This window comes from Peromyscus leucopus, chromosome X (genome assembly GCF_004664715.2).
Source record: "Peromyscus leucopus breed LL Stock chromosome X, UCI_PerLeu_2.1, whole genome shotgun sequence".
Lineage (NCBI taxonomy): Eukaryota > Metazoa > Chordata > Mammalia > Rodentia > Cricetidae > Peromyscus > Peromyscus leucopus.
The window spans coordinates 66483300-66555388 of NC_051083.1; the positions used below are offsets into that span (position 1 = coordinate 66483300).

The following is a 72089-nucleotide window of genomic DNA, read 5'->3' on the forward strand; positions in this document are numbered from 1 at the left end:
AACTTAGCCTTCCAACTAATTAATCATAAAAGAAAGACATCCTGACATGGTGACAATATAGCTGGAACTAGGGGTGAAGGTGGGGATTATTATATTAATTACAAGCCAAACACAGAAAGAAAAATATGTTGTTGCATTATTAGACATAATCTAATAAATCTCATTACACGGAAGTTGAGAGTAGAATAGTGATAGCCAGAAGCTGAGGAGAGTGGGAGAAGTGGGGTGGAGAACGAATGATCAATGAACACTACATAATCATAAAGCAAAACTAAGAATTTCTGGTGTGCTACTGCAAAGTAGGATGGCTATAGATAATTATATATTGTATATGTGAAAAGGTAGAAGAAAGGAAGATGAGGGCTAGACAGATGGCTCAGAGGTTAAGAGCACCGACTGCTCTTCCAGAGGTCCTGAGTTCAATTCCCAGCACCCACATGGTGGCTCACAACCATCTGTAATGAGATCTAGCACCCTCTTCTGTATGCATAATAAATAAATAAATCTTTTAAAAAAAAGGAAGGAAGATGAAAGTATTATTGAATAATTTCACAATAGGAAAGTAAACATTATACAACATGTATTGAAATATTATCTGATACTACATTGATATGCAATTAATAAAATTAATAAGCAAAAATGAAAGTATTCACTTCAAGTGAACTTAAAATACATTCAATACTAAAGACTCCATTGCTTTACAACTGGCCAAAACACAAAGAGTAAGTGACTGTGGAGTACTCAGCCACAAATAGAACATGTCTATCATACTCCCTCTTCCCAAGACTCAGAGATCATCTTGAAAGATGGAGCAGGAAGACTGTAAGAATTAGAAGTTGGGGAATATCAGAGCAAAACTGTCTTCTGGACACTACAAGACTGCTGTTCTTGTGAATTCACCACAGCAGCTAGGAATTGCCTGCATAGGACCTGTACAAAATCAAGCCAACCAACATTCTAGAACAGACAGGGGAACAGCTTATGAGGCTCCACCCTTAGCTGAGGAGCTTTTGACAATTGATGGCTTCTGGGAGACTGTAAGTCAGTTTTCTATAAGGGGTTGGTTCCTTGTAGGTCAGTGGATGGCCTTACACCATGGTCCAGTGGATGGCCTCACACCAGGAGGACATGGACCATCATAAGTTTGAGTCAATGAGTTATTAAATTAAAAAAAAAAGAGGATATGGAGTTGGGAGTGTGAAGGTGGTAGTGGTGTCAAGAGGAGGAGTTGTCAGCATGATCAGAATACACTTTATGAATTTCTCAAGGAACTAACAAAATGTTTATTTAAAGTGTCACTCAAAACGAGTGAATAAACAGTGGCAAATCAAATATGTAAGTCACAGCAACCAAAATCATAAAGCCTGTAGTTCTGACGGTGCCATTAATTTGTATTTTATACAGATTTTTCAGGGAACCTTTATTAATTTCAATTGTCCCATTAAACATTAAAATACCTGTACCTATATTTAAGAGTTATTCTGCAAAATAATGAGGTAGTTGCTACAAAATTCTTTTTTTTTTTTGGGGGGGGGGTTCGAGACAGGGTTTCTCTGCGTAGCTTTGCGCCTTTCCTGGAGCTCACTTGGTAGCCCAGGCTGGCCTTGAACTCACAGAGATCCTCCTGGCTCTGCTGCCCGAGTGCTGGGATTAAAGGCATGCACCACCACGCCCGGCTTACAAAATTCTAAGCACAATTCCATTGAGAGATTATGTGCTACACAAATGTAAACAAGTCCTCCTATCTAATGTTCTCTACAACTAAATCAAAACAATCCAAATTTAACAACAAAAAAGGACACTATTGCTGAAGACTCTACCTACTTTGGTGTCAGGGCACAGAGAAATGAAGCTAAAACTAAGCTGAAAACTTCAACTGCTGAGTTAGCCCTCAGAGTTCCAGAAGGAGAATTGTCATCATTAGTCCTACTCAGATGTGGCTCCTGTGTGATTACTAAGTGTTCAGGGAATGTTGGTTCACTGTTAAAACAGTGGTAAGTGAGTGTGGTATAGGGATGGCCAAATGCTTTCTGATTGGATTTGAGGTTGGCTCCACAGGAATATATCCATGTCCGGTACTATATACCTTATCAAAAGCTCATAGCAGAGGAGAATCCTAGAGGAGAAACTACTGCTGTCATATTGCTAAACTGATACAATGTGTCTATAAAATCACTTGCTAAGCATTTATCTTTATACCCACAGATTAATGATTTTATATGCAGTGGGTAGTGGTTAATACAGAGGCTAATAATGTCTTAAGATATTGTGAATAATGGATGTTGCCTGCTTAGGTTCCAGGACATCTACACCACCCCTGTCTCATCCCCAGGCTCAAGGAAAAACAGTGAAGAATGGGAAGCAAGAATGTAAGAGCTAGAGGAGGTAGAGTGTTGTGGAATACTGTATTCTGGGTATAATGTTGCCATTGACTCTGGAACTCTCAGTAGCTGTGACTAACTGCACAAGCCTTGCAAAAGACTAGGCCTGTCAGCATTCTTTTTTTTTTTTTTCCGAGACAGTGTTTCTCTGTGTAGCTTTGCACCTTTCCTGAGACTCACTTGGTAGTCCAGGCTGGCCTTGAACTCACAGAGATCCTCCTGGCTCTGTTGCCCGAGTGCTGGGATTAAAGGCGTGCACCACTACTGCCTGGCACCTGTCAGCATTCTATCTTGGGGATGGTGTTAAGGAGGCCCCATCTCTCCTTGAAGATTTATAAGCAGCTAATAGTTTCTAGAGGAAGGAACTCACGAGACCTTACCACTCCCTGATGATCTATAGGGAATTGATGGTTGTTAGAAGAGAAAGAGACATTTGCATCAGTCACTGATAAGTTGCCCATGCTCCTTCTATAACCTTTCATCAACGTTCTTGTAAGCAATCCTAATTTTTCAACTCTCTGGTTCACACAAAAAAGTCATAAACATAGAAGAGGAACTACTTAGGAAAGAGAAGGGGTGTGCAAAAGTGCAAGGGAGATGAGGGGGTGAATAGAATCAAAGTTATATACTTGTGTGTGCTGGCTAGCTAGTTTTATGTCAACATAACACAGGCTAGAATCATTTGGGATTGGAGAATCTCAGCTGAGAAAATGAAAACACCCACAGGTTTTTTCTTGGTTAATGACTGATGTGAGTAGGCCTAGCTCAATGAGGATGGTGATGCACAAGAAAGTAAGCTGAACAAGCCATGAGTGGCAAGCCAGTAATCAGTGGTCCTCCATGGCCTCTGCTTCGGTTCTTTCCTCCAGGTACCTTCCTGGCTTGAGTTCTTGCTCTGACTTCCTTCATTGGTGGGAGTGTGATCCGAGAATTGTAAACTGAAACAGATCCTTTACTCCCCAAGTTCCTTTGGTCATGGTATTTTATCAAAGTATGGAAACACTAACTAAGTCAAAGTACGTATATGATTTTTATTGGTTAATATTAGTGACATTTTCAGAATTGCAATATTTAACTTGCATGCAATATAAGTACATACATTATAGAGGAAACCAAGCAATAACATATTATAATTTTAATTGGTACATATAATATGTTATAATTTTTATTGGCACCCAGTAAAAGGCTTAATAAAATGATTTTAATGAAAAACTATATAAATATGTTTGTATCCTTTATTTTTTCTTGTTTCCTTAAAAGAAATGATTATATAAAGATTATACCTAAGAGCACAGCTTAAAGAAATATAAATGGGAACTAACACAGAAACCTAGAACTGGACAATGTGCAGAGACTGAGAGATTTGGGAACACTTAGTCCTAAATGGGACTCATCACACCTCTCCCACCAGTGTTCAGGAGGCTATGCAGAGGGGAAGATGGAAAGATTGTAAGAGCCAGAGTGGATAGAAAACAACAAGGAAGCTGTGTCTTCCAGACACTACAAGACTGATGCACATATGAACTCATAAGAAGCTCACTCCAAATGATACTCATTTAAAATGAAAAAAACTAGTTGTTTCCAATGAAGTCTCACTGGGTATACAAATCACGCTTAAGGGCAGACCCCATGCCCAGCAGCAGGTGGCCAATACAAAATGAACTCTGGTATTTTGTAGACATTTTTTGCTTCACTGCTTTGTTGGGGCATTTTTCATCCTACTGGTCCTTTGCTTATGTATTATGTTTTCTAGGTTTGTTCTTATCTTTTTCAACTTGACAAAATCTAGAGTTATCTGAAAAGAGGGAATCACAATTGAGAAAACACCTTCAAAATAATGCCCAGTAGATAGGGCTGGAGTGATGGCTCAGTGGTTAAGAGCACCAACTGCTCTACCAGAGGACCCGGGTTCAATTTCCAGCACCCACATGGCAGCTAACAACTGTCTGTAACTCTAAGATCTGACACCTTCACACAGACATACATGCATACATCAATGCACATAAAATAAAGATAAATTGTTTTTTAAAAAAAGAATGCCCAGTAGGTAAATCCGTGGGGGAATTTTCTCTATTAATGATTAATGTGGGAGAGCACAGCTCACTGTGGTTGTTGCCAGCGCTGGGCAGGTGATCCATAGCAAGCTGAGCAAGCCATGGAGGGTAAATCAGTAATCAGCACTCCTCCATGGTCTCTGGTTCAGTTTCTATGTCCAGGTTCCTGCCTTGAGCTCCTGTCATGACTTCATTCAATGACTGTGATGTAGAAGTATAAGTGAAATAAACCCTTTCTTCCCTGAGTTGCTTTTCATCATGATTTTTTATCACAGCAATTCAAAACCTAAGACAATGATTCCATTTACATGGAATATCTGAAATAAAGAAATCCATTATCAATGGTTCACTAGTGTTCTTTCTGCTATAAGATGGTATGCATGCTATGAGAAGAAAAAAGTAATCATCAGTCTCACCCATCTGTGATCCCTGTGAGCTATGACCTGACAAGATAGGCCCACTGATGCAATACTGGCATGAATGTTATGGGAGTAACTTTCTGATTGGGTTTAAGGCCTGCTCCCTGAGACTGAACTCATACATAGCACTGATAATGGGGTCAAGGTTTTATGGTTAGATGTGTGAATAGGCTATAGGGGAAAGATCAACTGCTATTATTCCATTATAAATGGAAATGGATGACCCCTAATGACTTAGTGCTGTACCCATAGATTAGTACTCAACACTCATCGTAGAAGCTTCTTCTTGTAGTAGATGGCAATCAGTAGAGATCTATAACTGATCAAAATAAAGAAAATGAGACTTCAGAGTGTTCAGCCCTGGAAGGGTCATCTATACCATACACCCTTCTCTCTACAACTCAGTGATCATTGAGAAAGGGGTGAAAATGTTAAGAGCCAGCAATGATAGATAATGTCAAGGAAACTGTTTTCCAGATACAATAGGACAGTTGCACATACGAACTCATAGCAGTTGTGACAGTATGTACAAGACATGCACAACTTTAAGCAAAACAAAACCCTAGCATGGAGTTGTGGCAAGTCTCACCTCACTTTTAGCATTTGATAGCTACTGGGAGAGGGAATGTCAGTTCTCTTTAATGGTGTGACCCTTGGTAGGTTGACCACATTCCAGGACAGGTCTCAGAGTCAAGAATATTTAGGCAACATCAATTAGACTCAGAGAGGGAAAGACAGACAGAGACAGACACGTAGAGACAGAGACGTAGAGAGACAGAGACAGAAAGAGATAGACAGAGAGACACAGATACATACAGAGACACACAGATGACAGAGACAAAGAGACAGAGAGAGAATGAGCATGGAATTGGGTAAGTAGGGTATTGGGAGTGGAGGATTTAGGAGTTAATTGGAGGAGATAGGTTGAGTATGATCAAAATAAGTTGTATGGAATTCTCAACAAATTAATAAAAATATTATGAGAAAAGAGATGTTTTGAGCCATCCCATTTGGCATATGGTTGATATTGTGTTCCCCAAAATATTGTGTACCCTAATAAACTTATCTGGAGTCAGAGAACAGAACAGCCACTAGATAGACATAGAGGTCAGAAAATGGTGGCATACACACCTTTAATCCTAACAGTCCAAAGGCAGAGATCTGTCTGGATCTCTGTGAGTTCAAGGCCACACTGGAAACAGCCAGGCATGGTGACTCACATCTTTAATCCCAGGAAACGATGGCAGGAAGCAGAAGGATATATAAGGCCTGAGGAACAGGGACTAGAACTGGTTAAACTTTTAGGCCTTTAGCAGCAGTTCAGCTGAGATTCATTCTGGATGAGGACTCAGAGACTTCCAGTCTGATGAAACAGGATCAGCCAAGGAATTGGCAAGGTGAGGTGGCTGTGGCTTGTTCGGCTTCTCTAGTCTTCCAGCCTTCACTCCAACACCTGGCTCTGGGTTTGTTTATTAATAAGACTTTTAAAGATTCATGCTACATATGGTTAATTTCTTATGAACACACATAGCCTTTCAGAATGGCAAGCAGAGACTCAGCTACTACCTACATAAGAAGAAAGTAATTGTTTTGGTAAAAACAATGGAAGTTGCATTTTACTTGGTTAACCAGAAAGAAATGATGATTTTAGTTGTTAACAGTTTAATTGGAAACCATGGTAAGCTATAGAAAATGACTATTGTTTAATTGGTGACACCAAGAAAAACAAGAACTAGTTGCTGATGAATGCTTTTGTGTAGATTTATTCTTCTGCAGTTAGAAAGTAGTACAGCATCAAAGATATCTTTCATTACTGAAAACAATCTCAAAGCAGAACAACTTGGAAAATAAGATTAAACCATGTGAGACTTTCCAGATTTCAAACATAAAGATAGGAAGTATTATGTATGAATACTATAGCTTAATTTAAAAACACTACACACATAACCAAGTTGGGTATAGATATTCTCTTCTGGTAGATTATTTCCAAATAATTTACTGGGCCCAAACCCAAAGAAACCTCAGCAAGCTCTTGGACTAGAAGGCAATATTGTAACCCATAAAGGCTAGTTTTGTAAGCAGAGGAGGATACTGATTACTTTTGATTTTTCTCCCAATATGTGTGGTATAGGAAAATAATACGTATAAATTACTTCAACTTCATATGTTTCAAAGGAAAAAAAACACCCTCAATCTACTGTTATCTGCCCCTTTATATGAGAGGCATGAGGTGAGGCAGAAGAATTAACACATGGTAACCTATAGCTACCCCTCTTGTTCTCAGCCCTTTCAGAGTTTCCAAACATAGAGACTATTGCCTACAAATCCGTGTTTTTTACTTTTGTTAACATGTGTCTTTGAACAATCTCTACCATTCATCAGTCCTCCTCCCCAACCCACCACCCTCAGCTTCTTTGTCTTCCCTTTCTACTTAGCAGCAGATTATCTCTTTGTTTTATTATTTTTTCCAATAACTTTACCCCATTAATTTCTTTTTATTCTATTTTATTTCACTGGATCTTGAACAAGGAACAGGCGTTTTTGAGCTGGCAGGGTCACACTCTTAGCTTTGCCAAACTCCTGATGCAGTCAGTTTCCTTCCTTCCTTCCTTCCTTCCTTCCTTCCTTCCTTCCTTCCTTCCTTCCTTCCTTCCTTCCTTCCCTCCCTCCCTCCATCCTTCCTTCCCTTCCTTCCTCCTTCCTTTCTTCCTTCCTTTCTCTCTCTCTCTCTCTCTCTCTCTCTCTCTCTCTCTCTCTCTCTCTCTCTCTCTGTTTAAACAAGGACTTAAGGGAGCAGAAACAATTCCTAAAATAACAGGCATTCCATTTTGAAAACTGCAAGCATGGGTTTAGGCTATTTTACTTTTTGAATATTTAATTTCTTAACTCTATTTGGCCTAAGCTGAAACTCCAAATAGTTGTGTATCATGTTAATTCACTGAGATATTAGGCAGTTTGGTGTATCCTAAGGGATCCTAATAAGTGAAGTTTGAATTTACATTGTTCCTTGAATAATTCTTTTATTCTCCCATCAAATTCTGTCTCATTTGGATGCTTCAAAATAAATACATTGATAAATATTAGCTACTAGAAACTATCCTAATTTGGATTCTACAAAATTGACTTGAACCCTTTTGTATGTAGGCATCCTGCACCATTAAATCTGGAAAACTAAAATCTAAATCATATTCACAGAGATACACATATGTTTTATTCATTTATTATTTTTCAGCAAATATACAGGCATTTAACCCAGATAAAGTCAAGCAGATAAATCTCATAATACTTGAAAGAAGTGCAAGAAAACAGTACAATGTAGCACAAATCTTAAAAGGTTCTATTAATAAAAACAAACCTGGAGCCAGGTATTGGGGTGAATGCTGAAAGATCAGAGAAACAGAACCAGCCATAGCTAACCTCACCTCACCAATTCCTCAGCTGATCTTGTTTCCTTAAACTGGAAGCCTCTGTGTCCTCATTTGAATGGATCTCAGCTGAACTGCTGCTAGAAGTGTAAAAGCTTAACCAGGCTCTAGTTCCTGGTTCTTACACCTTATATACCTTTCTGCTTCCTGCCATCACTTCCTGGGATTAAAAGTGTGTGTCACCATGCCTGCTGTTTCCAGTGTGCCTTTGAACTATCTCTGCCTTTGCAATGCTAGAATTAAAGGTTTATGTGCCGCTATTTTCTGGCCTTTATGTTTATCTAGTAGCTTTTCTGTTCTCTTACCCTAGATAAGTTTATTAGGGTGCACAGTATATTGGGGAACACAATATTACCACAGTACAGAATAGAAGCCATGTAGAAAAGTTGAATCTTCAAGAAATGATCGTGACCAAGGCATCTGATTCCCTTGGAGGATCCAGGAAAAGTGTAGCACTGGATTTCCAATGTTATTAAGTATTGCGTGGTAGGCTAGAACCATACTAGAGTTTCTATTGGAGTACTCTTACAACATGTCTGGGTTTTGATTTTGGTTGAATAGTCCTTGACTGTGGTATCTAAGGCCTGGTTCCAGAGTTTTGGTGATTAGTAAAATAAATCAATCCTCTGCTTAAATTAAGTACTGTCAGTTTTAGAGTGTTTCTGAAGACCTCTTTTGCAGCTGAAACCTATTGCCTCAGCTACAGTGGCTAAAGCCTTTTTAAAAACACATCATCTGAATGATTGACAGTTTAGAGAACTCACATTCATTTACAAATCCTTTCCTGTATTTAGTCTACAGTGTCCTGGTTTTAAGTACATTTGATCCGATCATTTCCATAAGCACAGAATAGGGAAAGTGCCCAAATGTACTTATTTGGACTAATAGAGTGGTTGAGAAAGAGACTGCTTGCCGCAATGCAAGTAACACTGAATGAAAAGGGAGAGGCTGAGTTCTAGCCACTCCTGACTTCTCTGCTTTCTGGCTATAAGAACATCTTTGAGCCTTTGTTTTCTTTTAACTGAAAAATGAGGTCAGTGGTTTCCAATATTTGGGAGTTCATGAACTTTGAGAAAGTTTATGAGAGACATAAAGCCTTTTACTAGTAAAAAAAAAAAAAGCCATACAGAATCCCACACATGTTCACAATGCACACAAATTTTGTATAGTTTTAAGAGTTTCTTTAAGAGAAAGAACCATTGTTTAAAAAGGAATCAAATATCATGGCTACTGCCCTGGTGATCAATGTTTTCTCTCCACTTTCATCACCTCGTGTCCCCTGCATCAACCTAGATTTGAAAATATTAGTAACACCCTGAACATGCACTTTACCCTTGACAGTAAAGGAGACACCAAGGAAAATAAGGGAGAAGAGAGATCACCTCGCAAAAGAATCTCCTCTGAGCTCACTCTGATTAACTACGCTCTACTGGACAAGGGTTGCAACTGCCTGGCACTTTCATCACCTGTAAAATGAGGAAGTCACGCAGATGTGCCATTTGTAATCATTTAGTGGACTACTATCTGAAAACCTTCACTGCTGGGCCCTTCCTGTCAGATCTCACTTCCTGTTAGCACACTGCCCAAGGTGGTAGTGCTTATGAAGTCAGTAGTTGTTTTACATTTTTTTTTGTTCTGAATCCTTTTGGGAATCCGATGGAAATTATAAAACTTTTTCCAAGAAAACAATACATATATGAGTATATAAGAAAAATTTCTCATTGTTTTCATGGATTCGTCCATTCACAGCCCATTAGGGAAAGTTCAGAGCAAGGAACATACCTACAAATTCTTGGCTTCCAGGACTCTAGCACATTTGGCCCAGGGCAAAATTTCGTGGCAAATACTTCCCTACATTCCTTCCCATTCTTCTCCAGCCTTTGTTTCTTGTTCTTTGTCGTGAAACTTTCAGTGTAGATTTACCTGACAAACACACTGAGGCAGGAATCTGAAGTTACACATTTTCCCTTCAGAATTTCTTGTACAAAAGGACACAGTCAGAGAAAAGTCAAAGGGAAAAAAACACACTTGAAATGATTTTTTTTTTTTTTCATACTGGTAGCAGGTATGTGAGTTGACTCAGCCTGGGGGAGGTGCCTGACATTTGCATTGAGTATCATGTTATGTGAAGTAAGTGACCTTCTGTCTATAGATAGTGACATGAATACGGGCTGTCCAAAGTGATTTCTGTGGGCTTTTAGCTGAATTGTCTATCAACTAAAGTCTAATAGTGAAAACTCTCGATAACTTGTGTTGATTTTGGCTTGAGGATAAGATCCAAACACCCCCTTTTAAACATTCCCTTGAGAACTATTTATGATTGGGAAATCTAATGCTCATTTGCATGAAAATGGTGGCTGTTTTAGTGTAAGCACTTCTAGACATTTTTACAACAATTAATTAGGCTCTTTTAGGCCCCAAGCATTCCATAACACATGATGACGTCATTATTTCTTGTTTTAGACACTGTTTCAGGCCATTTGTCTTCCCCTTTATTTTATGAATTAAGAATGAAAATTAAATTAACCAATTAAACATGATTTCACTGGTTTTCTCAATGGGAATAGACTGGAACAAGCTAGCATTTTGTGGGGGGATTGAGTAAAGTGCTGAGTGAAGGTATATTGTTTGACATGGGCAGAGCTGTATCAGGGACTCTAATGACTTAGACACATGGAAAATGGCAGAGCCTTCTCCAGGTTAGTCTCAAGGAAATGGCAAAGCCTGGTCCAAGTGAGAATGTTGACAGTGTATGCAGAAAATGTGCACTGTAGTTTTCTGCCCTTAGCTGTTGATGGCCTGAAGACTACTCCCCTACAGAGACTGTTTTTATGTAGATTAGCCAAATTCCCCTCCTTGTTCAGTGGTATACCATAAGCCCTCCCTTTCTGTTCAACTGTCTCAATGACCCTACCTCCCTGCTCAATTGTATATAATAACCACACTGAGTTTATAGGGTGCTGCAGCTTTTCCATCTGAGAGCCCAGACCACCCTGTCCTAGCGTTTCTGTGTATCTTTTCTTCATTCTCCCACTGACCCAGCCAGCTCTGTCTCTGGAGTCCTGCTGGATGTGGCAATTTTGGATTTGGCCACTGGCCCGTTTGTCTGGGACAGAAACAACTCTCTACATATTCCACTTCACTTTCTGGATTTAGAAAAATGCTATGAGTTGAGATTTGTTTTCCTACCATCTTTAATAATCATTTCAGAGACATGCTGCCAAGAAAAACTAAAACATACATCCATCAAAATTGAAATATATTTCAAGGAAGGAATTAAAGAGGTGGTTTGCTCGGTAATTTCTTGAAACTGATATGAGTTACTTTGCAATGCCTTTAGGGCTATGTAGGAGTTCCATGAATGTGGAAACCTACCCATAATCAACCAATGCCATCATAACTTTATAAACTCCAGGCGCTGGAGATTTCTTTCTCAAGTCTGTGAATCTCCTGAATCAGAATTTGTAAGTTTTTATTGTCTGCTTCTTTATAACAACTAATAGAATCAACTATCAGTTATACTTTCCTAATAGATCACTCTATAGCTACAATATTTGTAATGATAGTCTCTGGCTTTAAATCTCCTTAAGATCAAAACTCCAAATTAGTGTTCAGTGTTTTCAGAGTAGCAGTTTGGGGAAAATTACTTACCATTCCTGAACACCTTTGAAAACTATAATGTAGAAACAAAATACTATGTAAGACATAGGCTATTTTTATGTATAAAATGAGATTATTATAACGCATTATGGTGCCTGTCACTTAGGCCATTAAATAAATAAGGCCTCTTATGTTGGTTTTAAATGCGGTGCTTGTTACTGTGCAAGAAAGGTCACAAGGCACAACAAAACCCAGTATCAGAGCTTTATTAGGAGGAGGTGGAGGGACAGAAAAGAGTGACCAGACCAGTGAAAGACAAATGCAGGGAGTTGGGTCGAGCAGAGAGCAGAAGAGAAAGGAGGAGTCTGTGACCAACTTTATAAGGATTTCCCTGCACATGCGCATGTGAGCTTACGGAGCTACGCCATGCATGCGCAGATTGTGTAAGCACACAGCACATTGATAATGTAAGACCCCTTACTTAGCTACTAAACTGTGCACGTGCGGTCATATAGCTGGAGGAGTGGCAGAATCCTAACATCTTGTCCAAATGAAAAAAGTGTTTTACTTAAACAAGGAATGAGTATAACTATTTACTTAACTGATGTAACCCCCGTCACACAAAATAATTTAGATATTTAAATGTGTTTAGTGAGTTAATTACAGCACTCTGATGTTTAATTGATGATGAGGACATATTAGTTGTTTTCTCTAGTATAAGAAAGCATAACATCCTTTGCAGATTTCAAAGTGCTAAACAGATGTTAGTTATAATTAAATCACAATTTTAACAAATTAAAATACTGAAAATTTGTGGAGTGGGAGAATTCCTGGTATTTAAATTATAGGCCTGGTAGTATAAAGATGTTTAGAAAACTATGCGAATCATACTCTGTACTATGTCATATAATATTTTATGAATATAATGACAAAGAAGCTAAGCTGAAACAGTAATTTTAGAATCATGAGGCAGACATTAGGAGATAATAAAACATTCATTAAAAAGAATATTGCATCTTCCAACTGATAATAAAAGCTCAAATTTTCTTTTATTTCCACCTCACATATTTTCTATTTCAGAATTACACTATAGACAAAGAATGAAAGAGTGGACTGTGTGTGTTTTCTTCATCTGCATGGGCTGGACTCTTTTTTTTAAAAGTAGAACTAAGTGAATCAATATGCCTTTTATATGTAACGACAGAGACATATAGACCAATATTTGAGTACATAGGATGTTTGACTTTTTCTCTGTAACTAAGTAAGATAAAAGACTGGCCACAGACAATGCAAATATAGGTAAATTACCAATTTGGTAGATGATATGAAGCTTTGACCAGATAGCCTTTACTTTTGTGAGGACATTGTAGTATTTGAGAAACTTAAGTTCTGGTCTCAATTTTATCAGTAGTTTACCCAGAGACTTGAACTGTGTTCTTTCTCTTTTACTTTCTTCATCTTTAAAATGAAACCTTAGACAAAATCATCTTTTGGCCTTCATATGCTATTATTTGACCAATTTGGAATAAAATTAAAGACATTCCTGTAGGGGCGTTCTATTGCTTCTGATCAGACTAAAATTCCTTGAGTTAAATAGAAAAGATAAGTATAATCTAAGCCAGGAAATTTCACCAGTGGCTTTTTTATTTCCAACTACATAAAGACTAGCTTGTATGTGTTCTAAGCAGCAGACTGAAAACTCAGACGCCAAGCTCTATGTAATAACAGATATTCCTGGAGTGGAAATGATATTGAGAGACTCTACTCCAAAGCAGTGAGAATTAGGAATTTTTTCAAAACTTTGCCCTTTTTTTGAGAAGCAGCTTTATCCATAGTACAGGCCCAGTTTTGCCCCAGACTTGTGGTGATCCTCTGCCCTAGCCTGCCAAGAGCTGAGATTAGAGGCATGCACCACAACACCCTGCCATTCTTAAAAGCCCCACCTATACCCTACTCCTAGACTTGCCCAGCTTCCATACGTAAATCCCACCCCTTACAGTAGCCTTTATGGATGCCTGAATTCCTCTGATATTTTACAGAACTAGTTTTGACAATCTTAGGTACTTATCACATTTATGTTGTTTTATATTGGAGAAAATTGCAAAATAATCTTATGTCTTAGATTGCAGAAAGCTACAGGAGCTGGTACCCTTTCCTTTACATCATCTACCTCCATCCTTTGTTCAGCATTTTTTCCTCCCCAGCTCTTTTGATCTACTGTTTTACACATAGCAGGTATTCCATGGATCTGGAATAGAAGTCAGCTTATATGAGGGTTAAGATCACCACACTAAATGACTGTGGAAAACCTACGTTAAATAAACAAGAAAAACTTTATCCTTATGTTACCCCAGGCCCCAGAGTACAAAATAAAAAAGGCAAAGCAGGGCTAATATATTTCAGTCTGCTGTACCCATATTTTGTTAAGTACATATTTGGATAACTTTAATTACCCCTCTATTTTTTTTTTTTTTTTTTTAGCACTTGAGACCTTTGGCATTGTCTGTCTTGGACAGATCACTTTTTTCATTGGTCCATCTCTAGGTTTACCTTATATTCCATTCCTACTACAAATTTCTTTCTAGTTTTGATCAATATTCCCCACCAAACTTTTTTAGTGAGATTAATTATTTGAGCATTAGAATTTTAAAATCAAAACTTCAGAAATGTTTATTTATAGAAGACTAATCTCTGAAGCACAGTAAAAGAGTCCTTTGAGGCAGAGGGTCTTCAAGCATCCCTATAGTATGCCATCCAGGTTCATAGTACGCCATCCAGGTTCTGTCCTAGTCTGAGGCTGGACTTTCACCCACATTCATTTTTCCATGGCTTATGGAAAAACTTCCTAGGTTCTGATCTGGAATTACTATTCAAGGTATATGGATTTCCACTTTTTCATCTCCCTGTGTCTGGTGGAGAAAATGTTTGGTGCTTCATCTAGTGTCACACTGGGCACAGCTATACATGGGTTCAGTGATTTCTTGGATCATCATCCTCAAGAGCCCAGGAATATGGGCATATTTTACAGAAAACCAGCCCCATTTGACCAAAAGTTCTCTAACCACTAGGAGGAAATGGAGGCCTACCTACACTTTCTGATCACAGGGACAGAGAGGAAAACAGAGTGGCTGAATAAGAAGTGTAAGGGAGATTATAGTTCTAAATACCTATAAGGAGTGAAGTATTCATTTCAGTGTCAGTATGCCACAGGTTTGTGTATTCAGGAACGCCCTAAGCGGGGATTATTCTCTCACTGACCTTTACTATAGGAACCTACTGTATATTTAGAGAAATGTCCATCAGGTACTGAAACACAAATGCAGAGCTGTAAAAAAAGGATCATACCGAAGACTGCAGTGGTCTAGTATCTACGGAAGGGGCCTGAGGGCACTCAGCTTCTGCAAATGACACAATAAACAGTCTCTGTGTTATCACAGACTCAAAGCTCAGTGCAACCACAAAACTGGAAGACAATGCATTATGGCCCTATAAATAGAAAGGATCATTTCTTCTGCTAAATGTGAAGCTTTGCAAGTGCTATGTACAGCCTGTTGTGTAGCCTTGCATCATTAATGAGAGAATGAGAGAAAGGGAGATGAGATGTGTGTGTGTGTGTGTGTGTGTGTGTGTGTGTGAGAGAGAGAGAGAGAGAGAGAGAGAGAGAGAGAGAGAGAGAGAGAGAGAGAGAGAGAAAAGGGGGGGCTCTGCTCACCCACTGGAAAACGGAAGTGTTCAGTGTGATGAGAACAGCTTTCATATTTCACTCTGACAACTCACTACCATATTTTCCAACATGGTAGTGGGTTGGTAATCCTGAAAATTTTACCTGCCCTTTTCCTTTCGCCTTCATTGTTTTCTTTTGGTCCTCCTCCTCCTCCTCCTCCTCCTCCTCCTCCTCCTCCTCCTCCTCCTCCTCCTTCTCTCTCTCTCTCTCTCTCTCTCTCTCTCTCTCTCTCTCTCTCTCTCTCTCTCTGTGTCTGTGTCCCTTTCCCTCTCTCTCCTTCATTACTTTTGGGGGGGAGTGAATGAGGACTGGATTGGTTGTTTTCAGAAAAAGGAGCTGTATCGACACACAGATCAGTAGCATCCTTGTTGAAGTGGCTGTCACATGAATTCTTTGGAGACTTCTGAAGAAAAGAGAAAAAACCTGAAACGGTAGGTTCAAAATTTGTTAATTCATAATTAGCTCTCATATGTGCCTTTCACCCTTGGTATCTAGAATTGGACTATTGGCATCAGGTTCTAGCTAATTTGTCAGGTCTTAATTACAAATATAATAAACTTGAACCATCCACAAAGGTTATTTCCCTGGAGTTTGCACAAGCAAAAATAATCATATGGTTGTCTGCTTCAGGTAGGAGGAGGAATTTTACCTTGAACTTGGAAAAATGTAAGTTTGAAATGAAATGTTTCTTTTTATAACAATGTTTTTAGCTCAAGTGATATCAGACAAAATAGGATAGTGAATATTTGTAATTTAGCCTAGCATGCATTAAGAAAGGTTACTGGGTGATTTTTATCTACACTTTGGTATAATATTTTGATGATGATGTTTTTTAAACTGTTGAATGATTAAAATAGTTGACTCATTGCCCCTTTCAAAATTCTTTAGAAAATGAGTACTATAGTATCTCAAGACTTTAACCAGTATGAATTCATTTTCCTCTCTATGTGTTACATATTTTTATTGTAAAAGTGAATTGTAGTTAATAGTAACTGTAGAGCGATTCTACTATCAAAAAGCAACCTGGAAGAGAAAGCATGCTTATAATTCGAGAGGGGAAAAATAAAACAAACAGGCACAGCTTGTCTGATTCTCTTAGATAAGCTATGTGTTATTAGAGCAAGTAATCAGTACAATAAAAAAAATGGAGAGTATGATTTGGGGTTTCATTTACATTTCTGATCACTATAATTGACTTAACTTGTTTTCTACAAAATCTAAGTTGGGTTGTTTTATCTTTTGTGGGTTTTTGCTTGTTTGGAAATATTAAGAAAGATGCCTTCTAACTTTAAGCAACTATGAAGCTATCATTGGCATGTAACTGCTAGGAGCTGTGTTTAGAGATTAAAAGTAAGAAAAAGGTGGACTTCTATGTGTGGTAGGGCAGGGATGAAGAGGGATTTAGAACATGACCAAGGATTAGATCTCAAATAAGTGTCGTCTTGCTTTGCTGTCAAGAGCTATGTCTTTGGATTTGCTTCCCCCCCCCCCCAGACAGGGTTTCTCTGTGTAGCTTTGCGCCTTTCCTGGAACTCACTTGGTAGGTAGCCAGGCTGGCCTCGAACTCACAGAGATCCGCCTGGCTCTGCCTCCCGAGTGCTGGGATTAAAGGCGTGTGCCACCACCGCCCGGCCTTGGATTTGCTTTTATACTGGGGTAATTTTCCATGGGAGGAAAGTTATAATTTTATTGGACAAGCAGAAATGGCTATTTCAGAGAGCTTGGGTCATTCATCAAGGAGTAGTTCTTTCCTCTAGCTGCTGTGAAATTGAGATATGCAAAAAAACACATTAATCTAAACGGATGAATTGAAGTTCTTTAGTATAAGCAGACAATATGCTAGTCACATTGCCAAATATTTACATTATATAAAAGCCATCCTTCAAGAAGTCTGTGTTGATTGCAGAAAGTTTGTTTTGTTCTTGGGATACATGTCCTTGCCTTTTTTGCCTATATGTTTGCAGTAATCTTACTGTGGTGAATCATCTAATATATCCACTCTGGTGGGAACTCTGTAATATGGTGCTGGGTATTGTAAGGGCAGAAAAAAAAACTCTAGGAAACATAAAATGGGATATTACCTGCTCCAAAATGCTCACTGAATTTTACTAGAAGACTTTCAGGAATGATTTTAGTGCCCTTTCTGCTAGGTAGCTGAAGTGCATGGGAAAAAAGAATATGTCTTTTTTTTCCCTTCTGGTATAGTACTGTCTCTTCTCATATCAATCAGATTACTAGAAGCAGAAATAGAATTTAACTCCTTTCTATGATTGCTATGCAGTCCTTAGAAATGGAGTACAGACAGTTCCATTTCCCTTGCCTATTAAAATGAATTTCCTTTTAAGGCTGGTCTCTCAAAAGTCAGTCTCCTAGGAAGAGAATAAAAACTTCATCAGAATGTTACCCTGACCATTTGTGGGAATGAGAGGTACTTCTTTGTGGTTTTGAGAAGTAAAAAGCTTATATTTTACAATTGGAAAAACTGAGGCTCAAAGGACTGAAATGACTAGGCTAAGTGCTTCTTTACTTGAACAGAGAAAAGGCTAAAATTCTAGGTCTCTCGGCAGCTCATCCAGTGCTCATTTGACTTCTTCCTGCTGCCTAACAAGGCTCGTGGATGAAGATTCATGCATTATTCATTTGGAAATGTTAAAAGATGTCATTTTGAAATCACTCAAGAACCTCTCAATATCATGATGCACTCCAGGCTACCCCCAAGGACTCCAGTGGTGTAACAGACTTGATTTTCTGGGTTTTACCACTATTTCCTTGTAAAATAGGAAAGAACTATTCCTACTTTGCCTATATGTAGAATAGTAATAAAATGTAAATTGATACTAAGTGCTTTAATAAAACAAGAATACATATGTGGCCATGTACCTGATGTGTATGTGTTATATCTAGTGTCCAGGAAATTGTGTGGTCAATACAGAAGGGAAAGAAAGTATTCAGGAAGTTATGAGATATAGACATTCCAGATTTGGGAAGGTAGTGGAGATTTCAATATATCTGCCTGGCTAAGGCAAAAGTGTGAGAAGGCTGGATAATTAGAGTAATTGCTGGGGAATGAGTCCAAAAGATGACATTCTAGTTAGTTATTTGATTGTTATTCACATTTATCATAAACCCAGGCACCGTTTGGGATTCGAAAATTGAAGTAACTTTTGTTTGTATAGTCCTTGTAAGCCGAGTGAAAGAGGGCAGTGTACTTCTTTGGCAGATTTTCCATGTCCACCACAGCTACCTTTGCATTAGCCAAGAACCAAAATGCAAATAAAGTGTCCCTGAAATAGGAGTGTAAGCTACTAACGAAAATCAAGTCTGTACAGACTCTGGAAACTGGGGGCTAGATAAGGAACTTCTCTCCCTCTCATTATTTAGTAAGGAAGTTTATGTTGATTTATTGCCCTGGTCAGGTCTGGGTTACATAGAAGCACTCTCTATTCTCAGAGCAGAAATGTGGTCTTCTAATTCAAGGTCAGCTTGCATCTTGAACAGCACAGTTACTTTTCTTACTGGGAACAAAAAATATGTCAGCGTCTACAACCAAGTAAGAGAAAAAAAAACATTCACTCATTTCTTTTTTGGGCCTTTATAAGTTTTTAAAAATTATTATTTTTATACAATAAGAACATGATAAGATCATATTCTTTCCCCTCCCCAACTCTTGTTCCTCCCAATCTCCCTACCCACCCACCTCATTTCCTATTTTCTGACAATGAATGCATTTGCTTCTTCAAAAGGCTTTTGTTTAGTGTATAAAATGTATGGGAGACAATTCAGAATTCAGCAACAGATGAGTGGCTGTAATATAATTATAACTACAAATATTTACCTAAAATTATTTTATGTTTAATTTGACAGAGCAGATCCAAATGGTTTTTAAAAGCTGATGGTGGTTCACTGTGAGATATTTCTTATAAGTAAGTGATTTATTTTTTACATTATAAAATAATTCTTATTGAAAGACAACAGCAATGACAATGGTTTACTACTTAGTGGATTTGCTCTTTGTTAGGTGATACTAGGTGACTTATAAGGTAGTATTTTCCTAAATGTGTAGGCTCTTTGAAGGGCTGGGCTAAACAGTGCTCTTGAAAAAATGAACCGTGTGGGAAGAATAGACTTAGATGTGATTTTACAATTAAATATTGTTACTACTAAATTTGATTAAGAGAAGAAAATGCTCATAGAGGGAAGTTTTCAAACTTCTGCTTTATTTAAATCTGTATCTATCTGGATCCCTTTAATTCTTCTACCAAGGATCTTTATTTAATCTTGTAAAATACATTTATTTGGCTTCCCCCACATTTGTCTGTGATGATAGCACCTTAAGTCTACATTCTCGAGTCTACTTTTGGTTGGAGTTTTTCATCTCACCCACTGTGTCTTTTTAACCCTGACATACTCTGATTCCAAGGGCACCATAGATTTCTCAGTCTTCCAAGCTAAATAAAGATAAATCGAAGACAGGCTTATTTTTCAACATGCCATAGGAGTCTGTATAATAAAAACTTCAAGCCGGGCAGTGGTGGCACACGCCTTTAATCCCAGCACTCGGGAGGCAGAGGCAGGCGGATCTCTGTGAGTTCGAGTCCAGCCTGGGCTACTAAGTGAGTTCCAGGAAAGGTGCAAAGCTACACAGAGAAACTCTGTCTTGAAAAAACCAAAAAAAAAAAAAAAAAAAAAAAAAAAACCTTCAGCTACATTGTCTAGTATCAGCTTCTTTGAGGAAGAGCTACTAAGAGAAGAAATGGCTGGTTTTGTTATCAACGGTAGGTACAGCCCATATCAAGGCATCTGATACAGTAATGCCTTCTTCTCTCAAACACTATGACCTCCAAACATTCACAAAACTGAAAAGAAAAATCTATCTAGATGAAGCAGTATGAATACGATAGTCTAGTTTTGAAGTGGCAAGTCTAGATAAGTAATGTAGGACTAGAACCAATAGTATTCTGAGTGCTTCCCATATCTTGGGTTTGGAGCTCCTCTGCTTGTCTCTGACCACCTGGTAAGAAGTTCCTTTTGGTCATGGGAAGCAGTGTAAACACCCTTCAGCGTAATCTCTAAGAAGACACTTAAGAATCTGCAGAGGGAACTAAACTGTTTTTCAGAATACAATTTGACATGATCATAGTTGATGTAGAATTCTTTCTTAATACCCACTGTAGTTCTAAATTTCAGTTGAAAAAAATTACACATTGAAAAATATCTCTGTGTCTGTTTTAGTCTTACCTAGAGAAAAATCACTGATGAAACTTAAAACTGCCTGGCTTTGGGGAATCATTAAATTTGAAAGTTCTGTGACATACTCCAATAGGCAAGAGATATTAAATTTGATTACCTTAGGTTGTAAGTTCCTCTCTGACTGGGACGTGGGCCAGTCACATATGGGTATAGTAAAACCACAGGCTAAGCAAATACCTGGATATGTGCATGATGGCTATGCATTCTGGTTCCTCTCAAATGCTATGGCACTACCATTATGCAAAATGGCTTGGAAATGCTAAATACAGATGCAATCTTTCTTTCCCCTTTTCATTTAGTGGTATTTATTTATAGACATGAATAGGAACTTGGAACTATTTGCACACATATACAAATTCAGTGCCAAGTCATCCTAGTACATAGTACTGTAGGATGCTACCTTGACAATTTAAAGTCTAATAGTAACAATTGCAAACATTAGCTAAATTGTCATGTTTGGCCAAAGGATAGAAAATGCTGATTTTAAGAAGTGATGATAATTCATTATTTTTTTTTTTTGTAAAATTTCAGGGCATTAGTTAAGGGGTATATTTTATTTTCATATCTAAAAGTTGGTTCCTGACAGAAAATTTTAATTTCACACAGGCTTTTTTTTGGTGTGGAGTTAAAATTACATTTGAAAAAAAATGTCTAGAAAGTAAATGAGGTTTGATCTGATCAATCTCAATCCTAACTGCACTAACTTTATGATGTTTATGAAGGATTCAAGTCTTTGCTCACTGTCTGTTCCCTCAGCTCTTGGTGCTCACTCTGCTTCCTTTAACAAAGGGAAAAATATTCAGAGCTTTGCCAAAGTTTGGGAAGCATCTGTGAGTTCCCAACTCCTAATGGTTCTGGATACTGGCTTCAAAGCAAGGCAAACATTTCACCAGGTTCACACTGTCAAGCTTTGATTATTTTCATACAAATGTAACTCTGTGCTAATATATGTTCCTAATAACAATTTTAAGTTAAATTATTAAACACTTAAGCAGCTACTCAGAATCTTGATTTTGCAGGCGATTGGAGCTTATCTATTACTGGCCCCAAATTTTATCTTGAATTCTTTTGTTTATTTATTATTATTATTATTATTATTATTATTATTATTTTATTTTGTTTTTCAAGACAGGGTTTCTCTGTGTAGTTTTGGTACCTGTCCTGGATCTCTCTCTGTAGACCAGGCTGGCCTTGAACTCACAGAGATCCTCCTAGCTCTGCCTCTTGAGTGCTGGGATTAAAGACGTGCGCCACTGCCGCCTGGCTTATCTTGAATTCTTAATCAAACCTATTATGACCCTTCCTTATTGTGTAGTACAATGTACTAAAGGATTGGGAAAACTATATTACATTTTTACACCCAATTATTTTCCTTCATTTTAGAAATGAAGAAATTTTTGCTAAAGAAGTGAAACAACTTGCTCAAATTATAGCAATTGTCTTGGTTCTGTTGCCTTTTCAGAAAAACACCTTACTAAAGTATGATTGACATTTGAAAATTGTGAGCATCTTGATTTCAAACCAAGTTCTTTTGCAGGTTAGGGCTGTTGTCTCCATATATGAAAACTGCCCATATTTACTATCTCGTTTGGGCCTTTTCACTTGGTGATCAAAAACATTTATATTAAAGAGAGTCCAAATGTATAAACAATTCCAAAACTGTCGATTTATGCTAAGTGAACTTGGGAAGGGTTGCTAACCATGTATATAAAGGGAACTAAAGAATAAGATAGGGATTATTAGCAGCATTATTTCAATTAAACTTTATGGTGTGTTTATTTTTCCTGGGTAAAATGAGAAACAAAAGGAGGCATGTAACAAACGCTTATCCCATTGAAGCATATTTGAATGGGGAAGATAAACTACACATATGACTATGTAAGTGGGATCTACAGAACCCTTTGTCATAAACAGGGTCAATACACTGCTTTTTAAATTTTAATTTTTTTTTTAAATCACTGCCTTCAATGAAGCTGGTATGATTTGAAAAGTAGATTAGATCAAGGACATCAGAACTTTCATAAAGCTTGGCTTGATTGTACCTAATCTATGACATGCTGGGGTTTAAGAGCAAGGGTCCTATATTATAGCTATAAGGCTCTGTGAGATATTAGAACAAAATATGTGGTTCTGTGTGTAAGTTAATACGAACACAAGGGAAAGGCCTAGGAAAAAACTCTGCCCTAAGCTTCTCTATATAGAACTTTGGGACCAATTTTATTTTTGTATGTAGTTATTTTATGACCTCCCGTTGAACTCTAAGAATTATGATGCTTAAGAATTGGAGGGAAAACAAGATCCTCCATGAAGAGAACCAGGGTGAAACAAAATCTGTGAAAGCAGACAATAGAGCAAATGTTGTGCCTGTGAGTAAATTGTTGCATCGGCAATAAGGATAGGAGTTGCCTGTTTCAGGCTCGTACCACAGTCTATGAGTATATTAGACAAAGAAATAACTGCATTCCAACTGATATACTTTAGGAACTCACTGGTGGAGCCATATTGTTAGCTCTGAGCTCAGAGATTAACACAATACTACATAATACAAGAACAAGGTCTCTCAGTGTAAATTAGTCTGAATCATTTTCTCCTGCTCACATTATACTTAATTTCATGTTGACATTTCCTATCTAAGAAGGAATAAGGGGAGAACCTTGGGAGGTCAACTTCTGAACACTTTTATAAATCATAACCAACCATTGCTGGAGTTTTAAGTCATGCTCCTTTGTGTCTAGCTAGGGGTATAAAAGTGAACAAAAAACTAAGCTTCCTCATTTCTCTGTCTGCAGAAACAGTATGAGTGAGGGCACTACTCTTTTGCAAACAGGGATCACTGTGCTGAAATGAACAGACACTTTGCAAAACTGGTCAGAACTCCTCTGTACAGTTTCCAAAATACAATGTTATTGCTTTGCAATCACACTGGGAAAATTGAGTCTCACCTTCCTTTCCTTGACAGATTTTCTTCAGCACACGGAAGCAGTATGCTCAGTTAAGCTTGCAGCTTGAAATGCTTATGCACAGCAAAATAGTTACAAAATCTGCAGCTGAGTAAATGGAAAAGAGTAACATGAGGATTATGGATCAGTGAAATCACTGCCTTTGGACATGCCTTGTGATTGCTTAACTGCCTTAAAATTTATTGTGGGTGTGTATTCCAAATCTGTGCCAATCTTCTATAGGTCTTCACGTTTGACCTATTCGATTTAGGAATTGATTTTGCATGTTTCTTGTGACTCTCGGGTTTTTGCTGTGAGGCAATATGTTTTCTTAGCCAGGGTATAAGTTTTGCATGAAATCTACCGTGCTGACTTAGTTTGTAAACAAGGTATTATTCATTTTACTGCTGAACCTCTTCTTTTTTGGTCAGTTGTTTAGCAGGTTGTAGCATTAGAAAAGCAGTCAGAGTCCCATTTCTAGTCTTCAGTGCCAATGAAAATGGATACACTAATGTAAAGAATGTGCGTACATTTGTGGGAAGACAGGGAGTTGATGAGAGGAATACATAGCTGTTTGTTCTGCACATCATAAGGAACGCCAGTGTCCAGAATATTGAAGAAAGTGGAGTGACACTGAGTTTTAGTGGTTTGTATGTGGTTGTCTGATTTACAGAAGTAATATTTCTAACTAATGTAAACCCTACTTTCAAATGATGTGACTGTATGAAAGAGGAATATCTATACACAGGCAATGTGGCAATAATAGTGGGGAAAATACGATATAAAAAAAGGAAATGGTCTTTTGCTTCAAAACAGGTTCCAGGCCTGGCTCTGCCATTAACTTATTAGATAGTAAAGGGTGAGTCCTTTAAGATAACTGCTTTAGTTATCTTGTTTTTAAAGCTAATGCATCAATAGATTTTAAACACACTATTAGCAAAGTTTTAATAAAGGATTAATAAAATCTAATGTTAAAATTATTAATCTGTTTCAATAGTACATTGGAAATCACAATAATATTTACTGAGTTATTATCACCATCAGGTATATCTGTCTATATGTGAACTGGCTTAATTTGTAGAGTCTTCCTGGGAAGTTTTTGTTTACAATACAAGGCATTGGAGCTGTCTATAATCTATCTTCCCATGTAAATGTGCCTAAATCAATAATGACTTCTATATTTTTAAATAACTCTGTTGAGAAAATCCCTGCATGCTCTCTGTGAAGATCATGGAGATTTCCTTCAGTTCTATCACTAATGCATTAGTTTAAATTCACATATGAAATTACAGTAGATTTGACTTTAAAAGTAAAACCATTGGTCTTAAGGAGATAAAAATGCAGTTAAAAACCAACAAAAGCTATAATCCCTGTTTATGCTTGTCATGTGAAAAGGGCAAACCAACACTGCTTAGTTTAGTGGGGTACATATGAGTTTTCTTGCCTGTCTCCTATGACAGAGTCACCTTGCATTCTGAAGCCTCTGGTGATGCCCTTTTTTTACTCATCCTCTTTGGGTGTCTTTTTATTTTACTTTTTACCTTATTCCAAAGACAAAATTTTTTGGCTGCTCAATTTAAAGCCCAGGCTTGCCTTGAACTTCTCATCCTCCTGCCTCTACCTTCTGAGTTTTAGAATCCATTTCTGTGTCAGCACACCCAGTTCAACAAAATAATCAAAACAGACCTTTAATAGTATTTATTCTCACTACGATTCCTTCTTAGTGTTTCTGAAGCATTTACTGAGACTCTCCTGTGTTTCTAGAATCCTGCTTTACAAGTGACAGAGGCAAAAGAAAGGATTGACAGTATTTATTGAGCACCTATTTATGCTAAGCCCCATTTCACTGAATTTTATCTGCGAGAGCTCATGTAATCTTAATGATGCATCCTAAAAGCAGGAGTCTTTTATTCTATTAACTTTCTAAGATGAAGAAAGTGAGAATATGAGGCCAGATGACATGGGGCGAAAGAAAGAGGAAAGGGTGATTGATTTGAGATTCTCCTAGAGAAAGTTTCAATTCATGTCTTCAGTAGGAAGTGCTTGGAGTAACCATATGATGTTAAAAGGACAAACTCACCCTATATAGAAGCAGCCTACAAGCATGATAAGGGCTTTGTGAAGAAATTCGACTTCTAGCACCAGCTATGCTCACAACCAGTAGCCAGTTGAGTCTTCTTCCATGTGTGTTACCAGGAAGTGGGACAACTGCAGTGAGGAGAACCTCAGAAGACTCCTGACAGATGAAAAGAGAGCTACTTCCCTCCACTAATGCTGTGAGTTTGACTAGAGACTGTGGGATTTTTCTAGGATAACTCATCAAAGTTGAGAGCACCTTGTGACCAGGGAGTGACTTGTGAAGCCTGCCAGTGGCATTCCTATCTTCTCTCACTCTTTGCAAAGGCTGCCAGGTCAAATGAGATGTCAGATGGGAAAAGGGCTGCTACACATTCTACCTTGCAACTGCTAAGGGCTAGATGTAGCTATCTCTCATTCCCTTTTGCCTCTGGTAATCCATTCTGGTGTCTCATAATGCACAGCTGCTGAAACTTCCTAGTCCTCCATGCTGCACTGGATCACTGTTTTGTGTTTTGTTTTGTTTTCAGGCATGAATGAATTAATCAGCCCTATTCTCACAGCATCTGCAAGGGACCTGATTGGGGTGATTAAGAGCTTCTATCAGCACTGGATAAAACAGTAGGTACTTAAACATTATCTTGACTTTTGTTCCAGAATCCCTCTCCCCCCAAAATTACTCTTTCACCCAAAGGTAACAAGGCAGATACTGAGATCCTCCATTGGCTACCTGCTGCATGTTTACTGTTCTATATAGTAAATTACCATGTAGTGATAAGGTTATAACAGTGAAACGATATAGCCTTGTATTACATGAAAGAATTTGTTTACTAGAAGATTTGGTAAAATGTGATACTTTAATTTTTCCCTTTGGGGTAATATTAGAGCCTAGGCAAAGCTAAAATTAATAATTACCCTGTTTTTAATTGCTATTTAGATATTGTGTCTACTGTCAATATTTTTGGTATTGTAAAACATACTGCTTACAATTGTTGCTAGTTTTTCCAGCCTCTGAAGTCAAAGGGGAGTACTTAAGTTATTTTATTATAAACATGTCCCTATTGGTATGAGCTGTTTATTTCATAGTCTTAAAAAACAAACTAGAAAATCAGGGTACCTAGACTTTACTTACATTTGAAATTAAGTGTACTTAATGATTATATAAACATTTTCCGTGTTACACACACAAACATGTACCACACACTGGCCTCTCTCTGCATAGACAAAAATAAATAGAATAATAGTTGTATGTTGAAGAAGAATATGACATTTCCTCAGATGGAAAAATGTAGTGAGCATGAACAAATTACATAAATATTAGGCAAATGTGTACTCATTGGTTGGCAAGTCTCTGGCCAGACACATAATAGAAAGGTATAGATTTCAGAATGAGAAGTGTGGGTACCTTTTTTCCTTCTTATTCTAGAGCTCTGCTCTTAGAATTATATTACTCAAGCACCAATGTAGATATATAATCACTGTTAGAAGATATGTATAGTGCTTATGGTTTTAAAGTTAAACATTTTTTAAGCTAAAATAATGTGCAAAGTAGAAAGTGGCTCTTTGGGAAATAGAAGGACTCCAGCAAGAGAGAGGAGGCGTGAGAAAGGGTAATTGGGGTTGGGAATGACAAAAATTTGTTATGTACATGTATGTATGAAGTGGCCACAGGGTAATAAATGAGTAAATAAATCATAAGCAAAGTAACTGCATAGATAAATTAAACATGGTTGTATTCTTCTGCGGATATACCAGAGTAGAAAAAATTATTTCCTTAACCAGGAAGTTAGGTGTTTAATAACCAATATTACTACTATAGTACACATGTCCTCTGCATGGGAATATGTTTATATTTAATGGAATGTATTTCAGTATGTATTCAATTTGGGGCATCTGGAAGCCACATTCAAGTTATTGGACCCATTCTTTCTAGTTGCATGTTCTCCTAAAAGAGGAAAGATTTTTTTCTTGAGACTTTCCTAATAGAGTGAAAGTGAGTATTAACAAGAGACAGGAGAAATAAAGTCAGGCATGTGTCCACAGCATATTATATATTAATGAAACATGACACATAATAGAATAGCCTATATAGTAAATGACATGTAATTATTATCAAAAATGACCATCTATTAGCTCAAATGAAGTACTATATGTGTATTGAAAGTATTAGTGGTTGAAAGTGCTGGGTAATCTTTGTACTTTTGTGGAAATATGAAATTTACTTAAACAGGGAAAAATTCAAATAGTTATTTGTTAATTTCATACAGTGTGTTTTGATCATATTCACATACCCCCAACTCTTCCTTGATTTATTTTCCTTCCTTACCCATCCAACTTTGTGTCCTTAAAAATAAACTTCAAGATAATTTTTGCTGCCCAAATATGCTTGATTGTGTGGTGTTTCACTGGAGAGTGATTGACTTATTAAGGGAACACTCTTAGAGAAAACTGTCTCTCCTTTTTCCAGCAGCTAACAATTGCCTGTAGTTCTATGGCTTCTGGCAGAATTCTGGTGCCCAGCTCTCCTCTCCATGCTAGAATTGGATCTGGCTAAGGCTCGCATAGGTTTTGTGGGTGCTATTAAAAGCACTGTTTGTATGTGCAGCTGTCCTGCTGTGTCTAGGAAATAATTTTTCTTTGTTGTAATCAAGCACTCCAGGCTCTCACATCCTTTCTTCCTCCTCATTTACACTTCTTTCTGATCCTGGGGAGGAGTATTTGTGGTATAGATTTTCCCTTTAGGGCTGAGCATTCTGCACTCTGTTATTCGATGCATGTTGACCAGTTATGGTTCTCTATGTTAGTCACCATCTACTGCAAATAAAGGCTTCTCTGATGATTGTTGGAAGATGTACTGATCTATGGGTATAACAATAAGTCATTAGGAGTCAGTTTAACACTGTGCCCGTTTAACAGCTTAAAAGTAGTAGGTTCTCCCATACAGCCTATGATATGTCTAGCTATAAGTTCTTAGTCTGATAATAGTGCCAGGTAGGGTTTTATCTCATGAGGCAGGCCATAAGTCCAATCAGAAAGTTGGTGGTTGTTCCCATGATGTTTATACCCATATTACATCAGTGGGTATGTCTCCCCCAACCCATTATTATTGCAGTTCACAGTGTTCACAATTACGTAAGACTAATTATTACATCTCTTTCTGTTAGCTTGCATGGCACCATCTATCACTACAAAAGTTAGACAGTAGAGGTGGAGTTTCCAGGTCAGTACCAGCTTGATATCTCCACGTCCTACTATTCAACCATGTGGTATCTTTAGCAATATGGTTTTATTGTTAAGTTCTGAAGGTTAACCAAGAGCAATGCAAAAGTTTTTAATATTTGGTGGTCTATTGGACCTCAATAGTCAACAAATATCCTCTAGTAGATATATTGAGAGAGAGAGAGAGAGAGAGAGAGAGAGAGAGAGAGAGAGAGCGAGCTCATACAAGATGATATCACTTCTAGAGGCTAACAAAAAACTCAATGATGTGTATAAGTTACTTTTTTTGTAGTTGTTGGATATATGTGTGTATGTGTGTGTGTGTGCGTGTGGGTGTGTATGTGCGTGTGCGTGTGTGTATGTGTGTGTATGTATGTATATGTATACACATATTAATATATATACACTAGCAGGTTTTCATGTGTTTATTTTGAAAGCTTTTTGGTGTTATTTTCTCTTCCCATATTCCCTTTTCTATCCTAACCTCTATTTCCCAAACCTAGGTTAACCCTTCCTCTTCAATTATTCCTTTTTAACCCTTTATAGATGTACATTTTATCTTCCCTCAGTTAAAAGCCCTTCTCCATAGCTCCTTAATGATTTCATGACCTCTATGGGTATTCCTAGGGAAACGTGTATCTGAAAGAAAACATGTGATGTTTGTATTTCTGGGTCAGTGTTATCTCACTTAGAATCATTGTTTCCAGTTCTATCCATTTACTTGAAATTTCACAATTTTATTTTTCTTAATAGCTGAATAATAGTCAAATGTGTAAATATACCACAGTTTTATTATCCATTCATCAGTTCATAGATATCTAGACTCTTTCCATTTCATGGCTATTGTGAGTAGAGCAGCAATAAGCATTGACAAGCAGGTATCTCTACAGTAGGACATGGAGTCCTTTGGGTATATTCCTAAGAGTGGTATAGATGTAACATGTATAGATCTATTTTTAACTTTTTGAGGCATCTCCATACTGATTTGTATAGTGTTAGACCAGTTTGCAGTCCCATCATCAGCAAATAAGTGACCTCCTTTCCCCACATCTGGGTCAGTATTTGTCATCATTTTTTTTTTTAAACCTTAGCCATCCTGACTGAGGTGAGATGAAAACTCAAAGTGCTTTTAACTTGTGTTTTCCCAATGAGTAAGGATGTTGAATATTTTAAAAATGTTTCTCAGCCTTTTATGTTTCATCTTTTCAGAACACTCCATTTAGATCTATGCCCTAATTTTTAAAATGAGTTAGTTGTTTTCTTACTGTTTCCTTTTATGAGTACTTTATATATTCTAGATACTAACCCTCTGTTGAATGTATAACTGTTCTATAGGATGTCTCACTCAAATGATGATGTGCTTTGCTGAACAGCCACTTTTTTGTTTCATGGAAGTCCGATTTATTGATTTATTATGAATAGAAAACAAATAAAGCAATCCAACAAACAATAAAACCCTTAAGAAGCCATTTTGAATGGAGAGTTAGATGAAATGCATGACAGAGAAAAGATAAAGCTTATATTTCTAAAGTCATAGCAAATCAGGTATTAATGGTATCAGTGGTCTTCTCAGTTCAAGGACTGTTGAGGGAGGGGAGATAGCATGCACTGCTATAAAGGGTTAAAAGGGAATAACAGAACAGGAAGGGAAACTGGGATGAGTGAATGGATGGTAGGGTAGAACAGGGAGTATAAGGAGGGATAAATAACACCTGTATGGAAGAGAAGTGTCATTGTTTTAAGTAAATTTACTCTCAGGGTTGTAAACTGTTTTAAATTTCTAGTAATCCCATCAGTGAATGCTTATATAAATGATGGCCAGAAAGATATAGAAATAGTTTAATGGATCAGGGGCCAATTATAGAACAAATAATAGGTGTACCTGACTACTCTTTATTGTAAAATGAGCATAGCTAGATTTCTCAGATCTGGAATTACATGGTCACTGACATAATCACTGAAACAATTAATTATACCCCAACCTCTCAAAGAGCTATATCCAATATTTTCTCCCCTAATATATACCTTAGTTGGTAAGTACATTGTTGCTATGTGAATTCAAATGTTTGCTGCAGGTTAGAAGTGTCACTAAAATGTTATAAAATAAAGAGGTAGACATTTTAATGAACTCAACCTAAATGAGTCTCAAAATGTGACTAGTCAGTTTTCATTCCAATGAAATAGATGCCTAAAATTAACCAAATAATATAAATAATATCCTTCACTGAAAATACCTCTTATTTTTGTTACACATTTTAGTTTAATAATCTCTTCTTTCTTTGGCTTTCCATAGCTTGTATTTAGGAGAAGAGAACTATAAATTAACAGGTGGGAGGTGAGTGCCTAAATTATATATAAACTCACCCTAATCCAAATGAAGTCACCAAACGTACTGCGGTATCTGGAAGTACCGGTTTGCATTCTGAATGGAAAATGGTGTAGAGTTAAATATTTAGCCTATGGAATAATTAAAATAAGTAAATCAACATTGGAGCTAAAGTCAGAGACAGAAATGTGTATCTTAGCATGCTTTGTGCTGGGATAATCTTGCATGGTGGAAGCCTAAGAGAGCAATAAGAGATTGAAAAAAAGAGAGAGAACTCTGTTTTCAATGTTATATTTTCAGGCCTTTGCAGTGTAGACATGAGAAAGGTTTGCAAGTTGCAAGGAGATATTTTAGCTTCAATCTGATTAAAAAAAAAACAACTGTAGGCATGTCAGTCTAAAATAAGAAAGTCATGTTATTTAACAAAACAAAAGGGAAGTAGGGCTATCACACATGTCAAAATGTTGTAAACAGGGATGAAATATGAATATTTGTTCGCTTCTGAAATCCTGTTGTGTATTACTGGGTATTTTATGCCTCAAAACCATAAAAACTTGTATTTGCCAGTGAGGATTCCTTATTTTCTTGCCGTTCATCTTAGGTGGAAGAGGCCCTTAGTTATTTGAGCCAATTTGAGCTTGGAATATAAGTTCATATTCTTTCTATAAATATATATGCTGAAGATTGAGAAGAGGACATTCTCTAGATTTCTTAGAGATTTTAAATTCAAACAGGACATCATTAAAATAAGTTGTAATGTATTTAGTTTTAAAGTCAAACAAGAGTAGCACATCATGTTGCCCTGATAATCCTCTCATTAATTCTCAGTGCCAAGTTGTATTATACACTGAAATGATGAATATCTAAACTGTACAAATGTCATAATCATTGCCACTTATTGAAAAATTATTGAGTAACAGAACATTATTTAATACGTAAGTGTATAAAATTCTGGTTAAATATTGCCTTTGCATCAAATTTTAAGACCTGGCCTGGTCCAAGCAGTAATTATGATGACATCTGTGATTCTTTAGGAAACATCATCCCTGCCCTGGAGGAGAGAAAAATTGCCATGTCTTTGAATCTAGTAACTAAAAGATGAATTGTGGGAAGAAAAGAGTCATTTGTAAAGGACTCATTTCACATATTTTATCATTAATGGACCATTTGTTGGATGCCTTATCATACAAATTTATCAAAAATTCAGTGAAGATCTATAGTTTTGTTTGATGGCAGATATTTTAAATATCTGGGTGTACTTATTACAGACCTGGAGTGGGATGGCACCCAAGTGAGTATGTCATTACCTGGGTACTTGAAAAGTGGTTATAATGCATTTGTAACAAAAGTCTTTGTTTTAAGGCTAATCTTGGATTCTCTTCATCTTACTTCTATATCTTTCTTTGGGTTCAGGACAATGAGTTATATTTTTTTTTGTTTGGTTCATTTTACTCGATTATAAATGAAAAACAGTTGGTAGGAGGTACACTAGCAATGTACTGCTCTATGCTTCTACCTAAGCCAAGAGGAGTGTGCTACACACAGAATTACTACTGGTAGAAAGTCAATCAAGGAATCTATTCATCTTTATTGTTTTTTGAGACAGTGTCTATGTACCCGAGACTCTTCTCATACTCACAATCCTCCTGTGTCTACCTACAAGTGCTGGAACCATAGACATGAAAGCCATACACAGCTTTCCATCTTTAACTTTAATGTCACTCTAGTGGCAGGAAATAAGAAGATGATCGTGAGAACAAATATCTGGTTAAAAAATCTTCATTTGATTTCACTGCATTGTAATCAAGAGGCTAATTAATGCTGCTAGATCACAATACTGTTTTCTGGCATGTTGCCACCATCCAAGGAGACTGGGGGTTTTGCCTTGGATATTTTTCTGTTGTGATAAAAAACAACATGACCAATGCAATTTATAAAATAAATCATTTAAAGGTTTGCAATTCCAGAGAGTTAGAGTACATGATGGCAGTGTGAAGGCATGCCAGCAGAAGCAGCTGAAAATCCACATCTTAAAACAGAAAACAGGAGACAGCGAGAGTACTAGGAATGACTGAAGGCTTTTGAAGTCTCAAAGCTTGCCCCAGTGACACATTTCCCAAACAAGGCCACAATCTCATCCTTCCCAAACAGTTTCACCAACTGGAGACCAAGTAATCAAATCTATGAGCCTATAGGGGTCAATCACTGCAAGCTTATTTTCTGAAGTGTCTCATTTAGTTGGCACTACCCACGCTGAAACAATAGAAATCGTAGTATTAGATGAAGAAGTAACTAACCAGAATCCTTTTCTCTTGGCATATCAGAGGGTCCCTGCCACCAAGATCTAGAAAATTACTTTCATTCCAGCAAAGGAAAAGCTGTGTCACTAGGGGAAACTGAAGCTCATTTAAAAAGACAGTATTCAATGTTGTGTACCTCCCCCCTTTACTTCCCTTAAAGCCTAATATAAAATCATTATCTGCCATTTAAAATACAAGAGTGATGAGATCTTCATATTTTAGATTAATGTCATGATCCTGGGATATAGTTTTGTTTCACATGGGAAAATTTAAGTGTAATTACTGAGCAGTATGTATTTTGTTATTGGTGGTGGTATTTAATATTTTAAATCTTAAATTTAAGTCATTTCCCATGACCATTCTTTTTGGAATAGCTGAAGACCTCAGTGCCTGTCTCTAGACAAATGGTTCTCAACCTTCCTAATGCTGCGACCCTTTAACACAGTTCCTCATGTTTTGGTGACACCCAACTATAAAATTATTTTTGTTGCTACTTCATAACTGTAATTTGTTACTGTTATGAATTGTAATCTAAATATCTGATATGCAGGATATCTGATATTTGACTCCTGTGAAAAGGTCATTTGACCACCAAAGGGATTGAGAACCACTGGCTTAGAGACTTCTCTATTATTCTTTGCTGTTTGAAACAAAATGCTATAGAGTTTGGATAAAATGGAAAAAAGGTCCCCAAATATAAATGAAGTACAAATGACCATAGAGGAGAAAAGATACTAAGCAAAAAGACTAGGGCACGCTGATATTGTTAATGAGCTAAACAGCAAAGCCTGCAAAAGTTTTGGGACCTATTATACATGCTCCAGAAATTGTGAGTGTGTGAAGGTATTGACATTCCTTTGAGAAAGTTGTCAGATTTGAGTTCTTGAGTCCAGGTCCTAAAGATGGGAGTCTGACATTTCCAGCCTAAATGCTTTCCATAGGGCAGATATCTTCTTACCCTTATTAAGAAGGAAGATTAGGCCCTAGTCAACAAATAGGAAATATTTTTCTTTTTCTTTTACTGAAGGAAGGCTTTTTGGTTCCTTAAAAGTCATACCACGTAGGTAGCCACCTACACACAAATCATGGCCAATCCTTGGGTTAGGCCCTGGGGACTGGTTTATTTTCCACTCCACCCTTGCTCTTTCTACCAGACCCCATAAGGTTGGTTTCCTTTTTTCCTTTCACAGGCTATTAATCCTGTGAAACAGTGGATAGGGCACACACTCAAAGAGAAAATTTTGAGGAGGACGGCAAAAAGTGCAAAGGGCCAGAGGGATGTGATTATCTTGGACGTTAGTTTATTTTATGTAAGCTTGGAAGCTCATAACTTTCCTGTAAAAAAAAAATCCCTCTTCTTGTCCAAATGCTCATGTCTGGTCTGAGACACAAGGTGAACATTCAGAAAAGCTGAGGAAAATCCCCACAGCCCTGTCAGCACTGAGAACAGGAAATGCATACAGTTTTCCCACTGCAGTGTAACCTGTGATCGCCTCATCACTTCTACAAAGTAAAAATATTAAAAAAAAAATAGTGTGTAAAATGGAACTTCTTATAATAGTGGGTTCGCCTCGAAAAGAAAAGAGTTGGAATACACAAACACAGAGTGGCAAGTACCCAAGACACTGATAGCTTTATTTAGGCTAAACGTAATTTTAAATAGCTAGTGTTTTAGAGAACCATTAAAAAGCAAGTTAATACTTTCACTACTGTTTTAATAGTGCATTGATATAAAAGTGCTTGAGTTACACTATGAATGAATGGCAAGTTAAACAATAGTCAACCAGTGAAGGTTTATCAAATTGTTTACAAAAGATTGTAGTATATGAGAAACATAAAAGCATCTTACCATTAGATTATCCTTTGGTCTAAATGCTTAATAAAGTTACTTGCATTTGAGATTCAGATACACAAAAATGTAACTGGGGCTTTAAGGATACCAAATTTCGGTAGATATAGATAGAGTAGACATAGAGCTATTGAAACCAAATAATATTCAAGAATATGGAAGAAAGAGATAGGGACAATTTTGTAAAAAAAACTTGACTTTGAGTTTTATGTTATTGCTTTTTATACTCAGAGGACACTCTCAAATTTGAGTGTACATTGAACTTGTTAAAATGTAGATACCTTTCAACATTTTGTCAAGTATTATTCATTTCATGCAGGAATATATACTTTAAACACACAGTGTAGTTATTCTAGGGAACAGAATTCCAGAGAGTTTACAGAAGAAATGAGATATAATAAAGATAGATTAGCAAAACAATGCAAAGCTCTTTAAGAACAATTGGTCTTATCATTTTATTATGGATAGAAGAGGAAAGAGATTCTGGCATTGTTAGTGCTCAGTATAGGCTTGAAAAGTCTTTGAGATTGTACATCTTCAGTACAAATTGATTATGTTCTACTCCCCAAAATATAAAGTAATTTAAAACTAGTATGTCTAAGGCAATGGCAATATAACTAGGCTTTATTCACTGATGATGTGAGGCTGTGACGCTTTCTCTAGAAGTACTGAGGGTACTTCTAGAATTGAGGAGCAGGATGAATTGTCTGCTGGAGAGGAAATAGCCTTCAAATCTCAGCAGAGACATTGGACTTAGCTAAGTGAAGTAATGGCGATGCTCACAATGACTCCATTGTCTGCCTGTGTGCATCTTTCCTCCATACGTGAAGTTGAACTCAAGGAGTCTCAGAGAAGGTGGTGAAGCTTCTAGAAATGGCACCTTGGTAGAACACATTTTTTATAATAAAAAATCTGGTGGAACATCTAGTGTGCCTGACCAAAGTAGTAAATTACCTCTGATAATTAATCATAAAATCATTTCCCCAAAATATTTGCTTATCACCATGTAGCAGTTACCAGACAGCTTTCCCAGGGAATTTGTGAGATATTTAACTTCAAAAATTTTTTCAGAAATCAAAAGACCTGGAGATTTGCACTGCATGCTTTGCTGATCAGAATCTATAAGAATTTGCTCTGCTCTCTTCTCCCTAGAGATGTGATTGCTCATGTAAAATAATGTTACAAGCGTTTCCTATACACATGCACACACCTGTTCAGCCTTACATGGTTTGTAGGTACTTGTTGAGGAGTCTATATTATCTTGGCTGGTTAGGATGAATCTAACCAGAACTCTAAAATAAAACTGGTTTTTCTGCAAGTGGTTGCCTATGACTTGGGATTAGGTGGTCTGGGGTTTTGGTTTTTGGTTTGTTTGTTTATTACTGTTTTGTAAAGCCCACACCCCAAAATAGCATCTCTATTGATAGTACATCTTTAAAACTACAATTTGTAGTTAGATGATTTTGTTACCTTGTATTTTATAATTTGAATTTTTAAAATTTAGACCCACATTTTTATGGAGAAGATAGTCTTAAAGTATGAGCTAATATATTCTTAGATTATAACATCTTAAGTCTCATCAAAATGATACACAAAGCTTTCCTTAATATTCATTTGAGACAAGATTCATCAAGATAAGTAAAGAAAGATACAATATATCTGAAAAGAGCATATTCTTGAAGCATCAGCAAAATTCAGCAAATCTTCACATTTGTGTACATACACACACACACACACACACACACACACACACACACACACACACACAAACTAACTCCACCCAATGACTATAAGAAATATTTTCTGACCTGTATATCACTGGAAACTTACAGCAGTGATTTGGAGCCTTTGTGTCCTTCTCTCATCCTTTTTTTTTGAAGAAGGATAGGTCCCCAAAATAAGGAGTAAGTGTTTTCGAAAAGTTTGGCATGGTACTTCAAATAAATCTCTCATTTAAAAAGTCAGGGTATGTTCAGATACCTGTTACTGTGTGGTTCTTTCTTATGAAAGGACTATCTCCATGAATACTTTTATATGTTGAAACAAATCTCCCTTTTTTTCATCCCCATAACACTAGAAGAAGGAATATTTGTGTTTTGTATAGGACAACGGACTTAAGATTTTCCAATGATTAGAAGTTTCATTCAACTTTTTCCACTAGAAAATTATGTTGGCTAGTGAAAGGAGAGCATCAGCTGCACTCAGAGCTAGCTAGAAAAACCTTAAGGGAGATGCTCTACTGTGAGGGACCAGCCCCCACCTTAACCTGGGTACTCTTGAGGAGTGAGGGATAAGAGATTTAGATAGAAATATAGAGGGGAGAGAAACAGACAGAAACACAGGATAGCCTTGGGAGGGCCTGGATCCTTATCCACTGGCCCAGAACTTTATTCAAAAGGGTTTTTATAACAATGCCAAGGAGCAAGGCAAAAGATCTTCTCCTTGCTAGATACAGCCAAGTGTAGATGCTTCCAAATACCTGGTACCCAGGCCAATGGTCCAATCATTTTCGTATGCAGTCCTTCTGGTAAAACAAGCTCAAATCTCACTAGGAAACCTCTGTGGGCTCCCACACTCTTCTTAGGAGCATTCCTGAGTTTTAGGATGAAATATAGAGATGGAAATTCATCAGATAAAAGTAGCTCATATACATGTACCAAGGTATCATAGTCAGATACAGTATCTTGTACAACAAATATACAATAAAAATTGTAGTCAATAGTGTGGGAATAAAAACAGGAGGAGTATAGACTTTAGGAATGTGTAGTCTTGACTTTCAGTTTAATTTACTTCAGCAAACAGCAAATATGTCCTTTTTTATTTACATTTTTAAATGTTGGGATTGTAAATTTAATTACATTTCTCCTTTCTCTTTCTTTCATCCAAACCCTGCCAAATATCTCTTTTCACTCTCTTTCAAATTCATCTTTTCATTGTTGTTTTTTTTTTTTTTTTGGTTTTGTTTTGAACTGAGGATCGAACCCAGGGCCTCATGCTTGCTAGGCAAGTACTCTACCACTGAGCTAATCCCCAACCTCATCTTTTCATTGTTATTGCATGCATATATGTATATATATGTATATATATGTGTGTATATATATGTATATATATATTTGTAAATATTACCTGCTCACTCTGTATAATGTTACTTGTATATGTGTTTTCATAGCTTATCATTTGGCACTGGACAACCAATTGATGTGTTCTTCCCTGGGAAAGATCACCTGTCCCACCCCCAGCTTTCCTCAGTTGCCTACAGTTCTCTGTGTAGGGTTGAAACCTCATGGGCTTTTCTCAGTCCAGTTTGGCATGTCCATCAATGCTGTCCTTGTTCAGCTCATGTTTGGGTGGTTATGTTGGTGAGATTTTATGGGTATAGCTTCTGACATTACTAGGAGACACAATTTCACAGCAAACTCCCTGATCCTCTGTCTCTTGCCATCTTCCCTCCTTCTCTTCCCCCAGTGTCCCCTGAGCCTTATGCACTTCATAGATGTATCCATTGGGACTGGGCTCAACACTTCTGCATTTTGATGGGGTGTGGTTTTCTGTAGTGGTTTCTGGCTGTTGCAAAGTGAAGTTTCTTTTATGAGGGGTAAGAACTGCATTTATTTGTTGGTATAAGGGCAAATGTTTATAGTTTGTTGTTAGGTATTATTCTGGTTTAGTTAATTAGTAATTGTAAGTTCTCTATTACATGTTTCTCTCTTACATACTTACATTATCTCTAATCACATTCTTACACACTTTATGGTGAGTTTTATTCTTTTCCACTGGAATTTAGGTTCAAGAAGAGAGAGGTCATACACCTTTTTATGCTGTCTATATTCCCAGTACCAAGTATGGTACCTGGCAAACTGTAGATGCCGAGTAAATATTGGTCCAGTAAATATTTGATGAATATTCCAAGCCAGGATCTCAGAACCTATAGGACTCAGAAAGACACAAGACCCAGCCCACAACTTCAAGGAGTTTTTGGGTTAGTAGGAATTGGGTATAATGGGAAGGAGGACAAGAGCATAAATAATGCACATATAATTAGCAAAAGGAAGAGGAAGTTGAGTTATTGTAAAAAGTCACAAATAGGATGTTAAGATGACAGCTAGCATAATAGTGTTTTTTTAACCACAGAATGTTTCAGGAAGAACAGGAAACTTAAAGAAATTAGAAAGGAAAAGAAAAAAGAAAAGTAAAGAAAAGAAAGAGGAAGGAAGGAAGGAAGGAAGGAAGGAAGGAAGGAAGGAAGGAAGGAAGGAGAAAAAGAGAATTAGTGGACAAAGAGACACTGCAGGCTAAGGCAGCATCAATATCACTGCTGTCTGTGAAAACTAAAATGGTGATCTGAAGAGTATGACTTTGCTAGAATTGTGTATTCAGTCTGCTAGAAAAATAGCAGGATATAATAACTTTGTGAAAGTACATAGCACTGTTATAAAGATTGATTTCCATGCCACACAGCTTCTGATTTGTAGATAATAATAAAGAGCTAACCTAGAAAAAATAACGAAAATAATGAAAGCCTTCTGTAAAATGGAGCAGAATTAAAACAGACAAAGAAATAAATAAGTAATAAAGACCTAAACTGGGGTAAAATATGGAAATTTTAAAATGGGGTGATAATAAGAATGCCCTTGAAGAAAAGTCACTTAATGTAAATAATGTTTATTGAGCAATTATTGTATACTCACAATGTACTAAATGTATTACCTATATTAGCACAGTAAATTCTCATACTGTCTCTCCAAGTTTAATACCATGATTATTGTCATTTTAGTGTACATGTGCTCATGTACTATCGCATCTGTGCCTGACTTCATAGTTTACTTAACACATTTTTTTCCTCCAGACTAAGCAGTTTTGTTGCAAATGACAGAATTTCCTTATTTTCAAAGACTGAATATCATTGAGCACATGCACAGATTTTTTTTATATATTCATTGTTGATGGCTACATACATTCATTCTGTATATTCTCTGAAAGAGATGATGCTAAAAATGAACATGAGAGTGTTGTTTGTTTTTGCTCTTTTTGGGGGCCCACCACCTAGCTCCCAAATAAATCACACACAGAGGCTTATTTTTAATTATAAATGCCTGATCTTAGCTTGGCTTGTTTCTAGCCAGCTTTCCTTATCTTAAATTATCCTGTCTACCTTTTGCCTCTGGGCTCTTACCTTTTCTTCTGTATACCTTACTTTCTCTCTTACTCCATGGCTGGCTGTGTAGCTGGGTGACTGGCCCCTAGCATCATCGTCTCCTCCTCTTTCTCACTCTTTCTTCTTTTCCTCCCAGATTTCGCCTATTTATTCTCTCTGCTACCAGCCATGTCTATCTTTTCTCCTGACTTGCTATTGGCCGTTCAGCTCTTTATTAAACCATCAGGTGTTTTAGACAGGCAAAGTAACACAGGTTCACAGAGTTAAACAAACGCAACATAAAAGAATGCAACACATCTTTATATCATTAAATATTCCACAGCACAGACAAACGTAACAAATCTTAAATATAACACACTAATATTCTACAATATGAGAGTGAAGATATTTCTTCAAAATACTGATTTCTTTTAGATAGCTACAAAGAGTAGGAATATTGAATCATGTGATGGTTCTATTTTAAATTTTTTTAGGAACCATAAGCCACTTTTTGTAATATGGCACCAGTTTATATTCCCTCCAATAAGATAGAAAAAAATCAATTTCTCTACATTTTCACTAGGACTTGTTTTTTTTTTTTTTTGAATTGTTATAAAAGGCATTCTTAATGTTGTGAGTGATATTTCATGGTGGTTTATAATTTACACTTCCCTGGTTATTAGTAATGCTAACATCTCTTCATACACTTCTTATCTGCCATCTAAATTTCTTTATCACCGATTCAAAATCACCACATGTGAATATATTTCAAAGATATCATCTCTTTTCAGAACTGGACTGTTTGTTAACACCTCTTTCACTATCAATTCTATTCTTTAGAGTAATACATAAATGTTATAATACAAAGTTTCTATATCTTCCTTACTTGAGTAATATCAAATATTTAACATCTTCAAGCTAAATGCCTTTTAAATAAAGTGAGACCCACATTTTTAGGCAAAACGTGATATTTTACTTACCAGGCAATTTACTTACCAGGCAAAATAGCAACAATAATTCCTTCAAGGGCTGAATCATGCACACTTCAAACCACATGGAGTTGATAATCCAAACCAGGATGTTTCATAATTCTCTTTTCATTTTTATTCTTCCCACGTATCTTTAAAGTCAGTTAAATCCTTCTAGATTTCAGCAGCCTTGAGGCAACTATCCAAGTCTCTAAACTAAATTTGTTTACCTCAGAAGAAGGGTCATGGGCCCAGCTGAGTCAGCCTTTAGGGGATTTGATTCTCTGTTCTGGTGCTCTGCTCTCTTGTCTTGGATAATTAAGAGGTGACTAAATGTCCCATGTAAATGGAAATATTTAAAGAGAGGCTGGTTTCCCACTTGTTTTCACAACATCTGGGAAGGATTTGAATAAAATCACTGGCCCCTAAACGATGCTTCAAGGACAAATACAATGCTGACTATATCAGAATCATATGGGAAAACTTTCTAAAATACAAATTTCTGGCCTTACCTAAAACATGTTGAATCAAAATCTCTAGAGGAAACACCTGGAAAGCTGTATTCATTTTTTGTTATTTTAGAGAAAAAGTCTTTCTCACATGGGTCTGAAGATTAGCTAAGTTCATGAAACAGTGGTGGAGATTAGAGTTTCAGAAGATTCAACTGAGTGTAGTTGTTAAAATGCACATTTGGATTCTGCAGGTCCTGAGGGAAGAGCTGAGATTCTTCTGAATTTCTAAGAGGCTTCCATATTTGTTGGCTCAGACATTTTTAGTAACAAAATGCTGAATTATTTTTCATTTTTTTCTAGCTTTATTTTTCTGCACTTTGTAGAACAGTGGTTCTCAACCTTCCTAGTGTTGAGACCCTTTAATATTGTTCCTCATGTTGTGGTGACCACCAACCATAAAATTATTTTCATTGCTACGTCTTAACTGCAATTTTGTTACTCGTGAATCATAATGTAAATATCTGTGTTTTCCAGTAATCTTAGGTGACCTCTGTGAAAAGGTCACTTGACCCCCCCAAAGAGGTCACAACCTACAGGTTGAGAACCACTGTTATAGAACCTCACTCACTTCTATTAAAAATAATGTATTTTATACGTAGACTTTATTTTCTTATTTTACCTATATACAATAGATTTTGATTATATCCATATCCCACTCCATCCCACCTTCTCCAGATCTCTTCAATATGTCTCCTTCCCAAATTTATATCGTCTTCTGATTTTTAAAATAACCCACTGAGTCCATTGAGAGTTGCCCATGTGTGCATGTGTGTGGGGTCATCCACTGGAGGATGAGCAACCTATCAGTGGCTACACCCCCAAAGAAAAATGATTCTCTCTCCTCTTAATAGCCATTAACTGCCAATAATTCCTCATCTAGGGATAAAACCTTCTGAGCTCCTCCCCTAAATTTATACTGGAAATTTAATTGGGTTAATCTTGTGCAGGTAAACTCAGCTGCTCATAATTTCATGAGTGCAAAAAAGAAATTTCAATCCAGATAGAGGATACCCTCCATATGGGTTCTTGGTAAGGGCATCCCCAACCCCCCCCCCTCACCCCAAATAAAACAACTCAGGCTATTACCATTGCTCTTAGTGGCCCAGCAGAATTAGATTGCAGGATCCTATTGCTGAACATACCACATACTTTGGTTGTAAGACATAGAGGAATTATTTTTTCTTTTATTCTTCTCTCATACATTACATCCCAACCACAGTTTTCTCTCCCTCCACTCTTCCCCCATACTCCCCTCACCTCCCCTCTACCCCATTCCCACTATTCCTCTGTTTCCCTTCACAAAAAGAGCAGGCTTCCCAGGGATATCAAATGAACATGGCATAATAAGTTACAATAAGACTAAGCACAAACCTTCATATGAAGGCTAAATTAGGCAGCCCAGTAGGAGGAAAAGGGTCCTAAGAGCAGACAAAAGAGTCAGAGACACCCCCTGCTCCCACTGTTAGGAATCCCACAAGAACACCAAGTTACACAACCTTATCACATATGTAGAGGACCTATCTCAGACCCATATAGGGTCTATGACTGTCAGTTCAGTCTCTGTGAGCTCCTATGAGTGCTGCTTAGTTGATTTTGTAGGTTGTGTTCTCATGGTGTCCTCGAGCCCTCTGGCTCCTATACTCCTTCCTCCCTCCTCTTTTACAGGGTTCCCCTGCTCTGCCTAGTGATTGGCTGTAAGTCTCTGTATCTTCTCCTATCAGCTGCAGGAGGAAGCATCTCTGATGATTATTGGGCTAGGCACAGAGCCTATGAGTATAGCAGAATATCATTAGGAATCATTTCATTGTATTTTCCCTCCAGTTATGTTTGGCTCTATCCTAGCTGTCTGGGCTAACCAGCCCCTGGTTCCTGGCCATCCAGATATTTCAGGCATGGGTTCCTTCTCATGGCATGGGCCTCAAGGTGTACCAGTCATTGGTTGGCCACTCCCACAAGTTCTGCACCACCTTTACTCCAGCACATTTAGGTTGAAGGCTTTGTAGCTGGGTTGATGTCCCAGTCCCACTGCTGGAAGCCTTGCTTGGTTATGGAAGATGACTGGTTCAGGCTTCATATCCTTCATTACTAGGAGTCTTCACTGGGGTCACTCTCAAAGATTTCAGGGGGTTTCCAAATCACCCCCTAGTGCTGCCTCCATTTCAGTTGTCTCTCCCAGTATTCTCTTCCTCCATGCCTCTCCCCCTGCTCCTCTGGTTCCCATTCCCACCCACCCCAGTCCACTTGCAAAATCTATTCTATTTCCCCTTCCCAGAGTGATCCATGTGCTTGACTCTTGAGCCCTCCTTGTTACTTAGCCTCTCTGAGTCTTTGGATTACAGCACAGTTATCCTTTACTTTACAGCTAATATCTACTTATAAGTATGTATGTATTTGTCTTTCTGGGGCTGGATTAACTTACTCAAGGTGATTTTTTTACTTTGATCCACTGACCTGAAATTTTTATAATGCATTTTTTAAACACCTGAGTGTAAATGTACCACATTTTTTAAATCCATTCTTCAGTTGAGGGACCTCCGAGGTTGTTTCCAGTTTCTGGCTATTATGAATAAACCTGCTATGAACATAGCTGGGCAAGTATCCTTGTGGTAGGGTGGAGCATCCTTTGGGTATATGCCCAGGAGTGGTATGGCTGGGTCTTAGATAGATTGATTCCAAATTTTCTGAGGAACCACAATATTGATTTCCATAGTGACTATACAAGTTTGCACTCCCACAGCAAGGGAGGAGTGTTCCTGGATAGCCAGCTTTCATTGTGTCAGGTGATATTATGTAGGCCTCTAAAGGAAAAGACATCAATGGGCTTCTTCAGTACTGGACACTCTATGCTGTTCTACTAACCTGAGGAAAAAAGATGTGCCCACTGGTACAATAGTGGCACACATGTTAGGGAGATAAACAACTTCATTCTGATTAGGTTTGAGGCCTGTTCATGGGAGGATATTCATGACTGGCACTATAAACCTTTCCAAAAGCCACTGGCTAGGAAGGCCATCAGTTCTAAAAGGGAATTTACCCTTTTGTTTTGCTTAATGACCATGTTATCAAAAATGCCTTCTAAATATTTGTTTATACCCACAGATCTGTGCTGCTTTCAACCTTGATCAGAAAAGCTTCTTTTTGCAATGGGAAGCAGTTAATGCAGAGCCCCATAACTGACCAAAATGCTAAGAATAATTGACTGTGACTTCTCAGCACTAAGTAAGATATCTATATCAGCAACACAGTGAGGCTCAGCGAATATCTTTGAAAAAGAGACTGAAGAATGTAAGAGCTAGAGTATGGGGAGGACTTTTGTGAAACATTGTCTTCTGGATACAACATGACCATCAAATGCAGTGGTTTTCTCATTTAAAAGTGCCATGTATAATGGGATTATTTTCTTTTACTTGCAGGTTTGTCTTTTTTTCCTCTCACTTGTTCAATTTCAATATAGAACTGAAAAGGTCTCAGAAAAAAAGACCCACCGAAGTTAATCATCCTGGAATAGCAGCAGAACCACTGTGCACTGACGCAAACCTTTCTTCTGTGTGAACTGTGCCAAAAAGAATCCACGAAATATACTTCCAAACATCTGTAAAGTGATGATCATCACATGGGAAATTGAGAAGCTGACATATGACATAGTTCTGAACCAAATGGGAGATATCCAACTGCCATGATGTTCCAGAAGGCCTTACTACAAAATAAACAAGAGTAGAAAAATTTAACCATGTTTCATGTGTGCTTGCACACTAGCTTTCTGTAGATATTGTAGACAAGTCGAAGGCAAACCTACAACCATTTTTTTTTAAAGTTCCCAAATAATATACAGAGGCTAACAATTGTGGCAAAAGGTTGTTTTATATCTGTCCCTCTTACCCATGATCAGCCATCTTGTGAAAAAAATGCAGCAGTTACTTCTGGATTTAGATTTTTGAATGACCATTAGGCAAAGACCATTTCTCTAGAAATAATCATGATTGATAATTATACATGTAACAAGACTGATGGAGACAATACAGATTTTCGGTACTTCATTTATGCAGTGACATACACTGTTATTCTTGTGCCAGGTCTCATAGGAAACATATTAGCCTTGTGGGTATTTTATGGCTATATGAAAGAAACCAAAAGGGCTGTGGTATTTATGATAAATTTGGCCATTGCTGACTTATTGCAAATTCTTTCTCTGCCACTGAGGATCTTTTACTACTTGAACCATGACTGGCCGTTTGGTCCTGGCCTCTGCATGTTTTGTTTCTATCTCAAATATGTTAACATGTATGCAAGCATCTACTTCTTAGTCTGCATCAGCGTACGAAGATTTTGGTTTCTCATGTACCCCTTTCGTTTCAATGACTGCAAACAGAAATATGACTTGTATATCAGCATTGTTGGCTGGCTGATCATCTGCCTTGCCTGCCTACTCTTTCCTCTCCTCAGAACCAATGATGATACCCCAGGCAACAGAACAAAATGCTTTGTGGATCTTCCTACCAGGAATGTCAATCTGGCTCAATCTGTTGCAATGATAACTATTGGAGAGTTGGTTGGGTTTGTTACTCCTCTTATGATTGTCCTATACTGTACCTGGAAAACAGCTTTATCATTACAAAATAAATACCCCATCTCTCAACATCTTGGAGAGAAAAAGAAAGCCTTGAAGATGATTCTGACCTGTGCAGGGGTATTTCTAATTTGCTTTGCACCATATCACTTCAGCTTTCCTTTAGATTTCCTAGTTAAGTCCAATGAAATTAAGAGCTGCCTAGCCAGAAGAGTGATTCTAATATTTCATTCTGTGGCCCTGTGTCTGGCAAGTCTGAATTCCTGCCTTGACCCAATCATATATTATTTCACCACCAATGAGTTCAGAAGACGTCTTTCAAGACAAGATTTGCCTGATAGCATCCAACTCCATACAAAATCGTACAAAATTGTGAGTAACAATACCACTTCTACAATGGCAACTGAACTATGCTAAATAAAACCCCAAACTAAACATGGCCTAGAATGAAAGTACCAGAACATGTTTGCAATATTCCATCAACAAGATAGTACTCACAAAATCAGTCACAACTTTTAAATGTGTTCTATATTACTTAAATGGGGAATGCACATATTTATGGCAGGACCTATTTAGAACATCATGTTTCATTATCATTGCTGGTGACATGTCTATTCAGTAATGTATGAGCAAGTCTTTAAGACTTGAGTGATAAAATTTTAATGACACTCTACGCACATATGCTCTCAGCTAGGGTCATCAGCTTTATCTGTGAACCTAAGTCACAAAGAGATTACTAGCTCAAACTCACCTTAAGTACTGAGTTTTCTTACCTCAGATGATGAATTCATCAGAGGGAATGCAATTGTCTATTTGTAGTAGTGATCACAATTTGCATTCCAACAACATTTGGTTGTTTAAAGTGGGAGGGACAATACTTTATGTACACATAACATTACAAAAATAAAATAATTTTTATCTCCAAGGTATGATTCCATTCCATGATTTGAAAACTCCTATGCTTGGCTTCTTTGGTTAGTGTCAATATGAAATACTGTGACATCTAATGAATGAATGAATGAAATTATGAAATCAGGCTTTGGTATATTTAAACTAAGAACAACAAAACATTCATGACACACAATAATTTTCTGTGATTGTATAAAATGCTACATTGAATATTCCCAGGGCAGGTAGTTTTCTAGAGTCAACCCAATATGACTCCGATGGCCTCTAGGCTTAAGGGAAAGGAAGCAGGTGACAATCACAGTTCTAGCTCTCTTAAACTAGTTCCGAAGAACAACTTCAGAAATGTATGAACCTGCCTAGGAGAGGGATTTTTCCCTCATGTTTTACAATTAAAGAAGTCTAATAGGTTACTGCACTTACTGAGCTTATGGAAGAAACTGCACCAATTATTCACGAAGCTTGGGCCGGTGTGAAAAGATGAAGCAACTATTGTCCTTCATTCCCCAAGCTAAGTGGTTCCTGTCAATGCATCTACACAAGCCAGAGTAGGGCTTGAAGACACTGGTCATGTGGGCTTTCAAGTCTGCATTTTTTTTTTTTTTTTTTTTTTTTTTTTTTTTTTTTTTTTTTTTTTTTTTTTTTAGTTTTTCGAGACAGGGTTTCTCTGTGTAGCTTTGCGCCTTTCCTGGAACTCACTTGGTAGCCCAGGCTGGCCTCGAACTCACAAAGATCCGCCTGGCTCTGCCTCCCGAGTGCTGGGATTAAAGACGTGTGCCACCACCGCCCAGCTGCATTTTTTTTCAGTTAAGTTTTACGATTATAAAGCCTACACAAATTACCTCTCAGAAACTGTTAAAAAGCAATTCTTTCACCTTTTGAAAAAAGTGGAGATCATTCCAGCAGCCTTAGGCACTCCTTACAAAAGCTTTGCCTACTACCTACTTGGTACTATTGAGCAGGAAAAACTGGGGTATGTGGCTGTAAGTACTGGGATAGTCTGAATCATGCTATACATTACAAATAAGATTACTTTTTAAAATGTTTGAATAAGAGAATGGAAAGATAACACACTCTTCTTTACATTGGAAAAAATGTGGAAACCAAGCAAGGAAAATTTTTATATCCAAAAAAATAGTTTTAGGCATATAGTTAGTTATATGTTGGGGCGGGGAGAGAAACTGGTTCAATCAACATGAATTCTAACTCCTAATGCTACCAGAAAATTTCTAAAGTTTTTTTTTCTGAGCAAGTATTGATTATGCTTGTACATTTTTATGAAAATAACAATGGAATAGAAAAATGACTTTGTGCTGCTAGCAACAGTATATTTATGTATTTCCTAGTTATTCCTTGTAATGTACATGTGTTTTGATGTATTAAATAAGTGTTGAATTTTATTTTCAAAAGGAACTATAAATGTGTTTGGTCTGTTTGTTTTAAAGTGACTTCTGTTTGAGTATAATTTTATGTTGTAATCATTTGTGGAACTACGAAACAAATGTGGGTGCTTGAAATAGAACTCACTTTTATAATGTCTACGCTTACTTTTTTTTTGTAGCATGGATTACACTTCTTAAAGTCACTTTGGGAGATCACTGTTTGAACTTTCTCTAACATTGATTTCACTATATTCATACTATTTTTTAAGGGAGAGGAAATATTTCTAGGATATTATTGATAATCTTGGAGTGGTTGAGGGTACAGCTCATTTGTTGGGCAGTCCTTTTACATCATTTAGGTAAAAGACAAGTGTGTAATGATTTTATCCTATTTATCTACCCAGACATGCCCATCCAGGTTTGTATTCAGCATCTGGTTTTCCTGATTCTTCATCTTCCTCATCAATATTTGGATTTTGCTCTATCCCCCACCCCTTCTGATCAACTTATCCACAATAAGGTGCTAATTATTAATGTTAAGTTCATATTAATTTACCAAGAAATATCTGAAGTTCATACCACAGTAATAGGCATTAACATGGAGTGGTGACATGCAATGGAGAGATTGCAGGCACAGAGAGATGAGCTGGAAGGGAAGACAATGGAAAGAGTCTTAGAGCAGTCCTTTAAGATAATGCAGTACAAATAACAGTCTACTTTGCTTCCCACTGTGAGGATGCTAAATTCCAAGAAATATCTCCATGAATATAGATACAAATTTCCCAGGTTTTTGCTCAAAATTTATTTTCCCTCTCTCTGTTCTAACACAAGACTTAGTTTTCAGAGGAAAAATCTAATGTAGGAGAGAAATAAGAAATAGTATTTCAGGTACTACCAAGCAGTTACCTCTTTTCTGATGTTCCACTCTCCTGGAAAAGTCTCTTCCGTGGTTCTCTTATTTATCATCTTGAGTTTTATATGACCGAATACAAAGAGAGTCTTAATTGTGATAGTGTATACTTAAAGATAAATCATTTCATATTTCTTTTATAAAGATTTTAAAATTTAGTCTCAAAATTAAGCGAATTATTTGAATAAAATTTGAATCTAGAGTGTTTTGCATGCTATTGATATTGTCTTTATTTTTATTGCTTATATTATTTTAATGACATGGTTTATCTGTTGTGTATTTTCATTGTCATGCAATGAAACACCAAATCCTATTAACTGGTGGTTCATGGAGAGGAGCTATTTGCCCTGCAAACAACCATGCTCTGTAAAGATTCATCAGTAGAACTCCATACAACTTAATTTTTATGCCACCTTTTGGGTTACCTTCGAAGATACTGTGAAATGTTATATCTGGAGTTTATTTATAACTCTTATTTATCACATGAATTTTAATAATAAAGATTGTCTCTGTAATTAAATAGAAATGTTCTGACTCTGGATGTCTTGTGTGAACATTTCTTTCAGCAAACTGATAGACTTGAGGACTGATAGTGGGGTCGCATACATGGACTTATGTTCCTTGGGGTCTATTCTTTTTTTTAACCTACTGGAGTGGTGGATTCCATTCTCAGACATCAAGATGAGTCATTCCCTCTGTGTTATCCTACCTCAGGCCTCCACTAAGTCTAACTTTGTTTTGTCTACTTTAGCAATTTACTCCTCATTGTGTGTAAAGTCCTAGGCTATTTGTGAAGCCTAAGTACCTTCAGTAATAACTGAATTAATTGTTATGAATTACATACACATTTTAGCTGTTGCAGAAAGGCATTCTTAGGATACGGTATAAGGGTGTTTTTTTTTTTTAAGTGAGACATCTGACACTTTGGTAGATCTAAAGAAAATAATAGAACTATAAATACATGAACTGCCTCATGCTTCAAGTACCCTCAAACCACTTAGAAAACTTTCCTGTGGCCCTGTGAAACCATATAAGAAGTAACTTCATCACCTTCAAAACCATATTCTGCTAGAGTAATGGTAGGAGGAAGAAAGTGAGAGACAGATTTGTAAGAAAATGTAGCTGTTTAAGCTTACATATTTTCTCAGTTTTTAAAGGATGTGGTCTGTGTGGAGGGGGAAGGAGACAATATGGGCAAACTTCCTTGAACTTCACAGACCGTTTCCTCAACAGAACCTCTTTAGCTTTAACTATTATTTAATTTTGCCAAGACCACATACTTCCTTATTGTTGACTATATTAATTTCTTCTCACTCTTAACATCTGACCCATCTATAAGCACAGCCCACATTTAAGTTCTGTACTTACCTTCTTGTGCACATTCAAAGAACAACTGAATAACATTTCCATAGGAGGACCTGTCTTTAGGCTTGGTCATCCAATCTCAATGGCTTTTTGTTTTTCTAAGAGTCTTTTCAGTTTGATTTGGGAACAAAATGATATGGTATAAGTTTTAAGACCTTTGCAATGTTGCATATACAAAATTTATAAGAATACCAATAGTATTGAAAATAAATCAAGTAAGAGGAGCAAAAGTAAAAGTTTGAAAAATTTTTGTCCATGTTGTGAATTTAGGGAGTGTGAACATAAAGTGGTTTTACTGTAAACTCCCCCATTCTGCCTTTGAATAATGTAAAAGATATAATACTAGACAAAATAACCAGAATCACACTACTGTCTACTTCATTTTGCCATTCTGCTATGGAGAAGTTCAAACATGTTGAAGGAGAATGGATATAATGAACTCCTACTATTCAGCTTCATAGAATATCCACACATGACATATCCATGGCACTGATTTTTCTTCCCCAGATTTTGTTTACATTTCAGAAGTTACTAAATTCCATTTGACAACACTCAAATAAATAATAATAATAATAATTAAATGAACTATCTGATGTATTGCAAAAGATAATGAATAGAAACTAATTTTAGATATTTCAGTAAGGATACCAAACACTAGATTCCAGCAAGTAAAATTCCGTTTTGAGGAATCCAAACCAATTCCAATGTATTAACCTGTTTCTACTTCATTGATGTGGATCTTCTCTCTACTGCAGAAGTGTGATGGAGACTATTGCTGAACCCAGTTCATGTATTCTTGGTTCCAAACATATTATAATAACAAACTATAGCCATCATGTGAAGGAGTCCAATACTGTGAGAGTCAGTGAATGTAAAAATACTAGTTTTGGCAGACTGTATTTCTACATTTTAAGGAAAAATGAATGTTAGAATTTACTTATGTAGATATACAACCTGCATTTTTTCTGAAACCTGTGGCATAGTTATGTAAACTTTATGACCTATTTTATTCCTCATATTCTATTCTGATAAAGAAGAATTATCTGTGGTTCAGATAGTGTTAATAATTCCATGACCTGAACTACACACATACAAAAAAAAATACAGCTTGTTTATATAAAAGTTTTAATCAGTATGGTGGGAATTCAGACTTTTGTCTTATGGCATCAATATTTTTTGGATGTTTCTCTAGCCTGAGTCATACCAGATATTGTTTTTCCACAAAAGGTAGTTCTGTACATTTATCTTTTCTCTCTGCCGAGACTGTACCTCAACAGTCCTTTCTCTTATCTCAGTTTTTAAAGCACAGTGTTCTAGAAAGGGAATCAATCTTTGTCCCCATCAAAGGATAAAAAATAAAGAAAATGTAACATATGTACACAATTGATTTGTATTCAATTACAAATAAAATTTCTACATCATGTGCAAGAAAATGATTGGAATTAGAAATAATCATGCTAAGTAAAGGAGGTACACTCATAAAACACTGCATGTTCTATCCTATGTGGGATTTAGAGAAAAAAGGAAATAAAAGTGAAAAGAAATCTATTAGGGATGTTGGATTGTAAGAGACAGGGGAAAAGGAACAGAAAAGACTAATATATATATATATATAAAATAAATATTCTATATTATGTAATAAATATTATGTATGTGTTATATGATAAAAAACCAGTTTTTAAAATAAAAAGCAAAAGCTCTGACATGACATTATGAGTCAAGGAGCCATAATCGGATTTTAGCCTTTTGTTAGGTGTGGAGTTGGTAGAAATCTTTTTGATTTTGTAGGCTGCCACATTGTCCAAATGATATTGTCCTTTGACTTACAGAAGCTTTTCAGTTTGAAAAGGCTCCATTTATTAGTTGTTGTGCCTATGCTAATTGTGTTCTGTTCAGAAAGTCTTTTGCTATGCTAATGAGTTCAAGGCTAATTCCCTACTTTCTCTTCTATAAGACTCAGTGTATCTGGTTTTATGTTGAGGTCTTTGATCCATTTGGAGTTGAGTTTCATACAGGGTGATCAGTATGGATCGATATGAATTCTTCTGTATTTAGCTGTGTAGTTTGACCAACACCATTTGTTGAAGATGCTGTCTTTTTTCCAGTGTGTATTTCTGGCTTGTTTATAAAAAAAAATCAGGTGTCTGTAGTTGTGTGAATTTATGTCTGGGTCGTCGATTTGGTTCTATTGATCAATTTGTCTGTTTTAATGTCAATATCATGTTGTTTTTATTACTTAGCTATGTAGTATGACTTAAAATTGGGGCTGATGATACCTCCAGCACTTGTTTTATTATATGGTATTGGGTTAGCTATTGTGGGATTTTTGTGTTTCCATATGAAGCTGAAAATTGTCCCTTCAAAACATGTGTAGAAATATGTTGGAATTTTGATGGAGAATGAATTGAATCTGTAGATTGCTTTTAGGGGGATGACCATTTTTACTATAGTAAACCTACTATAGTAAATCCATGAGAACAGGAGATCTTTCCATCTTCTAGTATCTTCTTCAGGTTTTTCTTCAATGTCATAAAGTTTACTCATTACTGCAAGGGGTGAACTAGCCAGGGCAATGCCTGAGAGCTCAATCTGGCGATAAGGACAAGGGAGAGCTGGAAGGCTGACCTTACAACTACCTAGGCTCAGAACTAGAGTTATGAGTTGGCCCACGCCAACATCTACCCCATCTATGATCTACTGAAGCACATAAAGGGGCTAGTCCTACAGATCCAAAGCTGCAGGATCTCCATGACACAGAGCAACAACAGGATATCCAAGAGGAGTCCCAGTGAGGGCCCAGCATGATAGTGTAGCAGAAACCAGAGGCCTCAAATCAGACCAATGTCTCTGTAATGAACATTTGCAAGTAAAGCTATGTAGATAAAAGGGTTTTTATTTCTGTGACTCATTGTATCACACTGCAGCTTCCATAACTAGATTGATTTTTCCTTTTTCTTCTTTTTTTTTCTTTCAAACTTCATTTTATTTTCTTTGAGGGAAAGGTTGCAAGGGCAGAGGACAGATATGAAGGGATGGGATGGAGATGCATGATGTGAAAGATAAAAAGAACAAATAAAAAGTAAGTTTTAAAAAGATTTTCCAATTCAGTGGAGTACAGGCTTTGATTTTCTAGATATTCTTGGTGTCTACTGTTTTAACCTTCTCTTAATTTTGACTTTAAATTTAAATATTCTCTCTGCCTTTTATTTATTTTAGATAAGGGTTTGTCAATCTTATTGATTTTCTCAAAGAACAACCTCTTTATTTCATTGATTCTTTGTGTTGTTTTTGTTGTTTTATTGATTTCAGGTCTGAGTTTGATGATTTCTTGCCATCTACTGCTTTTTGGAGTGTAATTTCTTCTTTTTATTCTAGATGTTTCAAGTGTGCAGGAATGATACTATTATGGGATCTCTCTATTTTTTTTTTATGTAGGCACTTAATGCCATGAACTTGTCTCTTAGAATGACCTTCATTATGTTCCATACATTTGGATATGTTGTATATTCATTTTCATTCAATTATAGAAAAGCCTTAATTGTTTCTTAATTTCTGTCTTGATCCATTTTTTCATCCAGTAGTGAGTTGTTCAGTTTCCATATCTTTGTAAGCTTTCTGTTGGTCTGATATCCAGCTTTAATCCATGGTGGGCAGATAGGATGCACAGTGTCATTTCAAATATCTTGTACCTGTTGAGACTTGCTTTGCATTCTGAGCATGTAGTCAATTTTGGAGAAAGTTCTATGAGGAGCTCAGAAGATGGTTTATTCTTTTGTGTTCAGATAAAATATTCTGTAAATACCTATTAGGTTCATTTGATTTATAACATCATTTAGTTCCAGCATTTCTTTGTTTTGTTTTTTGTCTGGATGATCTGTCTGTTGGTGAGAGTGAGGTATTGACGTCTCCCATTACCAGTGTATGAGGATCAACATGTGATTTAAGCTATATTAACTTGTTGCCTAAATTTGGTTTTATCATGGAATGCTTATTTTCTCCATGTATTATGATTGAAAGTCTTGCTGGGTATAATAGTCTTGGCTGGCATCTGTGGTCCTTTAGAATCTGTAGAACATCCGTCTAGTATCCATTGATAAATCATGTGTTCTTCTAATATGTTTGTTCTTATATGTTACTTGGTCTTTTTCCCCTGCAGTTTTTAATATTCTTTCTTTGTTCTGTATGTTTTGTTCTGAGGGTACATTCTACTGGATGTTTTCTATGTGTCATATACCTTGATAGGCATCTCTTTCTTTAGGTTAGGGAGTTTTCTTCTATAATTTTGTTGAAAATATTTTCTGTGTCTTTGACCTAGGATTTGTGTCCTTCCTCTATTTATATTATTAGATTTGGTCTTTTCATAATGTCTCAGATTTCCTACCTGTTTTGTCCAGGATTTTTTTTTTTTTAGATTTAATATTTTCTTTGACTGAGGTATCTATTTCTTCTATCACATCTTCAATGCCTGAGAGTCTTTCTTCTATTTCCTATATTCTGTTAGTGGGGCTTGCCTCTGAATTCCTAATTTTTTTTTTCATTTTCAGATTTCTCCCAGTTTCTGTTTTCTTTATTGATTCTATTTTTACTTTCAGGTCTTGCACTGTTTTATTCATTTCCTTCCACTGTTTGTTTGTGTTTTATGGATTTCTTTAGGGAATTTATTAATTTCCTCCTTAAGGACCTTTATCATATTCATAAAGGCTATTTTCAGGTCTTTTTCTTGTGCTTCATCTCTGTTGCAATACTCAGGGCCTACTGTAATAGGGTTTCTGGGCTCTAGTAGAGACATCGTTCTGGTTGTTATTGTTTATGTTTTTATGCTGGCATCTAAGCACTTGGGTTTAGGAAGATTGTAATTTTGGCGGCTGATATCTTATCTCTTTTGGGTGGGGTGTTTTGCTCCTTGGTTTCTGTTGCCCATTCTGGTTCTTGGGAGGGTATCATATGTGTTGCATGATAGGAAATTCTTCTAGTATCCTGCTAGGTATGGCCATTGGGGGTTCTGGTAAAAATGTGTTTCTAAGTATTGGGAACTGACTCTTAAGAATAGGGAAGAGCTAGAATTGGGGTACTGAAGGGGTTTGCAGAAGGGATGAAAGCAGGGTGTTCCACCAGGATCTTCTTAGTCCTTTAGTAATGGGTGCAGATAGTTGGAGAAGTCACAGCAGGTGGTCTACTACAGAGAACTGGAACTGAGACTGTGATCCTGAATATAGAAGAGAGGAGGGAGGGGGAATATAGGAAGCTGGCCTACTTGCCTCACTGGCCTCCTCACTTCTCTAAACAGAGAAATCCTTGCAAGACCTCAACCCTACACAAAGAACTATAGTCAACTGAGTATAGCTGGAAGCAGGAGAGATGGTCTTCTCCAGGGAAGAGCACACCAATTTGTCATCCAGTATCAAATGGTCAGTCCTTAAAATATACGTGCAAGTAACATTATACTGACTAAACAGGTTAGATTTGGGAATACATATGTATATACATATACATCATATACATATACATATACATATACATATACATATACATATACATATACATATATGTGTGTAATAACAATTAGTGAAAAGGGGTCATGAATCTGAAGGAGGGTGGGGAGGGATAGATAGGAGGGTTTGGAGTGAAGAAAGGAAAGGGAAAATGATGTAAATAAATTATAATCACAAAATATTGTGTTTTAAGCTCCATACTTTCTTTTAAGCAAGAACCTAAATGTAATTATTTAGATTTGAAGAAAAATATACCATATGAATTGCATTCTTTTCATTTTCATTAGTGTTTTTTGCATAGATTGATATTTAGGAGCTGCTGTTCAATAGGTTTTATGAGACTGATGCACTGCCTACTACATCAAGAATGTTCTATGTTCAACAAGTTTTAGAGATTTTTCCATTTACTAGTTTCAAGTGGAATAGTGATGCTATTCATGACTAAATATCAGCTCTTTCAAATTATTACAGCACTCCAAGCAAAATATGCATGTCAAAAATAATTTTTCCAAGGAGCTTTAAGCACAGATTGAAAATATCATATTGTACATAAAAGAATTAGAATGACTATCATCAAGAAATCAAATTATACCAAAAACACTAGAAAGGATGTGGGGAAAGAGAATCCCTTGTTCAGTGTTGGTAGGCTTATAAACTTTGTGCAGCCACTAAAGAAATAAGTATGAAGGTTTCTCAAAAAGCAAGAAACAGAACTACCACAACACCAAACTACACCCCCCCTTGACAAATATCTATAGACTCTAAATCCTACTATAGAGATACTTATCCATCATGTTCATTCATGATCTACTCACAATAGCCAGAAAATGCCATGAGTCTGTATGTCCATCAACAGAAGAATGGATAAGAATAATGTGGTAATATATGCAATGGAATTTTACTCAGCTGCAAAGGAAAAATGAAATTGTCACATCCTGTATGACTCTAGAGATTGACCAGCTGCAGTGGTAAGGGGACCAAGAAAGGGTGAATACGTAGACATATGTACAGAAAAGCTAAGATCGGGTGATCTAGGCTCTCGGGTGGAGAAACGACAGTACCCCAGCAGTGTAGTGTGTTTATTCTATACAGTTTAATGGGGGATGAGGTTATTGCATACCTGAACAATGAGGCAGGTTTAGCTAATCTCAGTGGGAGGATTCTCTGTAGGGAAGCAGTTTTCAGTCCGTAAACATCTAAGGAGTGGGGAAAAGCTATGGTGGACATTTTCTACACACACTGTCAACACTGACACTCAGACCAAAGGAAGGCTTTATTCCTCTTAACTTCATCTGTGGAAGTTTTTGACACTCCCATGGGACTGACACATTGGATCCTCGACATGATCATGCCCATGTCAAACAATACACATTCACTCAGGACTTCGATCACTTGCTACATGAACTTATGAAATTTAAATGTAAATGGGTCAAACTATGAAAAATTAAACTGAGTGTGGCAGTACAGACCCAGAAAGACAAATGCCACATGGTCCATCTTATATGTGGATCCTGGCTTCAAACATTGATATTTGTGTTTAACTTGAATGATATGTAGAAGCTAGGAAACTAGAAATGGTGCATTGGAGAAGATAATAGGATGCAAATGATATGAAAAAGTTAATAGCATGCAAGTGATATGAAAATAGAGAGGGATAATGGGAATGGAGGGATTGAGGAGAGTAAAACAAAAAAATGAGTGTATGCAAAATTCATCTGGAGACATTCTATTTTGTAATTCAATTTTAAAAATATAAGTTACAAAATAGTAATAAATTACAGTTAGAGGGAAATATCTTGCTTTACTGTATAATGCTGCTCTTAGAAGCCATGGTCACTAAACAAAATTTCAGGCCCAGGTATTGAAAAGCTTCTTAAAAGTTGTTGGTCAACTTCCTAAATGTAACACTAGTAGCACAGTCACTGAGAGCAACAATTAATAAATGGGACCTCCTGAAACTGAGAAGCTTTTGTAGGGCAAAGGACACTGTCAATAAGACAAAGCAACAGCCTACAGAATGGGAAGACATCTTCACCAATGCCACATCTGACAGAGAGCTGATCTCCAAAATATATAAAGAATTCAAGAAATTAGACATTAAAATACCAAACAGCCCAATTAAAAAATGGGCTACAGAGCTAAAAGAAAATTCTCAACAGAATAATCTCAGATGGCCAAAAGACATCTAAGTAATTGCTCAACATCCTTAGTCATGAGGGAAATACAAATCAAAATGACTCTGAGATACCGTCTTACACCTGTCAGAATGGCTATGATGAAAAACATTGATGACCGCTTATGTTGGAGAGGATATGGAGCAAAGGGAACACTCCTCCACTGTTGGTGGGAGTGCAAACTTGTACAGCCACTTTGGAAATCAGTATGGTGGTTTCTCAGAAAATTGGGAATCAACCTACCTTAAGACCCAGCCATACCACTCTTGGGCATATACCCAAGGAATGTTCAATCATGCCACAAGGACACATGCTCAACTATATTCATAGTAGCATTATTTTTAATAGCCAGAACCTGAAAACAACCTAGATGCCTCTTAACATAAGAATGGATAAAGAAAATGTGGCACATATACACAATGGAGTACTACTCAGCAGAGAAAAACAATGATATCATGAAATTTGCAGGCAAATGGATGGAACTAGAAAATATGATCCTGAGTGAGGTAACCCAGACTCAGAAAGACAAACCTGGTATGTACTCACTCATAAGTGGATATAGATATAAAGCAAAGGATAACCCACAGCTCCAGAGAAGATTGCTAACAAGGAGAACCCTAAGAGGGACACATAGATAGCCCAGTGAAGGAGAAATAGATGAGATCTACATGAGCAAACTGAGGATGGGGGAAGGGTAATGGAGGGCAAGGGATGGGGGATGAGAACATAACAAAATGGGAGGTTCAAACTGGACAAGAACAGAGTGGGAGAGCAAGGAGATACCATGATAAATGAAGACATCATGGGAATAGGAAGAAACAGGATGCTAGGGAAGTTCCCAGGAATTCACAAGGATGACCCCACCTTAGACTACTAGCAATAGTCAAGAGGGTGCCTGAACTGGCCTACTCCGGTAATCAAATTAGTGAATACTCTGTCATCATAGAGCCTTAATTCAGTGACTGATGGAAGTAGATGCAGAGATTCATGGCCAGGCACCAGTCAAAACTCCAGGAATCCAATTGATGAGAGAGAGGAGGGATTCTATGAGCAAGGGACATCAAGATCATGATGGGAAAACATACAGAGACAGCCAGCCAAACTAGTGGAAACCCATGAACTGTGGACCAATAGCTATGGAGTCCCCATGGGACTGGACTAAGCCCTCTGGATAGGTGAGACAGTTGTTTAGCTTGAACTCTTTGGGGGCCCCCCAGGCAATGGGATTGGGATCCATCCCTGGTGAATGAGAGGGCTTTTTGGAGCCCAGTGCCTATGGTGGGACATCTTGAACACCCTTGGTGCGGGGGGGGGGGGAGGGGCTTGGACCTGCCTCAACTGAATGTACCAGGCTCTGCTGACTCCCCATGGAGACCTTGACTTGGAGGAGGTGGGAATGAGGGGTGGGTTGGGGGAGAAGGCTGGGGGGTAGGAGGAGGGAGGAGAGGGTGATCTGTGGTTGGTATGTAAAATGAATAGAAAATTTCTTTTAAAAAGTCAAAATTAAAGGAACAGAGAACTGAAAAAAAGTTGTTGGTGAAGAAGGCCCTAGACATCACCAAACAATACAGGCTCTTGGCATTCTTCTTGGTTGCCTACCAGAAACAGGTACAATGATCATGTTACTGAAGTGAGCACATACCTTGGTTAACAATAAAGAGAAATCAAGTTGGACCTAAGCTGGAAGCTCCTTTCCTAATTTTTGGAAGTACTTTTCAGGCTTCTGGAAAACAAAAGATATCAGCGATCTTACTCAGCTGAAAACACTACAAACTATATGGAAGTTCATCAGGAAAGGGGTGCCCATTTGTCCAATAGTGGCACAACTGTTATGGGGGTTACCAATTTCTTACTGATTGTATTGAGGGCCCATGTTACAGGAGGAAGTTAATGGCTGGTACTGCAAACATGGATCTAAAATCCCTGGCTAAGGAGGTCATAGGATTTAGGGGGCAACACAATCCTATCACTGAGCTAAATCAATATGTATCAAACTGCCTTCTAAACATACATGTTTATAACCATAGGCTACTTACAGCCTTAATCATAGAAGCTTTTCTTTATAATGAATCATGATAAATGTAGAGAATTTTGGCTCCTCAGGGACTGTAGAATGCTCAGCTCTAAATAGGACATTTACAACACCCCCTTTAAAGTTCAGATAATACAATGGAAGAAGTGATGGAAGATTATAAGCTCCAAAAAAATAGAAAGAAGGCCTGTGAAATGTCTTTTGGGCATGACACAGCTATTACAATCACGAACTCACAGCAAAAGGAGTTACCTATACCGAATTGTATAACACTGGACTTGTCAATAGCTAGTCATAGATGGAGGGAAGGCTCATGGGGCTCTACTGTGGGGGCCCAACCTCCACTTTTTTCCCCAGGGTACTCTTGAGTATGGAGAAGTGGGAAATATTTAGATAGAAATATAGAGGACAGAGACAGATAGAAACACAGGATAGTCTGGAGAGGGCCTGTGTCAAAACCCACCAGCCCCTTCTGTCTCTTCTATGGGCTACTAAAGGAATGCCAAGGGGTGGAGCAAAAGCCTTCCCCCCAGCACAGCCAAGTGCAGACCCTTCCAAACACCTGATAACCATGCACATGGTCAACCCCTTTATGCAGCTCTATTGTGTAAAGTAAGCTCAAATCTCACTAGGAAACCTCTGTGGACCCCAATACCCTACCCTTCCCCCACTGAACTAACTGGCTACTGATGAATTCTGGATGTGGAGAGATACTGTCCTTTAGATGTGTTCCCACTGGTGCATAGTTTTCTACCCATGATCATACGGATTGTCTTGGTTAAACTCACTGTCTTAAAAAAAACCAACGAAAAGGTAATGAACATGGGGGAAAGTTTTGTAGGAAGGAGGAGTATGGTAGGCATAGGAGGGGAATAAAGTTGAATGGGGAGTGAGAGAAATAAGGATGCATTATATTCATACATGAATGTAGGCAGAAATATCTCTCCCACTTGCCTGTTCCCAAATACCCAGCAGTCGCTTCCCAAATAATTGACTCAGAGGCTTAATATTATTTATAAATGCTCAGCTGGTAGCTCAAGCTTATTACTAACTAGCTCTTACACTTAAATTAACCCATAATTATTATCTATGTTTAGCCAAGTGGCTTGGTACCTTTTCAGTGCAGCATTCTCATCTTGCTTCCTCTATGTCTGGCTGGTGACTCTTGACTCTGTTCTTCCTCTTCCCAGCATTCTTACTTTGGTCCCCCTGCCTACACTTCCTGCCTGGCTACTGGCCAGTCAGCATTTTATTAAACAAATTCAAGTGACAAATCTTTACAGTGTACAAGAGAATCATTCCACAGAATTTCCCCTTTTTAGTCGAATTAAAAAGAAAGGTTTTAACTTTAACATAGTAGGATTATAAACAACAAAAAACAGTGATTAAGTAAGAATTACAATAATACTATCTAACCCATATGCATTTGGCATAATTAGATAAAATACTTAATTATCTATCTTATCTTAGTGAGTCTAAAGTTTTGTATCTAATTTATCTTCCATTATAACTAAAGAAAACTATAACTATCTAGTCTTCAACTCTATCAAAGACTCCAGAAGGATAAAATGTTCCCTAATGACAGGGACATCAGGCTGCCTGGACAGTCACCCAAATTTCCTCTGCAACATTGGGGCATCCATCTTCAGCCTACAGGCCTAGCATATCTGACAGACCTTTTTCAGAAGCAGGAAATTTTGAAGGACTATTCTATTTTGTCTTGGCAAAGTTCACAGTCACTTTTTTTTGTGTGTGTCCTGCTTGTCTAATTTGTACAGCATATTGTCAGCAGTTGAGGCAAGGACACTTTCTTTGGCCACATGACTAGCTTTTGCCATAAAGAAACAAACTTCATATAGAGTTTCTTCAATGCCATCATCCTCTTTGAAGTAACTGGTGCTGTCAGGGGCAGATATGTCTCACTGTCAAGAAAGGTCTAAGTTAAAACATTTTAAATGCCATATTCTGTAGGTCTTTGAAGTATTTGAAGATTGCTTATCTATCTGAAATATATCTCTATATGACCTTGAAAACAAACCTAACAGTGACTATAAGTTTGCTATTATAGATGACTCTTAATCCATATTTCTTAACTATATTACATTTTTAAATGAACTGCATAAACATAATACTCTACATAAGAGTAGAAATATACATATGGTATAACAAAATTAACTTTAAATTTGTATCAATAAACTAAAATCCATACTGATGTAAAATATGTAAAATTAACAGTTGCTGTTTTGGATTAAAGTAGATTTAATAATCTACGCCCTTTTCCCCATTATTTCTACATAATACCCCCCTCTCTTCTTTTAGAAAGAGATTGACTATGACCAATAACAATTTATAACCAAACCCCCTAAACAAAGACAAACATTCATAATCCATTTTGGGGGAATGTGAGTATAGTTTTCTAGGATACTTTCTGCTGATTGTGGGTGCTGGTAATATTACGAGGCTCCTGAGAAAATTATGGTCAAGTCATGACTGTAGTATGTTGTGTGCTTGGTCCTTCTCAGCCAGTAGCTTTGAAGCCTTTCTAGATACAGAACTCAGAGGAAACTGCAACAGAGGTGCTCTGAAATGTTGGATCATCTGGGCCATCTGTTTCCATGGAAGATTTCAGAATGTCTTCCTCTATCAAATCTGATTTTTCTTAACAAAGAATGAATATACAGCCTCTCATTTCCTGTGGAAATAAAAACATAACCTCTTCTACAAAGTTACATATCTTTTGACTTAAATTTTCAAGCCAAGGCATTTTCAAAATATGTAGATTGGATTAATCCAGCAACATTTATAACCACATGTCTCTTAGCAGCTTTTGCTCATTCCTCAGCTGTCAAACTATTCAGAAACAGCACAATAACATTCAGTATACAGACTCTGTGTAATTTCCATCTTTATGTGACTTTTTTATATTACTTTACTCCCTTTTTAAGGACTTATTATTTTAAAACTATATATTTCCTTTTTATGATTGCCTATACCTTCTCTTTACTCTCCCAAGCCTAGGTATATTTTTAAACACACTGTAACCTTCTTAGAAGCTTTTGTTTTTGTTTTTTGAATCTGTCTTTGCTGTATATCTCTCTAACTTTTTCTAATCACATGAGCTTTTAATCTGCTAAGCAGTTGTGGCTAGGGTTAAAGCGACTGGCTCTACCCCATTCCTTGTTCCTGAGAGTCTAGCTTTATGGCAGAGGTACTGGCAGGAGCCACTTGTATCACCTACAGCTCTGGGGAGATTTTAGGTCCATGCTTCCACCAAGTAGTTTGGTAGCAGGGCCTCTTAAAAGAGTCGCCTGGTTTTTGCCTCTAACACTGAGTTAGGAAACCATCTCTTAAAGGAGCTGCACCTCTGTTTGCCAGCAAACAGAGCCCACCAGAGAAAAAGTGGTTACCAAGAAGCCAAGTTTGATTCTGTTTTTGTGTGCTTAGAATCCTTTTTTATGCTTTCTCAGGTTTCATGTGGAAATTCTTAACAAATGTTTAGGTACCACATGTAGTGAGAGGTTTTTCTGTGTCCTGCCCTGTCCTGCAGTGGGCTTTTCAAATAATTGACTTGAAGGCTTATATTAATTATAAATACTTGGCCAGTAGCTCGGGCTTATTACTAACTAGTTCTTACACTTAAATTAACCAATAATTCTTACCTTTACTTAGGCAAGTGGCTTGTTACCTTTTCTCAGTGTGGCCTTTTCATCTTTCTTCCTCTACATCTGCCTGGCGATGCCTGACTCCACCTTTCCTCTTCCCAGCATTCTTACTTTGGTCCATCTGTGTCGTGTCCCCCGCCCCCCCCCCGGCCTATACTTCTTGCCTGGCTACCGACTAGTCACTGTTTTATTAAACCAATTTGAGTGACCAATCTTTACAGTATACAAGAGAATCATTCCACAGCACATAAAATTGCCAAAGAACAAATTTAATTGATATAAAGGAGTAACAACTTTGGAATAATCCTGAACTGCATTTTAACTTTGTTTGTGATGTTAAAGGTCTTCAGAAGCCTCATTTATGGTGGGAAAATAATACTAATTAAGTTTATTGTTCCATATTGTTTCTCCCTCGGAGAGAGGGAGAGAGAGAGAATATCTGGATGAGTCTGTTTTGGTGTTTGTGTGCATTTGGTTTCAGGACTGACCACTCTTCTGATATTGGAAAACCAATAACAGGCCTCATCCATGGGAGAGACTAAATCTCTTTTTTTAATGAATCATTAATTGCTTGTAGTTCTTTGTCTATGGGTGGACTCCGAAAATCCTCTCCTTCACATTATCATATCTGTTGATACTGCCATTGATCCAGTCTTGTTTATGCAACAATTTCTAGGAGAAACTGTTTCAGAGTGGACTTTTTGGTATTCTGGCTGTTATGATCTTTCTACCTTCTCTTCCCAGGTGTTTCCTGAGCAACAGATGTATGTGTATGTGTATATTTGTGTATTTGTGCATATATTGTTACATGTATATGATAATAATAATCAAAGAAAAAGAGACTATCATCAACTTGAGATCAGGTGAGGGCACAGGAAGAGTTCAAGGAAGGGTACATGGGAAGGGCTGGAGGAAGGAAAGGGAGGGGAGAAAGTGATACAATTCTACTTCAATTAAAAACATATTTAAAAATACTTAGCACCATTGACTCTGGTCATGGTTCAAAGATTAATGAATACTAACTAAAAACAAGTAGGCTTTGGGGTACTAGAGAAATGGCTGCTATGTTGAAAGTACTTCCTCTCTTGCAGAGGACCTAGATTCAGTTCTCAGCACTGATAATGTGGCTCTGAAATGCCAGCAACTGCAGTTTCAGGAAATCTGGTGCTCTTTCTTCACCTCCTTGAGCTCTTGCATGCATGGGTACACATAAATTGAGGCAGGCAAATATAAATAAACATTAAATAAAAAGTAAATCTCCTTTCAATAAAAAGTTATACTTTCTTGGTCTTGCTAACTCATCAAAGGCATTTTTGCTCTCTGAAATTCACAAGCTATCTGAATAGGCACATCTCAAAAGAAAACTGAAAATCTCTAAGAAATACATGAAAAATACCTACCATAATTATTGATCAGGAAACACAAACTAAGTCCATAATGTGGTACCATCTCACTTGTGGTTGAATTCTGAAAATTTAAAACTAGCTGGGCGGTGGTGGCACATGCATTTAATCCCAGCACTCGGGAGGTAGAGCCAGATGGATCTCTGTGAGTTTGAGGCCAGCCTCCTCTACAGATCGAGATCCAGGACAGGCACCAAAACTACAGGAATAAACCCTGTCTTGAACCTTCCCCTGCAAAAAAAAAAAGAAAGAAAAAGAAAAACGAAAAAAGAAAAAAAAGAAAATTTAAAACTAATAGCGAAAATGTGGAGAAAATACACCTTTTATATAATGTTAGTGGCAAAGTGATTAAGGAGAATAGTATGGAAGTTTCTCAAAAGAATACAAATAATAGCTCTACTATAACATCCAATGATTTGACTTCTAGGTATATACATAAGTATACCAAAAAGAAGTATACATGCCTATATTTAATGCAACATGGTTTACAATTTCTAAGCTATGGATAAGCTTAGGTGTTCATCAATAGTTGGATGAATAAAGAAAATGTGGTACATTTGCATATGTGGTATTTTCTTTGAGAAGCCAACACTTACACTCTCAATTGCTCTTGCTCTCTTCTAAGAACCTATTTCTGGCTTAATTTTTGTTCTTAAGTCTATATTAGAATAACTTTGAACAATATTTCCAGCTCTGCTTCATTATAACTACAAGGCTTAAAATTCTTTTTAGTGCCAAAGCCATGAATCACCTTTTGGCTTGAGTTTAAGTTCCTAAAAATCTAAAGGAACTTCTTGGGCTGCTGAGGGTGGCAGTGTGGAGCCATGTTTCTATCCCCTCAATACTTTAATGTTGTTTAATTGAGATTAGGTATTGTGAAATTTCAGAGATTTTTCTTTATGGTTAGCATTGTAATGGATTGTCAAAGTCCCCGCATGAATGTTAGAATTGTATTTTTGTATTTTTTTAATATCAGTGGAATTTTTGATGGATGTTAGATGGACTATCTAGATCACTTTTGAAAATATAGCCATTTTACAATATAAATTCTAGCATCAGCATTGGAGAGCTTTCTATCGCCTAGTGTTTACTACAGTTTCTTCTTTCATTGTCCTAAATAATTTGTTATAGAGGCTTTTCATCTCACTGTTTAGATTTGGTTCTAGGTTTGTTTGTGGGGTTTTTGGCTATTGGGAATGTTAGAGAAAGAGGTAAAGACAATTAAATGAGCCCAGAAGAGATCTTCTCCACAGAGAAACAACCAGGATCATCTATCAACTATCCTTCAACCATACTGAATTTCTTATACCAAGACAGGGTCACTGGTAACTGTCAGGAAGGTGCTCTCCCACATTGGACACACACATGACAAGAACATCCAGCTGGAGAGAGAATGACTTGGCTGTAGAGAATCAAACAGGGGGCGGCCACACCATGAGCACAGAGAAGGCCACAATAGTGTAGGTTGTGCAGATAGAAAAAGGAGAAATCACAGGAGCCAGAAGCTCTTTCCCAATCCTCTAGAGTGTGTAGCCTCAGAAAGAACCACACCAACCACTGCTAGGCTGGCAATGAGCCAGGAGCACAAGGACTGTGCCAAATGGACTTTGTGAGGGCTGGGAGTAGATTTAGCATCTGGGGAGAGACTATCCAAAGACTGATGTAAACACAAGTGAGCAGGCCTGCCATAGTCCCTCAAAATTTCAGTGAACATCAGTTGTAGAAATCCTTGTTTGGAAAATATGATCCCCCAAACACCAGAGATGAAGTTATAACTGGAATTCTACTTTACTCGTCTCCTTTTTAATTTGGCTTTCTCTCATAGGAATACCATGCATTATTATTTTTTTAAGACTGGCTCTTCTTTTTCACCAGGTTGTGCATTGCCAGTTTCAAATCCATTAACTTATTCAAAGTCTCTTTTTAATCATGTGCTTTGTTTTATATGTGCTTTAGAGGGCCTCACAGAATTCTTATTGATATAAATGAACTAGAAATTGAGGCAAACAACACTTGCTCAGTCCCAAACTCTTTATATCTCAGTGAAGCCCTGGTTTATTATAAAATAACAACTACTTGGTTAAAAATATGCCTGGGAGAACATGTATTCTTATCTCATATTCATATGTCTACTCCACAACTAATTTATTGATGTCAAACATTTTTATTATTTTTATTTTTATTATTCCTACAATGCCCATTTTAACTGTGTTCACTCACGTGACAATGAGAAATGAAGTATGCTTCTCTACATTTCACATAGCCCAAACTAATGGCAAGGCAGTTTGAAGAATAGAGTCAAACATACTGAATGTTCAATGACAATATCATCTGACATCATAGACTTGGTTAACTACAGGTCTTTTGTTTTGCTCATTTGCATAAAGAAGCTTGAGACACGTGAAGGCAATTTATTGGAGATGGTAGAAATGAGAGTTAAAGGTAATCATAATTTTTATTCACATTCCCTTACACAGTTCTTATTAGCACCATTTGATACATTCATGCATGGTCAGTTTCATTTGAAAGTCTATTAGATTGATCATGGCCAGTCAGCTATATATTTCGGTACAGACATGGTTCCCGACTCCATTTCTGACAGGAAACATAAAAAGCGAAGGGAGGCAATAAGAAAAGAAATAGGCTATGGGTGATTCAGAACAGTTATCACTGAAAAGTAATTTGCTTGTTTTCAGGAGGTCTTGTTGAGTCTTACTAAGCTAATAAGCAGGATATATATTTAACTTAATTTCACATATCAGTCACGGATTCCCCCGTCCTCCCTTCTCCTACTCCCTCAGCACCCCCCAATCCACCCCCCATTCCCACCTCCTCCAAGGCAAGGTCTCCCCTGGGGAGTCAGCCCACCCTGGCAGACTCAGTAAAGCAAAGGATAACCAGACTGCAACTCACAACTCCAAGGAGGCTACCTAGTAAAGAGGACCCTGAGAAAGACACAGGGATCGCCCAAAGACAGAGAAATGGATGAGATCTACATGAGCAAACTGGGGGTGGGGGTAATGGATGGCAAGGATCGGAGAAAAGAGAGCTTAGGGGAGTGGGAAGTACCATCTGGATCAGGAGCAGAGTGAGAGAATGGGGAGAGAGATACCGTGATGAATGAAGACCCCAGGAAAATAGGAAGAAGCAGAGTGCTAGAGAGGTCCCCAGAAATCCACAAGGATACCTCCACTGTAGACTACTGGCAATGGTCAAGAGAGTGCCTGAGTTGACCTGCTCTAGTCATCAGATGGCCGAACACCCTGGCTGTCATGATAGAACTCGTATCCAGTGACCGATGGAAGTGGATGCAGAGATCCACAGCCAAGCCCCAGGTGGAGCTGCGGGAGTTCAAGTGGCGCGAGAGAGGAGGGATTGTATAAGCGAGAGATATTGAGACCATGATTGGAAAAAGCACAGGGACAAATAGTCCAAACTAGTGGAAGCAGGTTTTTAAGAGAAATGCATAGAAAAGGACATGATCTCTTCATTTTGTGGAGAAAAAGAAACAAATGGAACTATTTTGTGTTAAAGCTAAGAAAAAAGTCATTCGCTTTCTTAAGGGCATTTTTGTTCTAAGAGGGATTGATGTTCAACACACATTCATAAGCAACTAGTGGTGATATTTTACCAAGAGCAAGTAAGATTGCTATGAGCAGTTATAGATACTGTATTTCTCAAATATCACCACAATATGCAGGGTATCCCATGCTTAATGTCACTGAAACCACATGATGATAAAGACAGACTATGCTGCCCATGTGTAGCTCCTTTCAGAGTTCTTTGAATTACATTCTTCTGAAGAAAGAGACAGAAGAATTTTTGACAGAAAAGCCACTATTCCTACAGATTGAGGCAACAACCAAAGTTAAGCATCTGAAAGACCGACTTACTACTTGAAACGTTAGAGTGTAAATCTTTACATATGAAAGTTAATATTTAATGTCCACTTCCACTGACTTCCATCTGTCTTCTGTAGTTAGGTAAAAATTGTAACAGGTCATGCAGTACTATTTATTATTAGCTATTTATATCTTGTCTAGTTTCAAAGGCATTAATGCAATTAAAAATTGAATGGACACTGCAAAATATGCATCCATAAAACCATTAGTCACAAGATGTCGGGTTAGTATGTATTTGAAGGATTGGCTGAGTGACTTATGTAGAAATGAAAAAGAGAATATTACTAGAAAAGATAAGGTAATGATTAGCTTTACCATAAAATCTCATCTTAAACTCTCTGGAGGACAAGGCAAAAGACAAAACATAATGAATTCTATACCTCTTTTTTTCAGTGTGTGTGTGTGTGTGTGTGTGTGTGTGTGTGTGTGTGTGTGTGTGTGTGTGAAAGAGAGAGAGATGAGAAAAAGAGATCTATATGTGTGTATGCATATGTGAGTGCAAGTGACTTTTTCTGTAGAGGACACAGCTACATTTCAGGCTTTTTCCTCTATTTCCCTTCACTTTATTTTTCAAGATAGGGTCTCTCACTGGATCTGTAGTTCACTGCTTTGGCTAGAACAACTGGCCAGCAAGCTACAAGGATTCTCTTGCCTTCACTCAACCCGCATCAGTAGCTTTTATGTGGGTGCTGAGGATCTATACTCAGGGCTTTATTCTTGCACAAGTGCGTTATCCACTCAGGCATTTTCCAGCCCTCAGTCCTGTAAGCCTGAGAAAGAAAAGCAAATGAGATTTCAAATGCATTTCTTAAATTCTCAGCATCACTGCTTTCTTCACATAAGGGTGCTCTGGGGTTTTTCTTTTTTGTGTGTTGTGGTTGGGGGGTGGGGTACATCCCTGCTATTCTTAGTTTTTGTGTTCTGTGTAAGATTCTCAGTCTTCGTTCCTTCCTTAGGAGTGGCTCCAAATCCAATTTCAGTCATTCTCTTTGTTTACTTTTTTCCTATCTCTGTGATATGGTGCTTAACTCAGGGATGGACATGCTAATTAGACAAAGCACTGTTATTAATTATTAAGATTGCTGGGAAAACGTTTTTCTAAACTTTAAGCTGGACAAACAGGAAACTGGAGTTTATGAAGGAAACAATGGCAAATTGAAAGTGTATAATGATTAAAAAAAATGGCAATATGGTTAAGAAATTTCAAGCAAATTATAGACTTTATAATTCATATTTTCTCTACAGGAAAAATTTAAGGTATATAAAGGGATGAATTCTGAGCATGATTTTTAATTGAGAAATATTCAAATGGGGCATGTATGACCACAAAAATTACATAATCTTATGTGGAAAGAAAATATTAAATTCTCTATGTACACTTGTTTTTATTCTATTTTACCTTTAAGTATAGGTAAAAAGGCATTTTACCTATATTTAACATACAAATTAAAGATGCTGTGAGCTACAAATAAATATTTTTTAACTGATAGCCAAGAAGAAGTCCTCCAAACCTCTGCTCACTTACCCTCCCATGCCCCATTTCTAAAAATGCTCTGAGGATACAAAGGAGTGTTTGCCATTGATGTTAATGTGTTACAACCAGAAAGTGTTACTTCCATGTGTCAGTCTACGACATTTATATTCCCTCAACTAAAGCAATAGTCATCTCAAACTCTTTTTGCGGGTTGTTAAACATTTCACAATGGAAGATACTGAAATTTTAGTTGTTCTGGATATTCCAGTGTATATAAAAGGAGCATCAGCAGGGCTTGGAGGTTCTGTTTGAGAGAGGACCTGGGTTTGAAACCCAGTACCTACATGTGAACTCACAACCATCTGTGACTCCAGTACCAGGGGATATTTTGCTCTCTTCTGGACTCCCTTGCACTGTGTATACACGGTGCTAATATACACATGCAGGAAAAATCCCCATACACAGAAAATCATAACACAGAAACATTTTTTAAAGTATTAGCAGGCATATTCCTCTTTCAACCACAATAGAGTTTTCTTCAATAATTTGAACTTATAGAAGAAAGTACAGTGACATATTAGAAACTAATATTCTCTCAGGGATATTTGCCAGTATGGCTCCTGTTGTTAAATGCCCATGTCCCC

The 72089-nt window shown here is 37.2% G+C and overlaps 1 protein-coding gene across 8 annotated transcripts; it reads left to right on the top strand.

Moving 5' to 3' along the window:
- The first annotated feature begins 15563 nt into the window (after nt 1-15563).
- Nucleotides 15564-48286, top strand: Gpr174 (G protein-coupled receptor 174). 8 transcript variants are annotated; one of them, XM_037199019.1, is made up of 6 exons: nt 15564-15682; nt 15931-16034; nt 19468-19526; nt 25989-26068; nt 26399-26493; nt 45590-48286. In XM_037199019.1, exon 6 carries the CDS (start codon nt 46153-46155, stop codon nt 47158-47160), a length of 1008 nt encoding a protein of 335 aa, XP_037054914.1. In that variant the 5' UTR covers nt 15564-15682; nt 15931-16034; nt 19468-19526; nt 25989-26068; nt 26399-26493; nt 45590-46152; the 3' UTR covers nt 47161-48286. The 8 variants fall into 8 exon arrangements, with proteins under 8 accessions (XP_037054914.1, XP_037054911.1, XP_037054912.1 ...); XM_037199016.1 differs by lacking the exon at nt 15564-15682 and adding an exon at nt 23813-24001 and having other exon boundaries at nt 15829-16034; XM_037199017.1 differs by lacking the exon at nt 15564-15682 and adding an exon at nt 45276-45461 and having other exon boundaries at nt 15829-16034.
- The last annotated feature ends 23803 nt before the right edge of the window (nt 48287-72089 follow it).

Coding starts and splice junctions, on each gene's coding strand:
- Gpr174 (XM_037199019.1), top strand. CDS start 46,153: ATGATTGATAATTATACATGTAACAAGACTGATGGAGACAATACAGAT.